This window comes from Benincasa hispida, chromosome 3 (assembly GCF_009727055.1).
Source record: "Benincasa hispida cultivar B227 chromosome 3, ASM972705v1, whole genome shotgun sequence".
In the NCBI taxonomy this organism is placed as follows: Eukaryota; Viridiplantae; Streptophyta; class Magnoliopsida; order Cucurbitales; family Cucurbitaceae; genus Benincasa; species Benincasa hispida.
This window is the reverse complement of record NC_052351.1, coordinates 38,964,337-39,036,425: the sequence shown is the minus strand read 5'-3', so window position 1 is coordinate 39,036,425 and position 72,089 is coordinate 38,964,337. Positions and strand designations below refer to the sequence as shown.

The 72,089-nt window shown below is 33.1% G+C and overlaps 3 protein-coding genes across 4 annotated transcripts; 2 read left to right on the top strand and 1 right to left on the bottom strand.

The window, feature by feature from the left end:
• The first annotated feature begins 20,065 nt into the window (after positions 1-20,065).
• LOC120072739 lies at positions 20,066-21,746 on the top strand. Its single transcript, XM_039025212.1, has one exon. The coding sequence runs from the start codon at positions 20,311-20,313 to the stop codon at positions 21,490-21,492; it is 1,182 nt and encodes a 393-aa protein (XP_038881140.1). The 5' UTR covers positions 20,066-20,310; the 3' UTR covers positions 21,493-21,746.
• A 27,502-nt stretch (positions 21,747-49,248) lies between these two features.
• Positions 49,249-52,727, top strand: LOC120074722. 2 transcript variants are annotated; one of them, XM_039027942.1, is made up of 4 exons: positions 49,249-50,245; positions 50,640-50,961; positions 51,812-51,893; positions 52,178-52,727. In XM_039027942.1, the coding sequence occupies exons 1-4, from the start codon at positions 49,687-49,689 to the stop codon at positions 52,379-52,381; spliced, it is 1,167 nt and encodes a 388-aa protein (XP_038883870.1). In that variant the 5' UTR covers positions 49,249-49,686; the 3' UTR covers positions 52,382-52,727. The 2 variants fall into 2 exon arrangements, with proteins under 2 accessions (XP_038883870.1, XP_038883869.1); XM_039027941.1 differs by having other exon boundaries at positions 49,254-50,245; positions 50,601-50,961.
• Positions 52,728-58,359: 5,632 nt separating this feature from the next.
• On the bottom strand, positions 58,360-61,447 carry LOC120072654 (triacylglycerol lipase OBL1-like). Its single transcript, XM_039025087.1, has 5 exons — positions 60,999-61,447; positions 60,693-60,886; positions 60,108-60,141; positions 58,796-59,415; positions 58,360-58,699 (listed from the first exon to the last, which is right to left on the bottom strand). The coding sequence occupies exons 1-5, from the start codon at positions 61,354-61,356 to the stop codon at positions 58,418-58,420; spliced, it is 1,488 nt and encodes a 495-aa protein (XP_038881015.1). The 5' UTR covers positions 61,357-61,447; the 3' UTR covers positions 58,360-58,417.
• Between the last annotated feature and the right edge of the window lie 10,642 nt (positions 61,448-72,089).

Below are 72,089 nucleotides of genomic sequence, written 5' to 3'. Positions count from 1 at the left end.
AACAGAAAGATAACCCTTAAATATGTACAATAGAATGCAAAAGTAAACCCTAACAAAATATTCTGAGCCCAACAGATAAGGAAACATAATTGAAGAAAATAAACTGCCAAAATCTTCCCGAAACTATCAATCTACAGAATCTACATCTTAACGCAAACACCATTGGAAGCCACACATGTTAAGACATTCTAAAAGACACTTGTTAAAATCGGCCAACATGGTAGCATAGACAAAACATAAACAACCCTTAAGCAAATATTGCCAATAACATAACTTAACACTTTTTACATTTTTCTAACTTAAACTTTCACTTCTTCCTATATAATTTTTGTCGGCCACAGATTTTTTTTTTTCAATCTCAAATGTAATGTTTTGTTTTAGTAATTTAATTATTCTAAAATTACCTTCGAGAACAAACCTTAATAATTTAAAAATAATTTTAATTAAATTTAAATCACTCTTAAAACTATGAAACCAAATATTAACAAGATTTATTACATTTTTTTTTTTGCAAAACTAATTATAATTAAATAATTTAGCTTAAAACAATTGTTATAAAAATCAATCTCAAACATATCATTAAGTAATTGAAAATCACTTTTAAAAGTACAAAATCACATATTAAAATGATTAATATATAAAAATTAGTTTTAACAAATGGATGTTTTTAATATAGAAAAATAAACTAAAATATTTACAAAACATGGCAAAATTTTAGAGATGGACATTAATAGACTTCTACTAGTGTCTACAGGTAGAAGTCCATCAATGTCTATCAGCGTCTATCATTGATAGTTCGAAAAATTTGCTATATCTTGTAAATATTTTCAACAGTTTTATAATTTGAAATAATTTTTCTTTAACAAATCACTTGTTAATAAATCGATTTTGTTAAAATTACTATTTCTAAAAACACTCTCAAATATGCATATATATATTTTTTGATCTTTGAAATGATGCTTGCTTTCTATGAATCTTACAATACTTTCCACATTTTTTTAATAAAACATTTGAATTCTTAACCGAATTCTTTAATACAAGAACATAAATTTTAAAAAACTACTACTTTGAATTTTGTAAAAAGTAAATGACCAAAAAAAAAAAAAAAGTTGAGCCTTGACATAGTTTCAGAAACAAAAATATATATATATTAAAAACCACATATTCACCGACGATTTGATCAGCTTTTCTGATTCAACAGTTGATTTTGTTTCTTTCTTTTCATACGCATGTTGTTTGTTTTTGCTCAAAATCATAATCAATTAAAAAGATAGGTAGAGAAAACAAATCACTTCATTCCTATGTTAAATGCTGAAACCTGTTGATTATGATGAGGAGTTTTCGATGAAACCATGCTATGGTTGATCGAGTGATGAATGAAATGAATTATCAAATCAAATTTGGTTTCTGTCTAGTTGATTTAAAAGGAAACTTTTTGAATGGCTAAAGTGTCTCAGATTTGTTCTAATCTATACACGATAAATTAATCCAACATGTAGCTTTTAGTCTCTCTCTATATATTTTTAGAGGGAAAAAAGGACAAAAAGAAGAAAAGAACTTCTCAAAAGTTAAAACAATGGATTTTCTCATTGTCATGAGGATCTATAAGATATACCTTAATTTTAAAAATTTTATACTTGATTCCACAAAGAAAAATCACTTATTGATTAAAACAATTTTATTTGATCAATGAACTTCATTAATAAAATTTAGATTTTACTTAATAATTGCATGGGATTTTAAAATTTAGGTTAAAGTATCACTTTGCATTGCATTCCATTTAAGTCTTTATTACTCTTGATACTTTAAATTTAGTTTTCATACTTTAATAAATTTTAAATTTCAAACTTAATTTTATTGAAATTTGTTAAATCATAATAATATTTTTTATGTAAGAAAAGATACTGTATGAAACATCTTTTCACAACATATGTATGGAATGTTAATAGAGACTTTTTTCTTTTGAAATGAATTAATAATAAGTTCACTACAAGAATTTTAGGTTTTAATATCGGTTGGAAAAAGTGAAAACTGGATGTATAATGTCGGATTTTTTTTAAAAAAAGTGGATCTTTAATGTCGGTTTAAAACCGACATTAAAGATCCCCATTAATTTTTTTAACTTTAGTAAAAAATATCTCTCTTTCATTTCACTAACTTTTTTCTCTCTCTTTTCTCACTTCTCTCTTACAAATCCTCTCTTCCCTTTGACCACATCAGTCATCACCAACGTTGGCATTGTTCCTGTCGTTGTCATCGCCGGCGTTATTCTGGTCGTTGTCATCGTCGCGTCGCTCAACTTTTTTCCAACTGTGCAGATCGCGTGTCGTCTGCAGGTCGTTCAACTCGCCTTGTTCGAAGATCAGCCAACTTCTTCGTACAAGCTTAGGCGTGTTGGGTAAGTCGTCTGGTCGTCAAATCTAGTCGACTAGCTTCGTCATAGGGTTTAGTGGAGTGCAGCTCGCCATGGAGGTGGGTAACTGGTGTTAGATCTATTAATTTAGTCGTGGACTTTTCGATCCAGTCGTCTATTTGCCCTATCTACTCGTGGGTCTTCCGATCCGATCGTCGGCATGGTGATTCAGCTCTGTTCGCAAGGTCCGACGCTCGTCGACGTTGTCACCAGATCTATCGGTTTTAGCTTAGATTTGTTCTAATCTTCGAGACCCGGTTTGGATCTTTTTAAGCTTGTGGGTTGTTTGAATTGTTTGATTGGAAAGGTAAAATTTTCTTTTCATATGTATTCTCAATTTAGTAATTTAAAGTTTTTTCATTCATTTTATTTTTATTCTAATGATTAAGCTTCTTGAAATTTTGAAATGTTTGAATTAAATTAATTCAAGAATATATATTTTGTTGGTAGTCTTGCTTGGTGTGGTTCAAGTGTATATTAAAACTTTTTTTTCAATTATATATAAACTAATTTGGTCTTACTTGGTTGATTAAGCTTGCTTGGTGTGGTGCAAGTGTTACTTCATTCATTTTATTTTTATTCCAATGATTAAGTTTCTTGAAATTTTGAAATGTTGAAAAGAAATTAGTTCAAGAATATGTACTTGGTTAATAGTCTATTTTTTCCGATTATATTTAGCCTTCAATATTTTCCTTGTGTTATTTTTTCTGAGTTTATCTCAAAATTTAATGTAGACTAATCTAGATATTCTTTTTGATTATGGTTCATAAGATTTTAAAATGTTGAGAAGAAAATTAGTTCATGAATATGAACTTGTTTGATGGTCTTGCTATCTTCTTCTTTTTTTTTTTCTTTTTTTTTTTTGTGGCTAATATGTTTATAAACATTTTCTTGGGTTATATTTTAGTCTTGAAAATATTTTATTTGTGTTCTTTTGTGTTTGTCATGTTGATATAAACAAGTTTTAGGTCTTATTGTTGATTATAGTTAAGTTTACAAGCTTAAGGTTACATAATTTTTCCTTGTTATTGTTTGTCTTTTTTGTAGATTAAGTTGCATATTTTACATTCATAGATAAGTCATTGATGAAAATGAATAAAATGTCAATGAGTATGATTTAAGGGTTGAGATGTTTATTAAAAATGGTCTACAACATTCAAGTGTGTTGAATGTCATGAGTTGTCCATGTATGAAGTGTGTGAATGCAAAGACTAAATGTGAACACAATAAGAGATCACTTATTTTTTAATGGTATAGATTAAAATTATCAGACTTGAATTTTTCACTGTGAATCATTACTGATTAAGAAAACCAATGAAAATGTGTCAACTAGTGAAAGAGACAAACTTGATGAGGATGACATTGATGTTGATGACACAATTAAAATGTTTGAGGGTGCACACAACTATTTTAATGAAAAATCCAAAATTTTGAAGAATTAATAGATGATGAGAAGAAACCACTGTACCCAAATTGTAAGACTTTTACCAAAATATCTACATTGGTAAAGTTATATAATTTGAATGCTAAATTTGGATGAAGTGATAAGAGTTTCATTAAGTTGTTGGAATTAATTCTGAGTCCTAATGAAATTCCAACTTCCACTTATGAAGCAAAAAGGATTTTGGGTACTCTTGGAATGAAGTACAAGAAGATTCATGCATGCAGCAATGATTGTTGCTTGTTTGGAAAATAACTCTCTGATGCAAATGTATGCCCCATTTGTTGTACGTCAAGATGGAAGCTTCTTAAAAATTTAAAAGAAATGGCTAAGAATGTCCCAGTAAAAGTCATGTGGTATTTCTCTCCAACTACAAGATTTGAAAGAATGTTTTGAAGCAAAGAAACATCAAGTTTATTGATGTCGCATGCCCAAAAAAAAAAATGAAAAGAAAAGAAACAAATGGTTTATTATAACATCCCAAAGATGCACTATCGTGGAAAAAAAAGTAGACAATTTGTGGCCAGAGTTTGGGTTAGAACCTAGAAATCTTCGTTTTTCTCTTTCCACAGATGGGGTAAATCTACATGAAGATATTAATAATAGATATAGTTGTTGGCCAGTGATATTAATGACATACAATCTACCTCCATGGTTGTGCATGAAGCGAAAATTTTTTATGTTGACTGCACTAATATCTGATCCTAAACAATGGAGAAATGACATAAATGTTTATTTAGCTCTGTTAGTAGATGATTTGAAAAATTTTTGGAAAGATGGGGTGGAATGTTACGATGCATATGAAGAACAACGTTTCACACTTAAAGCTATTTTATTATGGACCATTAATGATTTTTCTGCATATGATAACTTGTGTGGTTGTATGGTTAAAAGATATCATGCATGTCCAATTTATGGAGAGAAAACTTCATCCACTTATTTCCCAAAAGGGAAGAAGATGACATATCTATCGCAAGTTTCTACCATGCCATCATCTATATAGGAAATAAAAGAAAGCTTTTAATGGTGCACAAGAGTTAGAATTTGCTCTAGAACCATTGAGGAGGGAAGAAATTCTTGCGGAAACAAGTAAGTATCAGTATTCATTTGATAAGAAAACTATGAAGGAAACGAACAACGCAGATAGCCCTTCAACTTATTGGAAGAAAAAATTTATTCGTTTTGAGCTAGAATACTAAAAGTATCTTGATGTGCAACATTGTTTAGACGTGATACACATTGAAAAGAATGTATGTGCAAATATTTTTGGCACATTGTTTGATATTCCTGGTAAGACAAAGGATGGAATAAAAACTCAATTAGATTTGGTAGAGCTGAACATTAGACCAGACTTAGCCCCTTACGTGGGAGAGAAAAAACTCTTTTCACCTCCAGCATGTTATACATGAACATAAGTTGAGAAATTGAGCTTTTGTTAGATACTATCAGAAATTAAAGTACATGAAGGCTATTCATCGAACATTCAAAATTTAGTATTGCTCACAGATTTGAAACTTTACGGACTTAAGTCGCATGACCATCATGTTCTTATGCAACAATTATTACCTGTAGCCATTCGTGATATTTTACCCAAACATATAATACTTGTAATTACTCGTCTATGTTGTTTCTTTAATGTTATATGTTGTAAGGCGATTGATTCATCTTAGTTAAAGGATATACTAGAGAATATAGTTGTCACTCTATGCCTCTTAGAGAAGTATTTTCTACCATCATTCTTCACAATAATGGTATACCTTGTAGTGCATCTCTAAGAGAATTTGAGTTTTGTGGACCTGTTTATTTAAGGTGGATGAATTATTTCAAATGATACATGAAAGTGTTGAAAACTTATGTATGAAATAGAAATTGACTAGAAGGATGTGTTGGAGAAAATTATATCGTCGAGAAGACTATAGAGTTTTGTTCTGAATTTATATTTGGAGTTAATTCTATTGGGCTATACTCATCGACAAGGAAAACAAACTCAAACATTGATAGATCATTCAGCTGCTTCTTTTATCAGACTGAGTAAGGATGAGTTGGATCAATCTCATCTTTATGTCATTCAAAATGTAAATGATGTGCTTCCTTACGTGGAGTATGTAGATCTACATGATTCATATCAATTTGAACGAGCACATATTTGGAAGGGAAAAATTTGTTTATTTAGGCCATGATTATCTGATTCATTATTGCAATATGGTTGAAATTGGTTATATGTGTATTTGACATACATTGCGTAAGTATTACTCATCTTGATTCACAATCTTCATGTATATTTTCTTTTTCGTGTTTAAATAATAAATTTTTCTTTGTTTGGGTATCTTTGGATGAATGTGACCTTGATATTATCAAGAAGTTTTTTATAATTCACCAAGCCAATATATCGCCACATGTGAAGTCTCTAGATCTTCGATCTAGAAATTTAGCCAACTAACTAAAATGGGTTAATTTAGACCAATTAGTTCTTATTCCATACAGCACATGGTAAGTAAATACAAGTTCTTTAGTTATTTTTAATTTGCATTATATGTGTACTAATATTTCAAAATTATTATTTATTATAGTTATCATTGGATATTGATTGTAATCAATCTTCCAAAAAATTATGTTTATGTTTTGGACTCTATTCAAAGTATGGTTCAAGAGAAATTTCATGGAGTTATAAATATGTAAGTTTAATTGAACTTTCTTAACTTTTGATTCAAGTATTTATGTTTGACTAATGTTTTCAAATTATTTAGTGGATTGAAAACATGGCAAGCCAAGCATGATCTCCAACACCATCCATCTTCTCCAAAATGGAAACCTATAAAGGTAAATTTACATTCATATTTTAACAAATTATGTTCATTCAAACATAAGAATAATTGTTTTCAACTTCTTCACATGCAGTGCCCCCATCAATTAGATTTTGTAGGATTCGGGTACTATGTGCAAAAGTATATATATGAAATAGTGCATAAACCTACTACTCCAATTACTAGCCTCGTACGTAAATTATTTATTTTTTTATATACTAGCTTTAACTTAATAATGATGTAAACTTATGTTGAGTTTAACTTTTTTATTTTTATTTTTGTAGTTCAATAAAAAAAAAACACACATACCCAAGAGAGATTGACATAATTCGAATACAATGGCAAGTTTTGTTGGCCGATTTGTATAAGGATGTACTTATTGTTTTTTTGTCTCAATAATGCAAAAACTAGCTTAGAGTGAATCTTGACGAGTTTTGAGTAAAATATGCAAGTGTAGAATGAATTTGAAGTATTAATCGTTGGTTTGTGAATAGACGAATTATTATCTAGCTATGATCTTTTTGTTGGAAGATTTATGTATAACTTTTTTGTTTATGGGTATTTGGTGTAAGTACTCATGGAAGTACCAATGGATATTTGTGAAGGAGAAAAATGATTATTAATATTATAGAAGTGTTTGGTATTTCTAATTGTAGTTTTGGAGAGGTGGGTGGTTCCATATGAGTGTTGGATATGATAATTTTAATTGTTCTATGGAAGTATGTTATCGATATCCAATTGTTGGTTAATATGTTTATTCATATTAAAAGCTATATGATCGATTATACAAAGCTATAAGATCAATTATACAAAGCTATACAATCTATATCCATGTACTAAACGAACCATAAACTCTAATCAAACCCATGTACTGAACGATTTCAAATAACGACAGACGAGGGTACCATGCCTTTTAGATTACTTGAACAGTGGAGAAGAAGTTAAAATGAAAGCGAAAGTGAGTAGATACGACCAATGAGCAGCGAACAATATCGAAGATGAAGGGAGACGTTGAGAGAAAATTGAGAGGAGTACTCGAATGCGAAAAGGAATGCGAATAGGTGCGCTTATAAACGAGATGAAATAGACACTTGTTTGGCTTTAAAAAGTAAGGATATATCTAGTATTTCACAAGTGGAAAAAGTTAGTCATACAAAAGTTTTTAAAAATAGGTTATTCATAGAAAAGTTTTTGCCTTTTTTTGTTATTTTATGAAATTGTTCAACTTTGAGAAGGTTATGAGACTATTGGATTTTCCTTTTTTAATAAATTATATATATTTGAAATTGGAATGAATCGGACCTCTAATTTTAATGTTGGTGGGACAAATTTTACTAATGAACTATCAAGTAAAATTTATATATATGAATTTTAATGTATCTAGAATTGTTTTATTTATTATTATTTGCAAATTTTGATTTAAAAAATCCAATAACCAATTTTCTTTATGAAACAAACACATCTTGTTGTAGACTTGTAGTTGTTTGTGAAAATGACATAATTCGGCTTTTATAAGACGACTTCACGTGCCGATCACATGTTTCTGTTCTTTTAGTTTGTGGCTTTGTGCTTCATATAGAACGTAGAAGTCATATTTTTTTCCCCTATATTTTTTATCAGGTAAATATACTTAGCCAGATATATATATATATATATATATATATATATTGCACTATGTGAATATTAATTTGATGTAAATAAAATCATCTTTCGAGTAACATGTGATTGGGCACGTGAAAAGAAGACTTCAACTTTTGCCTAAAAAATTAATGTGAGATGAATTGTATATTAATACCAAATGTCCATGAATTTATTAGGGGAGATTTATCTATCTAAATCTTGAACTAATAATGGTCGAAATTTAAACTCTTGAATTTTTATTGATATATTAATGTACACCTTCCATTTTGTTATCTGATAAACATAATATCATATTTTTAATTGTATTCACTAAACTGCTAAATTTCATAGATGAATTAATTTAGACTTTTTATTAAAATTTTCTTCAATAATTGTCTTTGCATCAATTCTAATCGTCCATTTCATTCATCTGACAATAGAAGAAGTCTATACAGGTGTAAAAATTGAATGGTTTGATGATTTTTAGATATAATCTTAATTAATAATCTATTCTTTTAAAGAAATAACAATCTAAATTGATTATTTAAAATTTTAATTTACAATATATTATATATTTTACACAATATTTTTTGAATTAATTTTGAAGGAGTGTGTAAATTCACACTTACAATGTTTTAAGGCTTAGATTAATACAATTCAAAATGAAAATTTTTCTATATTTTAATATTAATATATAAGTAAGAGTATCAACATGTTAATTTAAAATATGCCTTGTTTTATATTAAAAAAGATTAAAAAAAATTACTTCCCTTCAATTTTATCCTTTTTAACACACACACACATATTTGTGTGTGTATCTTTTCAAAAATTAAATATTATGTCTTGAAATCTTTATAAATGTTTCAAAAGACTGATATATAGTAAATTTTAAAGTTTCATTTGGAAAAATAGCAAAACGATTTTTAAAAATAAGAGATACTAATAACAAATATCCAAATTACCATCAAAAACTAAATCTAATGAAATCATACATCACAAGCTAAAATAAATAAAAATAATAATTCAACACAAATACGTTGTACTATTATGCAAATACACTGTAATTAGGGATGACAAAATTCTCCACGGAGTCGGGTCCTCGCAGGTCCTCAGTCGAGGATAAATCCCCTTCCCCTCTCCTGATCCCAACCCCTGTCCATGCTCCGATTTTTTTAATTATTAACATATAATAATAAAGATGATGATAATAATAATAATAATTACAATTACAATTAGGAAAAAAAAAGTGAAACAAAACTTTTAATTATAATTTTTTTCTAAAGTGGTGGAGCATGTGGTTTAATTCGATGCAAATTATTGTTATTATTATTATTATTAGAATATAATACTACTTCAAGCTACTATTTTAGTTAATTTTTTTAATTTTATTTTTCTGAAATAATAAATTTTATAATAAAAAGTTAAAATACTTTTTTAATTGTTAATTTAAATAAATATATGTAAAAATAATACTAATTTATTACATAAAATTTAGAATTGTAATATAAATGCTAATTTTAGATAATAAAAATAATAAAATAAGAAGCGGGGACCCGAATCTCCGACTCGACCCCAACCCCCAAAATAGGAAATGAGGCGGGGACGGAGATTAAAAATCCCCACAGAGACAGGGATGGAGAATGCATCCCCACCCCGCCCCGGCTCCGTTGCCGTCCCTAACTGTAATATTATATTACATTTAAATCAGATGTCCTCGAACACACTTTGTTAGACAACAGCTAAAATTACCACCAAACTTCAAATCAATCAATAATTTATTTGAAGCTAATCATGTCACGGAAAAACAAAAACCCACGACAAAAGCCCATGATATTCACCTAAATACCACATAAACATTGTTGGTCGATTCCTCTTACGACCACACCATAACAATAGTGATAGTGTCTAGTAAACAGCGGTGGAAAGGAGATTTGAGGAGTGAGAGAGGAAATGAGAAAAAGAGAGTGAATGAGCTAGGAAGATTCATGATACTTATCGAAGCTAACTTTCGTGATTGTAGTGGTCTCAGCAAAAACCACACGTGAGGCGATCGATGGCGTGTGGTGGACTGCAATCGAGTAGAATGGCAGGGATGATGGTGTGAAGAACAGAGTGTTGCTCTTTACACGAAGGAGGAGAATAAGGCGAGGCTCGTGAATAGAAACAGGTGGGGAGGGGGTGGGGCGGAGGCGGGGGCGGGGGCTTTGTGCGACTGTTAGATAACTAAGGTTTTTTTTTTCTCCCCTTTTTTAACTTTTCTTTTATTTTTTTTTTAGTTATTTAACCTTAAAAACTTATTTAAATAATAATAATAATATTAATAATAATAATAATAATAATAAGTTTCTCTTTTCCATCTTAAATTCCAAAAATATTGATATTCTAATATCTCTTATAAGATAATCTTTCCACTAAACTCAATTTTAATTCTTAAAATTCAAAATTAAAACAAATACATTAAACTTAAAAAATGATGAAACTTACGTTCAAAATCTCTAGTTCAAAATTTTGAAAACTAAAATATTTTAATTTAATTTATTGTAAATTTAACTTATTAGATCTCGAACATCTATTAAAGTCAAATTAAACCAAAATTTGATTTTATTGAATCCACACTTATTCCAAAAATAAATAACAAAGGCTCCATAATTAAATTTGAATTGATGAAAAATAACTATTTTTAAAAAGTCGGGTGCTACATAAAACATCATAACTTTACATTACAATTGCACGGTATGTGTAGAAGTAGATTAGTGAAGTCTCATAACTTTATATTACTATTACATTATATTTGTAAATGTATATTAGCTAATTACCATAATATATCAGTGCTAATAGAGTTTTAAGGAGACACAATATAGCGTTATAATTAGGAATCATGGAAAATGATGGTTAGAACCCTTATAACCTTACAATACAACTACATTATAGGTGTAAATATAGATTAGTTAAATCTCAAACCTTCGTATTACTATAATATGAAATAAAACATGATAAGAATACAAATGAATATATTGAAAAAAGATGAAAAATAAGAAATATTTAGATAAACATTGAATCTTGTAACAAAAAGTTAAAGAAATAAAAAGAATAGTTAGATAAAACTAAATCTACAAAGAAAAGATAGATACATAAGAGATATTTGGGGAGAAAAATGATGAAAGATTATTTGTTCAAATGGAAAAATAAATTAATCAAGTTGGGAGATATATTGGGGAAAATTAAAAGGATATTGTCCTTTTAGAAACTATTTAGGAAAATAAGGTTGTTTTCAAACTATTTGTAAAAACATTATTTTTTTTTTTAATAACTCGAGGGTTCAAAATTCGACCAAGATAGGTCGAATTTTGAACCCTCGACCTTGCCCTTTTTTTTTATTTTTTATTATCACACATTCTACCTTCTTCTTTCTTTCTTCTTTTTTTTATTTTCCATTTTATAAAAATAATTTCTAAAAATATTTTATTATTTGATTTAAACTCTAAAAAAATAAATTAAAAAAATAATATCTCATAAAAATAAAAAAATGTAAATTAAATATCTTATTTATATAAAAATAATTACAAAAATGAATGTGTCCCACAAGGCGGACGTCGTCGATTTCGAGCTAGTTGTCGTCGTCGACTTCGAACTTGAGGTTGCTCGGGTTCTTCTTGATGTTGCTCTGGTACCTCTACAGACGCTTCATAACATAAATATTCATTATGCTCTTCACGACCCCGACTATGTCCAACACGTATGAAGACGAAGGACTAGCCTCTGAGTCATAATGTCCTGAACCAAATGCTGGCATCATCATCATCAGACTAACATTATCAGTTTGACTCTGCATCTGTATCATAGGGGGCAACTCTTTCACATTATGTGTAACCTCATCAAACTCATCCTCTTCTCGACCAGGTCCTCTATGTCTAGGAGCTAGTAGAGGAACAATAGGTATATCGTACATATAATGAATTTCCTCCATATAGCTTTGGTTGTCATTACATATAGCAAGAACCTGGTTCGGATCATTCGCAACCTCACAGAGTCTACTGTTGTTCGATCTCTATGAATTATAAAACAATTAGACAATATTTAAAATAAATTTAAATTAAAAATAATTAGATAATATTCATTCATTTACTAGATGACCCATAGCTACTCCCGGACGAGTGACGTAGCACCTTGTAATATTATTATACTAATGAATATATTCTGGAGTGACATCTGTGTCGAACTATTCAATAGAAACCCCCACTGCAATAAACCTTGCACGATAGTGCCATCGCACTACCAAATGTGTAATTTTTTCGTACTAATCTCCAGTCCTTATTTCAATATCATGAAATACGGTTTCAGTATTACAAGGCGATGGGACATCCTGCTGAAAACCGAATTGTCTCATCATCCTGTTAGGAAGATGACACTCACCAAAATGAAAACGTATGAGAGGACTCATCGTCCGCCATATGTTTTGACCATTCGTAAAAAAATTAGGCAAAGTATGCATAATAATTTTGTACGGCTCCCAAATAACCTGAAACAAAAAATCTTATATTAGAGAATATTAAAGACAAATACAATAAAAATGTGTAGAAAATAATCAATTAGGTTTAGTGTAATGTACCTGACCAGGTTGAAGCAAATCAAACATGTATCTATACTGGCTGACTACATGTGTGGTTGTCCTAGTCACACAAAATTTGTCTCTCCACCTAAATTTTTATATTGATAATTTAGAATTTAAATTAACTAGATTAGTGATATAAAAATTAAATTGATTTAAAATAACATACCGAGAACCGTAGGCTCGTCCAATTAACTGAGCGTCATTAACATATTGTAGCTGTGGAGCCATTGTTGGAAATCACTCCCAAGCCCATAGTTGCAAAAGTATGAGAGACCCAGCTATCTCTTGAACCTCAGGTCTTGTTGCTTTGCATAGTTATCTATACAACCATGTCAAGCATGCTCCACCCCACGAATACCATCCCGCATCATGGAGGTTAGCTAACAGTGGTAGGAACATCAAGTGAACAGAATGACTTGATTTATCTGAAAACAAACTTCCACCCATCATTTGTAGTATATATGCTCGCGCATATCTTATGATGGTTTCCTCGTCTGCATCATCCGTGAGCTCACGAAATTGTGTTCCTAACCATATTAAACTTAACCTCGATCCTTTAATCTTGTCGGCATGTGGGGTCGCATCGAGGTATAGTTGACAAACTTCTGACCAATCATTTTACATCACTCTGGTGACGGGCTCACCGTCAACAGGTAACCCCAACAACACTTCTATGTCTTGTAGAGTGATAGTGCACTCTCCAACAGACATAAAAAATATATGCGTCTCGGGCCTCCATCTCTCGACCAAGGCTGTGATCAGATGTCAGTTCAACTGAATAAATCCTAATCTGGAAACTCCATAAAATCCAGATGTGCGCAGAAGCAGTAGTATTCGAGGGTAGAGCGGGATAGTGCGCTAAAGAACTGCCTATCGACACCTGCAAGATATTTCTTCAATAGTACGATCTCGCCATACAACAGATGATCGATGAATAGACTGGTCATACAAAACATCTGGATCAACAGGTTCTGGGTTTAAAGCCATGATCTGAAAGAAAAAAAAATATTTACTTCTTAATTAAAAAAATATTTGTTTCTCAATTAGAAGAATAATGTACAACTTAATTAAAAGAATAATGTACAACTTTATAATTAAAAAAAATTGAATATATAATAAAAGTATCTACACTTAATTAAATAAACATGATAAAAGAAGTATTCATTTCTCAATTAAAAGCATGATATATTTGTCGTCATCCACCCATATCTGAATCCTCCATCATGTGCTTGAGTCCATTGCTTTAAACTAATGTTGTCAAAAAAACTCAGACAGCTCCAATTTATTCCTTTGATATCTTCAATTGTTTTGTTGAACTTTCAATTTGAAACTGACACTCAGCACGATAAACATAATTTTTCGATGAATTAAATTTATACTTTTTATTGAAGTTGCTGACATTATATCGTAACAGAAATGATGGTGACATTTCGATCCCGTCCAACCATTTGTTGGGTTATTCTGTAACGACCCGACCCTCTAGGACTTAGGTAAGGCCGTTACTAAAATAAATGCATGCAAAGAATTTAAAACGACGCTTAGTTATTTGAAATAAATGCTAATTAAAACAAGATAAGTTCAAAAGACATTTATTAAATGCAATTGTTAAAAACAATAATAGGGTACCCATAAATCATAAAGGTTAATAAATACATATGAAAAACAATTCTTAATAATAAGTTTCAAACATCAAAACTAACATTAAGAGAAACATAAAAAGAACTCTAAATCTCATGATGCAGAAGAGTAAAAACTAGTCCTAGTGGCTTGATCATGAATTCCACTGCACTATCGCCGATGCATCTCTACCCTTACCTGAAACATCAACATAAGAAAGAATGAGTATGAAATACTCAGTAAATAGCCCCCACCACTGGGGTCAGACTAGGCATCTATGTCCTCTAGATACCCGCATATGGCACATAAATACATGTAACAGATGAGAGACTGAGTCCTATCCTATTGTAGTTAAGTATGCCCACAAAACTGGTAAATCCCGAAGGAAACACAAAATTGGTGAATCCCGAAGGAAACACAAACTGGTGAATCCCGAAGGAAACACAAAACTGGTGAATCCCGAAGGAAACACAAAACTGGTGAATCCCAAAGGAAACACAAACTGGAGAATCTCAAAGGAAACACAAACTGATGAGCATCTAACTAATCAATGAGGATATTCACACATTTTTAACGTGCTATGATTCAATATTGTATGGTTCTAAAACATACATAAAAATCCTTGATACCATGGCTGCATCACATACACATAATTCTTAATAACATATGATATATCATCCATGTATAACTTATATCATAAATCCACAACATGCAAGTATACCTCAACACCAGTAGATCAGACATCGACATATGAAAATACATACTATCACATACTAACGTTCAAGCACTTAGGTGTGTATGTAAACAAATCAGAATTTGTGCCAGAACATACTTCGATTCAGGTCATACTGTCAATCAACATGCTAACATTTACCATAACATATACTTATCATGCTAGCATATAACTAAAGCCTGGTCCATGGTCAGTTCCAATGGTAAGATTACTTACCTAGAAATTAAATCCAAAGAAGCCCAAGCAAGCTTATCCTTTTCAAGACAAGCAACACCTAAGACAAATCCAATATTTAAATCAGTATTTTAGGTCTAACTCCAATTAACCAAATTATTCAAAGACCTTCAATTTTACTTCACCTAAACTATAGCTCAGTCTAAACTTAATTCCAAAACCCACTTCTGTTGGTTACCTGAACATACACAAAGTTCAAAATTAATCACTTAATTCTCTACAATTAATCTTAATTCAAAATAACCACCCAACAACTTACTCCAAACTTACCAAACTTCAAAAGATAATTGGCCTTTACTTTGATGAGCAACACCTTAAACGTCTCAAGTTTTGAATCTAAAATCCAAACCAAGGAGATGTTAACAATTTTAACCCAAAACCAAAACATATAAAATTTAATCTAACCATCCCCAAACTAATTGGTGTTCAAGAGTAATCACAAGAATCGCAAACCTTATATAAAACACCTGTCGAACAACCTTGAATTTAGTGGATGGTCGCTTCAACAATTTTCAACTCTAATCTAAAGTCAAATAATGCAACCAAGGTTAACTCTCATTCCAAACTTAATGGGCATCCAAAAATCATTTAAGAAACCCAACCCAACAAGAAATGATCTTACCCAAATCCAAGATTCCCTTGATATCACGCAAAGGCAGCGAGTGAACTCCAGTGGTTGAGGCTTCGACGATGACAAAAACTTCAATGGCTGAATGTGGACGGCTAGCTGGGGTGTCGAATGGCCTCACGGAAGCTGAGACGAAAGCGAGGCGCATCGCTGGACGACGTTAAGCGACGACTGGACGACTCCACTCGACGGGCGACCTGGCGTAAGGGCTAGGCAAACAGATCGAGCGGCAGATGCGCGAAGCCGGAGGGCGAGGCTTTGAATGCGGTCGGGCCTCGCCAAACGGTAGGCATCAGCTGGGCAAAACCTCGGCGGCAAGCGGCTAGGGTCGGACCAACAGCGTCTGGACGAAGGGTTAAGAAGATCGGCTGCTGGCCGAGGTCGGCAGTCGGAATGACGCGGTGCAGTAAGACGTTGATGGCAGCTAGAGGAAAAAGAAATTTAGGGGGGGGGCGAATGCGTGAGGAAGAAAAGGGGGTTTGATTTTTTTTTTTTTATAAATAATAATAATAATAACTAAAAAAGGAAATAAGTATAATTATACTTTATTCTTTTTCCTTATTCCACTTTATACTATTAAATTCCTTTTCTTTTCAAAAGAAAATTAATTCTTGCCATTAATTTCCAAATTGAATAATTTCACGCTAACAATTAAATTCTGCAACTACACTTGACTTCCAAAATTCCACAACTGCCCTCAACAATAAAAGGAAATACTGAAATTACATAAAAATATAAAAAATATTTGGGGGTGTTACATATTCACTATTGCGATTATACTAGCATGTCGATCTGAAATTAAACACACCTCTTCGTGATATAATTTCTCTCAGGTGTTTCAGGAACCATCCTCATAAGTCTGCGGACTCTTCATCAGCAATGACAAACGTAAGTGGAAGAAAATAGACGTTCGAGTCAACTGATGTAGCAATCAACAGTTTTCCTCTATATTTTCCGTACAAGTGTGTACCATCTATTTGAATTATCGGCCGACATTTATTAAAAGCTTCTATACAAGGACCAAATGCCCAAAATACAGAAGTTAGGATAACATGTCCTTCAGTAAGCGTTTCTTTAACTCTCCACTCTACACGTGTTCCGGGATTGGTCTGCTTAACTATATATAACCACCTAGGCAACAACTTGTAAGACTCATCCCAATCACCAAACACTTTAGCCAAGGCTTTTCTATTTTCCTCCCATACCCTATGGTAAGGAACATGATATCCAAACTTTGATTTGATGTCGGATTGCAGTTGTGCCACATAGATAGATGGTTTTTCTCTTATGGCGTCACAGAACTTTAGTGTAATCATTGATGAATCCAATTGCACGTGACTTTGACTTAGTTCTGAATAAAAACATGTATGCTGCTCATCATACTTAGTGATCTCGAACAAGCCATACGATTTTTTCTTTATTGCACGAAGTGTCCACTTGCAACCTTCCTCCCACTTCTTACACCGGATTGTCCAAATCATCGGTGTAGATTCAACAACCTCATATGGTACGTGACACTTTATTGCAAAACATTTGACCGCGTGTTGTAGCATTTCCTTGTCTTGACAAATCATCCCTTTATATAATTAAGTATTGTCAACGTCCACAGGGGCTACAATTGGTTCATGTTCCCGAATGCTATCTAGTACATTCATATCCAAATCATTGAATGTATCTGAAAGCATCTCATGTTCACGACCATCGAAATCCAACTCTTCAAATCGTCATCTGTTTCTATTTTGAAGTCTCTGTACTGGTTGTTAGCCGCCATATCTTTATTATCACATGGCGATGCAACTGACTCCGGATCAGGATCGATACATTGAGTTGGATCCTCAAACTGGTTAAATGATGTATCAGGATCCACCTCTATCCTATTTACATTTACATACAAATGCACTAGATTTGGCAGTGACATTGCCACTGAGAACATCAAGTTCATAGCTTGTGCATTCGAAATAGGGATTGACATAAACCTCATTGATCCTGATGGTTCTAAATTAGGATATCTATATATTATTTCTATCTGATTTGCTCCCATATCTACATTAAGTAACATCCCAACTATTTCAAAAAATTGTTAAAATACAATTTCACTGTTCACATTTATGGTAAAACTCTCACTTGTGGTTAGTCATACTCAACTCCATCAATACCATCAATTGTATTACTATTTGTAAACAACAAAAATCCCAAGCATTTGCCTGCCATTTTCTATAAAAAAAAAAAAAAAAGACAAACATCAATTTTTTCTATTATTCTTTTTATAAGAAGTATATTAAAAAATGTTAAATTTTTTAGTTTATAAACATAAACTTTTTAAGTTTTATGAACATCAACTTTTTAAACATAACAATAAACTAAACATTTTAACACTATAAAGATCAAAGTTAATACTGAATAAATCAAATATCATAAGAATAAACTAAACTTTTCAAATATCATAAGTTCGTTTCACAGATTCGACGGTAGTTCTCTTTTTTACTTCAAAGTGACAATGTTCACCATTTTTTCATGTTATTTGTTATCTGACAACAACTACAAAAAATTTTTTAAAAAAATTAGAATCTATAAAAAAATAATAATATAAGAACAAAAATAAAATGTATAATTATTCTTAAAAAATAGTAGAGTAATGAACCAGTATAGTTGTGTGAGAATAATTTGTATTAAACGAAATACAAGAAGAGAGATGGAAATGGAAATGGAAGGAGAGGAAGATGATTTCGAAGGCAGTGAGGGGGCAGTTTGCTATGAAGGGGCAGTGAGCAAATCAAGGGGAGAGGAGTGAGCAAAATCAAAGGGAATGAGCAAATCACGGGTTTGGGGTGGTTAAAAAGGCATTAAGGCTATGACAGAGGGGCATGCATGCGTCAATGCATGCAGGGAATCGGAGTAGGGGAATCGGATCAGTGGCGGGTAGAGGGAGCATGCATGCAGTCGGTCAATGCATGCAGGGAATCACGTAGGGGAATCGGAGCAGGGGCAGCATGGTGATAGGACCTCACACTGCATATCGAGGGTTATATGCCTTTCCTAACTCTTCTTGGCCTAAAAGGATATAATTCCTGGTTAAACTACTTAGAATTCTTAGCAAAATACCTCAAATAGTTCATTTACTAATAGAACTTTCATCAACAAAGACCACATTGCTAGCGAGATACTCATCTTGAGTGAATTTACCCTCATGAGCGAGATCTTCATGAGCGAGATCAAACATTTCTTTAACAAACCGTCTTCCTTGCGATGCTCACCTTACCAGTGAGATTCAGCCCACATTTCTAGCGAGATTCCTTTCTAGAGCAAGATCCTCATCACAAAATTAGCGAGATTTCCTTCTAGAGTAAGATCCTCATCACAAAATTAGCGAGATTTCCTTCAGGTCATTTATTCCTTGTCGAGGGTTGAAGTTTCGACTTATGTATGTCGAAACTTCAATCTTTGACAACCCTAATATACATATTGTTTTCAAGTTTTTCTTTGTTTGTCGAGTTCTCAACGTTCGACTTCTAGTCTCGATCTCTCAAAACAACAATATTTCTTTAATAAGTTTCAAAACAACCTTATTTTTCTAATAAGTTTTGAAAACAACCATATTAATATAAAAGGTCCAATTTATTGAAAGAGAGATATTTGAGGATAAAAAGTAAGAAGGATTATTGGTTTAAATGAAAATAGTTGATACATATAATTAAAATGTTTGTAGTTGAAATTATGTATACTTTTGAGAGAAAGAAAACATAGAAATGTGTGTTTGAGAAGGGAAAGAAAAAGGAAAAATAGATGAAATAAAAAATGATACATGCACGGTTTTCAAAAAGAAAAAAAAAAAAAAGAAAAAAGAAAATTGCAGGGTGTGCGGTGGGAAAGAAGTGAAATTACTGCGGTGGAGTTGGGAATATAATATTAAAATATTATTAATATTAGTCATAATAGAAACTCGAAAGTCGCAACGCAAGAAGTGGGAATTAGTAAATAAAAGAAAAAGAAAAAGAAAAAGAAAGCACTTAAATGAAAATCTGAGATGGGGTCCACTCCCATTAACATTGATTTAAACACACCCAATCACCCACCTCTCCTCCTCTCTACCTCTATAAGTACCTCTACCTTACCCTTCCTCTTCTTTCCGAATTCTTCCCTATCTTCTTCTTCTTCTTCTTCTTCTTCTTCTATTTATCACTGCTCTATCCATTCACTTCTGGCCTCCAATGGTGGACGTCGACCGTAGGATGGCTGGTCTCAACCCGGCCCACATCGCTGGACTTCGACGCCTATCCGCTCGTGCTGCTGCTGTTACTCCTTCTCACCCCTCACGCGCCGGCCTTCTCTCCTTCTCTTCTCTCGCTGACAAGGTCATCACCCATTTGCGCAACACCGGCGTCGAGGTGCAACCCGGCCTCTCCGTCGCCGAGTTCGCTCGAGCCGAGGCCGAGTTTGGCTTCGTTTTCCCTCCCGATCTCCGAGCCGTACTATCCGCTGGTTTACCCGTCGGTCCTGGGTTCCCCGATTGGCGATCTTCCGGCGCCAGGCAACATCTTAGAGCCACGCTCGATCTTCCAATTGCGGCCATTAGTTTCCAAATCGCCAAGAATACGTTCTGGTCCAAGTCTTGGGGTCCCAGGCCATTGGACCCCGAAAAGGCCTTACGGGTCGCAAGAAATGCTCTCAAGAGAGCGCCTCTTTTGATTCCCCTCTTCAATCACTGCTACATTCCCTGCAACCCTTCTCTGGCGGGGAACCCAATCTTCTCCGTCGATGAGAATCGGATCTCCTTTTGTGGTTTGGATCTATCCGATTTCTTCGAGCGGGAATTCCTTTTTCGGAGCTCCGACTCCAATGCCCACCTTCTCAAAAAGCAAAGGTCCATCAGTGAAAAATCCGCGGGCTCCTCCTCAAACTTCTCACGACGGAGCCTGGACACCGGAGCAAGAACGCCAAGGTGGGTGGAGTTCTGGAGCGACGCAGTGGTGGATCGGCGGCGGAGAAACTCGTCGTCGTCTTCATCTTCATCGCCGGATAGGGTAATAGAGATGCCGAGGTCGGGAATTCCGAAATGGGTAAACGAATACATCGAAGAAATAGGATCGACTTTGAGAGAGGGGGGATGGAGCGAAACGGACATCACAGAGATAGTACAGGTGTCAGCCTCCGGATTCTTCGAAGGAGCAGCGATGGTATTAGTTGACAACCAGGCTGTTCTAGACGCTCTGCTTCTAAAAACGGATCGGTTTTCGGATGTTCTCCGAAAAGCCGGATGGAGCTCGGAAGAAGTGTCGTACGCTCTGGGGTTCGATTATCGACCGGAAAAGGAACGAAAACCGGCAAAGAAGCTATCCCCAGAACTGGTGGAAAGAATCGAGAAACTGGCGGAGTCGGTTACTCGGTCATAGTACGGGCATCCCAATTCCCATCTCCCCAGATTCCTCACTTTGCTTTATTTTTAAAATTTCAAGGTGTTGGGTATGCCATTTTCTGCCCTCCAGTCATTACTATTTTTTTAAAAAAATTATATAAATATATAAATCATGGTATTGAGGAAAAAGTAAAAACAATCAAACGGTCCAATTTATACGATCCCGTTCATGTATGTATACGAATAATGATGATAAATGAGAAAAGTAGAAATATTATATTATTTTGTGAATTTGAGTCCAGCTCATTTATTGTGTAATGGAAAATAGGGGGCGTGGTAGCTGAACTGTATCAGGTATGTAAAGGAGACTCCAACGCACGTGTGGGGGAAATTATTTTATTTTGAATCATAATTATAAGAAAATAAAATTAAAAAAAAAAAAAAAAAGACGTTAAGGAATGGGTCCCAACGCTGGCCCTCCCATCCAAATCGAAAAAGAAATAGAAGGAAAGAAAAAAGAAAAAGGTTTAAGGAGTAAGGTGTAAGGTTGGGAGAGGGAGGGCGTGGCGTGGGGCAGCAAATCAAATGATATTCCATGCACAACTTAAAAGGAGGTCGTCGTTTAGCGTAGGGAAATTAAAAGGAAATATAAGATCTTATATTTTGGATTATGTGCTTTAGTTTCGTGGTTGAGCTGTGGCAAAATGAGACCATTTTTTTCTCCTTATTATCGAGTATTTTGGTAAAATTAGGTACAAAAATCTCATCTCTTGGGTTTGCATCCCACTTCCTACTGCAAAATCAGATGTATTGAGAATTGGAAACAAAAAAAGCTGCCTCTGATTATATTTATTGGCATGCGGTGTGCGTATTAGTTCTATGCCCTTACATAAATTTTTTAATCTTCCTTGCAGGATATTAAAGTTTCCTGCCTACATTTTAATTATTCATTTTCTATTCATTTTCCTACGTACTAGGGGCATCAACATCATAACTTTTTTTTCCTCTCTCTCCTGGCTTCCATTGTGAAAATAATTTTTTTTAATAAGTTAGTGTTTTTTCAAATCATAAGAATTAAATTTTAACTTTTTTCCGTTGTCCAACAACTTCAACAAAATAATCCTGTAAAATAATTGATCATATATAGAGTTAAAGTATAAAAATTAGGAATTTTATTATATCTTAATTATTTCTATTAACTCCTTTTTACTTTACTTTCTTATTTATTTAGCTCTTAGTAGTTTTTCTTTTTACATTTTATTCAATTAATTGTAATTTAGTTTTAGATTTCTTTAGTTATATGGCTGATACTTTTTCTAATCTGATATTTTGAATAACAACTTAACTAAATTCGTATTATTGCAACTTAGTCAATTGTAGATTGAATATTTTTTTTCGTACTGAAGATCGAACTTTTGAACTCTAGAAAAGAATATAATGTCAATTATCGTTAAGTTAAAAGTTCACTTTGAAAATTAAATCCTATTTTCATTTTTATTTTAATTTTGGATCTACACTTTGTTCACTCTTCTCAACAGTGAAGTAAATGGTAGAACTCAAAATAAATAAATAAATAATAAAAGATGTATTTTTTCTTCAAATATAATACAGATACGATCAATTTGATAATAGTTAATGTATATGAGTTATCCGTATGTAGATTGTCCAAATAAGTATATATTCATACAGTGCCCATTAAAGTTGAAAGAAGTGTTTACTTAATTTGAAATGTCAGAAATCATATTACGGAAACTATTAAAAATAATTATAGGCTAACATATTCAATGAGATTTTATTAATATTGAGTCTATCATATATTATTTATAGGTTTAAATTCTATTTTCGTCAACTTTGAATTTTATCCCATTTTAGTCCCTAAACTAGAAAAAAAAGAACCGTTATAGTCCCTGAACTTTTAGAAAATGTTTATTTTAACCCTTACTATTAAGATTTTATTAATTTTTTTTATGAAATTGCGTCGCATGTGTTAAAAATATATATTGTATTAATAACTAAGAGGTCACCATTTAACACACTTCAGAAATAAAAAATCACATAACTCATTAATGAAATTATATGATAGATTATATTAAAATTAAAAAGAACAACAGTTCTTTTAAAATCAATGGAAAAATGAATTATTTGCTGTCCTCTTTCTTAGTTGGAAGTGTTAAAAGGGAGGAAAAAAATAAGAGAAAATTAGACGCTGAAAATTACTCTTTATTTTTAAGTGGTCCAAAATTAATAATTCCTTAGAATTGGACCATCCAAGTTCAATTATTGAGTTATATGCTACAAGTTATTGAATAACAATAATTAAATATGACAAAAATATAGATAATGCTTCTCTAAGGCAAATTAGGAGAATTACTAATTACCATACCCTATTTCTTTTTAAAATATTAAATATCACATAAACAATAGAATTAATGCAGAATATAACATGTTACTTGTTTTGCATGCATTCTAAATTATTAATATATATCGAATATATGACAGTAAATAGAATTCAAAGAAAACTAAATGACATTTGTGACTAAAAAAAATAGTTGTCATATGATATACGAGATTTATGGAATGGTATTTCCAAAATTAGAGAAAGTTGTAAATTTCTCAATTTGAAAAAGGAAAATTATATTACCGTCACATAAATTAAATTTTCACAATTAAAAGTAACATATTATTTCTCAAAAAAAAAAAAAAAACTCAAATAATTGAATTGATAGGCCTAGCTTAGGGCACACCATTAATTCATACATTGCTGAATATAAGCAATTATTCCAAATTGAATGTCGTCGGAACGACGACGTCCTCAACCTTCAACAGTGGCAGAACATCACCTGCTTTTGCGGAGGAGGCTTTGATTTGAGAATATAGCATTATTAAAATTACTGTGTTGGTCTGCAACCCCTCACATATTAATTATTATATGGTTAAACAGAGAAAAATTCATCAATTGTTTAATATTTATGCAGGTGGGTCTAATAAAAAAAAAAAGAATTAAACATATGGGGTTTCTTTTTTTAAAAGATAAATAAATAAAGTCGGATATTTTTACAAATAGATAAAAGCTTGGAGGCCATTTCAAAAGCGAATTGAAACATTTATGGATCATTATTTTGCCATCTCTAATTCATATTAACTTCCTATGTTCCTTCCCCCTTTCATAAATAGTCAACTTATTATTAGTCTTTTTAATTATCATTATTTCCATTATTTTAAGCAATAATTCAATTATTATTCCCATGCAATGCAAAGAAAAAAGCATTGGCTGGCCGGTGGGTCAGTACTGAGTAGAGAGACGGTGGTCGTGGTGCTGGGACGACGGATTAATCAGATTCCATCATTATTATTATTTCTTAATCAGTTAATTATTCAAAGATAAACGGTGGTTAAGCCAAACAGCTCATTGTAAAAATTAATAAGGAAAGTTGCATTTAATTTTCCAACGGTTGTTTACCAATTTCCACCACTTGACTTTACCGTTACTTATCACGTGCCATGCCACCACCGTCCTACTCCATACTTCTCATCCACGTGATCGCAACTGTCCTATTTCTATTAAATGCAGTCAAGGACGAAGATGCATAGAAAACCTTTTTAGGTATACAAAATGCATAGAAATATTAATATTCAATAAAAAAAAGACTTCAAAGTTCACATTATTAAATTTATTTCTTAGTTTTTAAATGGTACTTGGTAGCCGTCGACTCGTCGCTTGCTCATAATTTAAATTCAAATACTTCATAATTGTCAATAATAGATACATTGAATTTTTCAATCACTGCTTCAAAGTCTTTTTAATTTCTTAAGATACAACCTCCAACTTTTAGGGAAAAAAAATATAAATTATCGTTGAAATATGTTCTTCGATGTTATTTTAAATTTTGGGTGTAATTATTATAAAAACTAGTATATTTTTATTTAGATAGTACTTAGTGAGAAAGTTGAAATGTTTTGAATCGGATATCTTGCACTTCGAATGACTAAATACAACATCTCACTGATCGAGTAGAGATTCGAGGGTAATGTCCCGAAAACCTTAGTTGTATTTATATTGATGTTATTTGTACGTTTTACGATTTTGATTGCAAAGTTTTGAGAAGTACGCTCTATAAACTCTATGGCTATAGAGAAGGCCCTTAATCAGTAATATGATATTATTCTCTTTAATAATAAACTACTTTTTTTCTGTCTATGGACGTAGTTCACACACTATTAGTGAACTATATAAATTTCTATGTTGATTCTCTATTGTTTTATATTTTCTGTTCATGTTTGATTGTCGATTCTTTAACAAAAGAAAGTATATAGATTTGTTCAATGAATAGTGGTTAATATTAAAAAAAAAAAAAAAGTTAAAATATTTTAAACATTATGGACTAAATTAAAAAAGGCTAAAATATAATAGAAAATAAAAACATTATTTCCAAGGATCTAGAATTAAAGGATTCCCACAAAATTAGTTTGATAAGATGGGAGGGTAAGGAATGTGGGAGAATGAAGAAGAAGTATTAGGCTAATGGAGGAGACATGGTATGGCCCAATGGGCCTCCCATGCTGGGCTAAGGTACTCTTCTGATTCAGATCAAGTTTGTCTTGTTAGGTCAGATCCAAGGAACAGTTATAGCTTAGCCTGTTTTGGGATCTTGCTTCAAATCCTTGGTATCACACTTTAGGGTACAGGAAAAGACAATTACTTTATATCAAAAGATTACATATCCAATCCCTACTCTTCTCTCTATAATTCTATTTATGCAATTTTAACTTTTAATTATTTTTCAATAAATTATATAATTACAAAAAAATTTTCAACTTGATCCAACACCAATGGAGTAACTTAACAAATGGAAACGTAATTTTCAGATGAGATTTTCCCCCTAATCTTAGAAATTCAGTTGAGAGACAATTTTATAAATGAATTTCATACAATTAATTAATTAATTAATTTAAATTTTTTTTTTTTAAATGTTGGGGAGCAATGCGTATTATGTTGTTAAGTGGGGTGTCCCTACAAGCCATTAAGCCAGCATGCATATTTTCGGATTATTATGAATATTGCACGTACAAATGTTAATTATAAAGGATCATGTTTCATAATAAATGAGTAAGGGAGCATGTTTATTGATTAATGCTTTCTTTAAACAAAGGTATTAGTTGGAAATTGGAATTGTCGGATGCCGTTGTAGGATAAGATGTTAGGAAAATTAATATTATTGTCATACTAATTAATATTAAAAGGTGAATTACAGATCAACATGTATGCAGCAATAATTGTGATGGCCAGAGGACTTGGGCCAGAGCTTCCACTCTGTTGAACCTTTGGATCAGGGCTCAATTTACAAGCAAGCTTTGAGGGTTTCCACTCTTCTTTTCCATTTTCTTCCTTAAAAATGCTTCTTATTTAGTGTTTTTTCAGAAAGCACTTCCATGATTAAAGTGAAGTCGACATTGTTTACTTGTAGATAGATACACATAAGGAACGTTGGAATGCGTTGAACTTGTCTTGTGATATTTCGAATGATCCAGTAGAGTTTCCCTTTCAAGCTAAAGGAATGATTTGGATCTTTTGAGTTCTGGCTCAGCCCACAGCACAGGAAAGGGTTCACTTCAAGCCTTTGGTGTAATGACCTGTAAGCCCTTCAGAAATAAAAACATCAAAAAAAGGAATGGTTGCGGGAACCGACGGTGAGTAATTTACATTATTTACGTTATTTACGATTTTGATTTTTTTAGAAGAATGCGTGCTATGTAAACTCTTGAGCTTTATTGAGGCTTGGGGCTTCTGAATTTGTAATATGATATTTTCTCTTGTAATAAATTGTTATCTCCCTTTACTTGTAGACATAGATAATATATTGTTAGTGAATCATGCAAATTTCTATGTTGATATCTCCACTCTTTACGTTATGTATTTCTTTGATCGTAGATTTTCCTACGAGAAGTGTGAACATATTTATGGGAATTTTGACAATGGATTAGCGAACCTCACATTTATGGCATTAGACTAAAATATTTAGTTAGAAAAGTAAGCTATATACGTAGATATACAAGTTTATGATTAAAGTAAAAAAAAAAAAAAAAAAAATTATGAAAAGGAATGGATAATGTAAAAAAGGGCATATCATTCACAAGGAACTCTTTTAGAATGGTTTTATACAAATGATTGAACAAAAGAAGTAATGATAAAGCTAGAGAAAGGCTTAATCAAAGTTAACAAAAATTTGAAAGTTGGAGAGAGAATATGGGGAAATATATANATGCATGAAACTCAAAACGACACTTGGTTATGGCGAAATAAATGCTAATTAAATAAGGTATGTTCAAAAGACTTTCATTAAATTCAAATACTAAAACAATAGTAGGGTACCCATAAATTATAAAGGCTGTCTCTTATACACATCTAGATGTGTATAAGAGACAGTAATTGGAGTTCATAGACAAAGGAAGGGTGGGGGATGTTTATACTTTATAGAATGAAATAATTGAGGTCATATGATTTTTGTTTCTTAGAGAGAACAAAGAGTAGACATTGCACATGTACCAAGCCCCTTCACAAGGGATGCATGTATCTTTTCCTTTCATCTTCTTGGATCCATGTTCTGTTTATGTTTTTTCCCCCTACCTCAAAACACACTACTTTATTTTTTTTCCCCCTAAAAACTATATATTGAAAACAACTTACCAATTAGATTTATTAATTTTGTTTTTCTTAGAAAGCTCACTAACATATATTCTAGTATATTTGGTAGCATCTTATTTAAACTATACACATAATGAAAAGAAAACTCATTAACATACTAATATTATTATATAAAAAGCATGGATAGTTTAACTAATAAACAAAATCTTATATTTTTATATAATTGTGAACAACATACATTTGTAATGTAAGAATATGGAAATGCGATAGTGCCAAACTAAATTATATTTAATTTTCAAATTTATTGTACTAGCATCCGAATTATCTTTAGAAATATAGGCATAAAACTAATAACAAATTTCCCCACTTTTTGCACGTGTTATCAAATCTTTGATATAAGGTATAAGCTTGTGTCATTATTTTTGAAGTCAAAAGTTCAATCTCTCATTTTGAATAGTGAAAAAAAAGAAAAAAGAAAAAAATTGGTATAAAAATATTTTTTTGTAGTTTTGGATACTTGTATAAATTTATTTTTATATTATTGTGGGATCAAGTTGTTGTGATAAGAATATTATTGTAGGATTAATTTTAGACGATGATCAACAAATTGTTATTATTATTTTTAAGTATAATAAGGATGGTGATTCGAACCATAAATCTTAGGATGGCTAACACATACTAGATACCAATTAAACTATGTTTTCCAATAAATTTAAAAAATTAAGCTTTCATTAACTAGTGCACCCTCATTTTAGTTTTAAATGGAATAATAGTTTCATTGTACATAATTTATTATCTTCCAAATTTGTTCTCAATAGGAATAGGATCATTCACCCGTTTTTCTAGTCCTGTTTCGTAATTTTTTGATTTTTGATTCTTCGTTTTAAAAATTGGTTTTTTTTTAATCACATAGATTTTTTTGTTGTTAGAAAACAGTTAATTTCGAGATTTTTCTTTTTTTTTTCCATGTTTTTAAAACAATAATAATTTATGAGTGGAAGTAGTAGTGTTTATTACCCTAATTTTCAAAAACTAAAATTAAAAAAAACAAAATACTACTCAAATGAGACTTAAAAACTATTTTATTTAGCATCGTTTGATAATTAATTTATTTTTAATTTTTATTTTTTGAAATTTATGCTTATTTATTAACTATTTCTATGGTTTTCATCTTTTTTTTTTTTTAATGACTGATTTTTCTTTTGTCAAATTTAAAAAACAAAATAAGTTTTTGGAAACTTAAAAAAAGTAATTTTTCAAAATTTACTTTTAATTATAAAATATGGTTAAAAATTAAAATTTTTCTTTAACAAAGATGGAAATTATTATAGAGAAAATGTGAAAAGAAACATAATTTTCAAAATCCAAAGATCAAATGATTATCAATAGAGTCAAATTTTCATATTAATAATCTAAAATTTCAAAACTTGACTTGAGTTCTAAAAATATATTTAGGAAGCATCAAAATATATATATATATATATATATATAATTTATTGGTAAAAACAATGTTAATAAGGTTATTTTCAAACTCAATAGTTATCAACTTCGAGTATAGAGTTTAAAATTTTAAAATAAGATATCAATTTAACCTCCAAATTTAGTAATTTAAATAAAGATTAAGATTTATGAAATTTGAATTAACTTCAATCAAATTTGGTAAAATAAGAAACAACAATTTTCATTTCGGAAAGGACAAAATGTGAACTTTCCAATGTTTATAATGAAAAAGGCTAGTAAAGCCACAGATATGGATTCAGAACGTGGTGAGTCGGTATCTTGGAGTTCTACGAGCAAAATAAACACCAACGTCTTTTGAATCTCTAATCTGTCAGTTTCAAGCGTAGTTCATGCGAGTCGCCAATTCGAGTGTTGGAAGCTGTAGCGTAGCAATCGCTAAAGGCTTCAAAAGCTTCTTGCCCCTCAATCATGAACTCCCTATTACACCCCTCCTAGATTTATCTCTTTTATTCGAAAGAAGGCGTGAAGACAACAAATACCACTATTTTCTGATACTTATTGTCCATTTTGACCTGTTCTATTTGACAACTTTTATAACTAGTTAAACCACAACATTCAAAATTTGATTGGCATTCACTGACGCCATCCCCGAATATGATACAGTTTAACCAACAACATAATTTAAACTATCTCTTACTCAACAACCAACTTAAATGTCTACCCAAATTTTTTTTGTTACAAGCTCCAAGCCAACTATAACCACAACCTAAGATCCTGAAACGATACTAAGATAGAAAACCAATCTTGTAGTGTGGTAAACCTCAACTTCATGTAGCACTAGGAGCTCTTCCGCTATTTGGAGTGAGAAAAAAAAAAAGAATGAGTTAGGAAGCCTAATGAATGGTGATTTTAATACAAATATAGAGCTTTCCTTTGAAAACATTTATAAAACCATTTTAAGTATAAGCCAACATCAGAGCATTGAAATATCCAAATGAGTTCCAAAACACGAGTATCAATAGATAAAACATATTAACTCAGTAAAATGGCATGATCATAAATTTCCTTAAACATATCCAAGGATAAAATCTACATAAACCACATTCAAGTTCCGAAAACCATTCCAATCCTTGTACCCAAAACCTTAGTTGAGGTAGAGTAAGCTCAATACACCTAATATCGAAAACCTTAGTTGATGTAGAGTAAACTCAACACAACAATGTCAATATTTCAACATACGTGCACGCAGTCATGCCCCAAAGAACCAAGCATCCCTGGACACGGCCCCCAGCCTGTGGTGGATCCCACAGACCTGTTGGATTTTCTGGATACCTTCTTCCATCCTTGAGAATTGGAACTCCAAGATTTTCCATATACCTTCTTCTATCCTTGAGTATAGAGAATCCTTATTTTAAGGTACAAAGTATATTTTGGCAATCTAGTGGTTTGAAATCAATTTTCTTCAAAACCACTATAAATACGAGTTTCTAGTCTAAACAAATTCAAAGATTCTAACTCAACAAATCATTTTCACAGAAATCATGTAGAAATAGTAAATAAAATCCAACATAAAACATGCTTTCTTGCAAATGAATAAATATAACATATTTATCTAAATCCAACAATTTAACCCGTAAAAAACTTATAAAATAGATCATGCTAGTTTCCCAAACCATATAATAGCATATAAATAAAAACATTTTAAAATAAACCACTCAGGGTTTACCGATAGGGATTCCTCTGCCTCCAAGTTGTCCCAGACTCTTCCTTGAGCCCTAAATTCCCCCAAATTCCAATCTATCCCGAATTATTCCAAAATTAACTTAGATTCCCAAATTTATTCGATTTAGGGCTAGAGTATCTTTAAAATACTTGGCTCTAAATTTCATTCACCAACTCAAACTAGTGCTTAACTAGGCTTTTGACATCTTATAGGTAGCAATTAGAGGATAGGCACGCGGTTGTGAGTATGCTAAGTGCACAGGGCATGACAGACAGGCGAGCAGCTACATGGCCATGCGGTGTTACTGGCATGTGCAGGACACAATAGATGGGCATGGGTAGGTGCACAGGCGTGGGAAAAGAGCGTCGATGTCGTTGGGCGCGCGCAAACGCAGGGCAAGCATGGAGCTGGGGTGCGTGGTAAAGACAGACAGGGCATGTGGTGATATTGCGTTAGGGGCATGATATGATGAGCTAGACGCAACGTGTGATGCATGCATGGGCGTGAGCGACAGGGCTGGGTATGTGCTTGGCCTGGGCGATAGAGCTGGTAGATTTTCCCTTCACTAACCTTTTTTAGTTTTCCTTCAAGTTTCTCAACCTTCCCAACCTTAAAACTTCACCGCAGCCCAAGTCCTCTCCTACACTTAATTCTCTTCAATTTGACTTAAGAATTTTTGAATTTGTCTGAGTAATTTAGAAAAACTTGTTGGGGTTGATGCCCTAAATCTCGTGGGTCATGTAGTTTGTAATTGTAATGTACAAGCAATTTTATTTATTTAATAAAATATGAGATATTTTATTCGATATTTATTAGCATTAACCCACAAAGCAATAAACTAACATCCAATATTATCTTTTATAGCTTAAACAGGTATGTAGAGACATACAGGTGGATTGTGTTTAAGTTATAACCTGAATAGTTTGTAGAAGATAGATAAGGCTGGGTATCTTATCTTGATGACACTATGAATACAACTTGCTTTGTAAATGCTACAATTGTTGTAAAGTTCTACAAATGATCTGATCCTGATTATTCATGTAGAGGCATGTGGGCGAGGGTATTCTATACAAAAGGGTCTATATAAAATCGGACCACGAAATGAATAGTCTCATTATATAACACCGTTAATAGTAGAGACTTACATTTCACTAGGATGACCACAGGTGACATGACCTGAATCCTTAATGAGTTGTGAACTCCTACCTATGAAGGCGGTCCTCTGATTTGCATGGGTGAGAGTACCCAGTTCGCTAACTCAATATATCTACCATTTTGGAGATTCGTCTAATTAGGGAGCTGGGAACACAGCTACACAAGATGGAATTTACTCATTCCTTAATGTCGGGATAAGTAGATAAATTGCTCTCTTAAGGCCTGATCATGGGGCTTGAACAATGTGACACCACACCCTCTCTTGGCCCGAGAGGGGTTTGGTCATAGTTGAACTATGAATTATTATTCATTAAAGGGATCAGTGATACTTAAAGAGCTAGATGTAACTATAGGGGCAAAACGGTAGTTTTGTCCCAACTGTGCTTATGAGTAATTTGTGAAGGGTCATCGCACTATTGACTAGTATATCAAATGAATATAGAAATATATCTGTAATACAAAGAGTGCAACTTTCGTTCTTTAGTAGAGCGACTCACAGTTAATGGAAGTTGGGCAATTTAATTAATAATTAATTATCCAAGTACAAATGGAGCTTCAATTTATAGGTTCAAAATGTTTCCTCGGTAGTTCCACTGGGATTAATTGAGAATCAAATTAATTTTGGATTAATTTGAATTGTTCAAATTAATTGAGATGATTAATTATATGTGATATAATTTACATAATGTATTTGATACATTATAATATAAAGTTTATTTTGAGAGGAAATATTTGAATATGATTCAAATATTAATTATATGAATTTGATTCATATAACAACTATAGGTTAAAATTTAATATGAATTTTATTTATATTAAATACTATAGGTTTTATGAGAGATTAATAACCTTATATTATATTTGATACAACATAAAGTTATATATATATATATATATTAATTATTAATATATATATAATTAGTTATACATTCATATATATAGATATATAATATATAATTTTATAATTTTTAAAATAAAAATGGGAGGGAGTTATGTAACTCCTTCCACCTAAACTCTCTCAATTTTTGTTGCAAAAGGAGTAGTTTTCTTCTCCTAAAAAACATAGAATATCTGTGTTCTATTGCATGTTCAATCTGCCCTATTAGAATTTTCTTAGAAGAAAAATCCTCTCTCAAAATCTCTCCCTCTTCCAAATTAATTATAGAGCCCTACACACTCCTGTGATTCTCAATCCCCAAGAAAAATATCGAGAGCTCTCTTTTGCTGGTGTTTAAATTTGGGATTACTGTAACGACCCGACCCCCTAGGACTTAAGTTAGGCCGTAACTAAATACATGCATGCATGAAACTCAAAACGACACTTGGTTATGGCGAAATAAATGCTAATTAAATAAGGTATGTTCAAAAGACTTTCATTAAATTCAAATACTAAATCAATAGTAGGGTACCCATAAATCATAAAGGATAATAAATAAATCTGAAAAACAATTCTTAGAAGTAAGTTTTAAACATCAAAACTAAAAATTAAGAGAAACATGAAAAGAACTCTAAATCTCATAATGCGGAAGCGTAAAAACTAGTCCTATTGGCTCGATCACAAATTCTGCTTGTCCATCGCCAGTGCATCTCTACCCTTACCTGAAACAACAACATGAGTAAGAATGAGTATAAAATACTCAGTAAGTAACCCCACTACTGGGGTCAGGCTAGGCATCTATGTCCTCTAGATACCCACCTCTGGTGAACATATAAACTGCTCTAGTCCTCATGGGACACATATACACATGAAACAAAAAGGAGACTGAGTTTTATCCTACTATAGTTAAGTATGCCCACTACCTGAAGGAGACACAAACTGGTGAATCCTGAAGGAAACACAAAATCTAATGGGCATCTAACTAATTAGTAAGGACACTTGCACAGTCTCAACCTCATAATTATCACTATATGAATCTATGACATACATATATACCTCAACATCATGGCTCTACAACATATACATATACCTCAACATCATGGCTCTACAACATACACATATACCTCAACATCATTCGATCAAACACATCCATATGGAATCACATACCATTTCATACTAGCATTCAAGTGTCTATGTGCACAAATAAATATTTCAGATCTCGTGCCAGAACATACTTTGGTCATCTTATACTATCAGTCTATCATGTTGTCATTCTGCCATAACATTCATTTGTCATGCTAGCATACATCTAATGTCTGACCCATGGGTAGTTCTATTAGTAAGATTACTTACCTTGATATTAGGTCGAACCAAAAAATAATTGAATCTTTGTGAAATTCTTGAATCTTAATCAAGCCTAAACATAAACTAAGCTTTAAAATTAATAGTTAAGGCCAAATTCCAAACACCCAAATATTACAAAATATTTCCAGATAATCTTACCTAAGGTGTGGTCCAATTCGAATTCACCTTTCAAACCTCCAATTTTAAGCCCAAATAATTTGCAAACCAAACTCTTCTTCATCTTGAATGAAATTCTTGAATCAACCCCCTAATCATAATTTGAAATTAGGCTTACCATGATAAAGCTTGAATCAAATACATACTTCACTACCAATGTCTCAAATAAATTATCATATGTAGCTTCGTAAAAAAAAATCACTTCCAAATGACTTTACCAAAATTCTCTCAACAACAAAATTACCACAAGAGGGTAATCAAAGCAATAAAACTTACCAAAACTCACTAAGACAAACTCCAACTTCACTGAACAACACCTCAATACCTTCACAAACTTGAATCCAAAGTTGAAACACAATGGGTATCAACCAATTGATGCCAAAAGTAAACGAGTATTCAAGAATCAATCGAAAAAAAACCCAAACGGCAGAAATATTACCCAAATCGATAGATCCAGTGATGGCAAAAGCGAACAACGGTTGAGCAGTGGTGGACGGAGGTCATGAAAAAGAAACTGATGCGGTGGCTTTGGGCGCGTCGGACGGGCTCACGAACGTGAGGAAGAAAAAGGGGGTGGGGTTTGACTTTTATAAAAAAAAAAAAAAAACAATAATAATAATAAAACAAAAAAGGAAATAAATATAATTACATTTAATTCCTTTCCATTTTATACTATTAAATTTCTTTCCGTTTCAAAAAGGAAAAATTAATTCCTGTCATTAATTTCTAATTTGAATAATTTCACGCCATCAATTAAATTCCCGCACTTACACTTGAAGTCCAAAATTCCAAAAATGCCCTCCAACTAATAACAATTACTGAAATTCCAAATAATAAAGTTACTGAAATTACATTATTACTAAAAAAATGTGCGGGGTGTTACAGGTTTTACTGTTGTTCATTGAGATTGTGATCCAAGGAGATTTGTAGATCATCTCGAGAGGAATTCGTGAAGATTCTTTTGGCTTCAAGGGTAACTGTGACTAACCTTGAATTCCTTTTATATTGTGTTAAAGCATGTTGTATTTTTCTTTAGAATGCATAACTAGGTTTTTATGAATTTTAGCTTCTGTGAAATTGATAATTGGGATCGATCTTGCTTCTACATCAAACTTCACAGTCCTTCAGAACTAAGCTCCCCATTCATCCTTTTATACTTGCCTAAATTCATTCTCTATGTGCCAACTCCTCCTTCCCTTCTTCCTCACGCGTCCTCAGCATACGTATGCCATCTTTCTTAAGTTGTCTAAGTGTCCTCCTTCAAGGTTTCTTTACCTTCTAGCTTGCCACGTCCCCTTTCTACATTTAATCAGATTTTTCTTATGATGCTACCTCCTCTAGTTCTTGATTAAGTGCCATCTTTAAGTTAAGCCACACTTAATTTCCTTTGAGGTGGCTAATCCAGACTTACTTTGCTCTTAACTCGCTAGTATTCAACCGCCTCTTACTTGGACTTAATAAAATTTCCTTCTTATTTCATCACCTCTTACTTCCAAACCTTACTTACTTGGCATCAACTACCAACTTAGCCTTCCTCCTTAAGTAACCAACAAATGAGCACACATGTCCCTCAAGTTCAACGCATGATCCACCTCTATGTGCCCAAGATAACCTCCCCTCCTCCTTGTAAACAATTGATCCAATGCACCCTTAAGTGTGCGTCCAAAACAACTTTCCTATGCTTCCAATCATACTTATTAAGTTACTTTCCCTCCTTTCTCAAGTTATGCGTCCAAGATATCCTTCTTAGGTTATGCATTGAAATGCACACAAAATATGTGTTATTTTTTTAAAATTTAAGATGGTTTTTTATATGACTTTATAAGATTTAATGTGTTTGCTAGTGATTTTAAGGTTTTATGTTTGAGAATGGAATTATACTCAAAGCAAGCTAAAAAGGATCAAATTATGCCTTAAAAAGTAAAAACTGAGCAATGGATCAAAGAGATAGAAGAAAAGAAAATAAAAATGAAGATGTGAAAATCTGCCGACGATCATCTTTTATATGTCATTAAAAAGACAGCGTAGCGCACAGGGTAGCTACGCTGGCCTGTTACGTTGAAAGTATTGGGATTGGTTTCCTAATTCTCCCAGAATCTAGTAGCTTGTAAACTGTACACATTGTTATGAATAAAATAATAGTTATTTTTGGCATCTATTCATATCCAATAAACAAAGCTCCATAGTTATTGTATGTAAACTTAAGCATGTATATGAGATATACATGTAGATCATGCCTTAAGTGATAACCTAAAAAGGTCTGTAGTATAAGGATTAAGGAGGGATACCTGATCCTGGTGACACTACGGATACGACTCGCTTTGTAGAGGTTTGCAAATGTTGTGAACTACTACAGATGGTAGATCCTGACCATTCATGAGGAGACATGCGAGTGAGGATGTCCTATACAAAGAGTTTGCATAAGACCAGACCATGAGATCATTCGTTTCTTTATATAATGTTGTTGATACTTGAGACTTACATCTCACCTAAACGACCATAGGTGACATGACCTCAATCCTGAGTGTTTTGGGAACTCCTGCCTTTGAGAGCAATCCTTTGATTAGTATGGGTGAGAATGGCCAAATTGCCAACTCAACATGCCTACCTTTTTGGGGATTTGTCTGATTTGGGAGTTGGGAACTCAGTTATACAAGATAGATTTCACTCCTTCCCCGAAGCAGGGGCAAGTAGATAGATTGCTTCCTTAAGGGCTGATTCCTGGTCTTGAAGATAACAACCATTACTTCTCTTTGGAAGAGAGGACTCAATCATAGTAAGACTATGACTTATGTTCATTAGAGGGATCAGTGGTACTTAAGGAGTTAGTTGTAACTATAGGGGCATAACGGTTATTAGCCCAGCTGTACTTATGAGCGATTTGTGAAGGGTTATCGTACCGTTGATTGGTTAATATGGACACAAAATATATCTGTAGTAAGAAGAGTGCAACTGTCGGTCTTTAGTGGAGTGTCTGGTAGTTAATGGATGGTGGATCCCGTGACTAAAGAGTTTAGTTAGTTATCCACGTACCGTTGGAGCTTCAAGCTACAGGTCCATAAGGTCCCCTTGGTAGCTGAATGGATTCAAGTTGAGAATTAGTTCTTGGTGTTGATTTGAAATGTTCAAATTGACAAGAGGAAATTCGATTGTATATGGTATGATTGGTGTGATGTATGAGATACATCAAGTAGGGGATTAATGTAAATAAGTTTTACATTAAGTACCATAAAATAGAAAAAGAGCTATGGTTTATATGTTTCATGAGATGAAATATTAAAACTATAGGTTATAAATATAATATGGTACGTTGGTTATCATATATATTTATAATAATATTAATTAATGGATAATTATATCTTTTTCTCTAATAACGAATTAAGTAGGAAGTTATTGGTGGTTTTATTGTAACCGTGAGATAAAAGGAAAAATATTTTCATAAATTTAGAAGAGTTGTCATTCTCGGAAAAACTCACAGTTTGCTGTCAAGTGAATTGGATTCACTAAACCATAGCTGAAAGAGAGACTAAACGATCGTGGAGTGACACTATATGATAATTCACTCAGCTGGTCATAGCTAAACGATTGCAGGGCTTTTGCTATACGATAGCGTGCCTTCTTCTAAACGATTGATCATTCGTCTACATGATAGACCCTTCTCATCTCCCACTTGCTCAATCCTCTACACGATTGTTATTCTTCCAGTCTTTTCCTCTAACCAAGTCCACACAGAGCCCACACTTCTGGATTCTCAAACCGAAAATACCAAGGTAGCCATCGTGGTGGTGTCCTCAGTCAACTCGACTAAGTCAAGGTTTTGAAGTTCATTCATTGGATTCGTGATCTTAAAGATCGCTGAGTTCGTGTCTGCTAATTAATCGTGCTGTGTTGTGGTCGTTATGTTCAAGTATTCGTGTGTTGCTGTCTTGGAGACTGAACGAGCGTTCGTGGTCGAGGGAGTTTGAAGCATGAGTCTTCAAAGGTATGTATAATCTTTTCCTTGATCTCATAGTAAAGCATGCTATAATTTCGTTTTGTGCATAACCTGTAAGTTTCCATTTCTTGACTGTAATTGTGTATGTTCAATTTCGAATGAAATTTGGAACGATCATTCCGCTGCTCATGGAAATCCTCATGTCTGATTTCCTTCAGAAAGGTAGCAGGTACTTTAGTTGGGTTACGTAGTTTCTATGCTATGAATTGTGATGAAAAAGGTTGAGTGTGTTAAAGATACAACGTCGCTGCACTATATTGAGCGTAGGCTTACACTCCAGCAACTAAAAGTTAGCGTCATTATGCTGCAACCGAGCATTGCAATGCTCCCTTTCCATAAATGAAAAATCTTGCATTTTAGAAAAGATCATAGGCTTTAAGTTGTCTTCCTCTATATATTCTAGACAATCTTCAACATTTAGGAAGAGGAATTACATCCAAAAAGAGAGAATTACATACGAAATTTAGGGAGACCACGAAATTTTGACCTAAAGAGAGAGTTTATGCTAAAAAGTTAGAGAACTTGAGGGATATTTTGAATATCGTTCGAGTTCCCGAGGTGACGATCAAAGTGAGCTTGGAGGATTGAAGAGATCAAAGAAGTCTTCGAGAGCATTTTTTTTTTATTCTCTTTGCTTTCTCTAAATTTTGTGCTTGAATTGATGTATGAAAATATATTTGTGCAAACTATGAGTGGCTAAACTTGCTTGTTTTAGGGTATTGATGATGTTGTTATGAATTTAAGTTGAGTTTAGTACTTTTCATGGATTTTGCCGAACTCTGTGATTTTAGTGATATTGTGTTTCATTATTATTGATTGGCAATCGATGATTTGCTAGGTTGGATGTTTAATTGAGAGATTGAAGGTTTTACTGGATCTATATCATTAAATCATTATTAATCTTTCATACTCATAATTAGGTTGAAGAAATAATCTCAATGGCTACTTTCATTCTTCAAACAGACAGTTAACAACCTTGTAACAAATTTGTAAACCTATGTAAATGTGCGACATTCAAATCATTTCAGGACTTTTTACTTCAGTTTGTACATGATCTGTAAAGAAAGAAAAGAACAATTATCTTGTAAGTCTTCAAATAAAGTTTGATCTCCCTTCTCGTGGATGTAGGCATCATTTTGTCAAACCACATACATGTGTGTGTAGTTCTCTTCTTCCTCTTTCTCTTTATTCCATTTCATGCTCGAATATTTTCTTCATTATGAACGAATTTGGCCAAGAACACAACAACGTTAGAGAGGGTTGAGAGTATTTTCAGAAACGTGAAGTTAGAGAGAGAGAGTTTTATTTTACCTGAAAGCTTTTCCCATCAGCTCATCAATTTGTTTCAGAATCGAGTGAGTGGATTTCTCCACGTGTGGCAATCTGAGCTGAGGATTGTGGCTATCCCTCAGCCTTTCATTCTACCTACCACACAACCTTGGATCAGGCTGCCCTCCTCTTTGGGCCTGAAAACAAAAGTTAGCCCAACAAAATTGGTAAAGAGCAAAGACAACTAAAAGACTTCAGTTCTTGGAGAATCAAGATTCAAGATTCACACTCAAATGACATTAGCAAGATTTGATGAAAAGGGAGATTTTGGCCTTTGGAATGCTAAAATTAGAGCCATTCTTAGCCAACAGAAGGCTCACAAGGCCTTTCTTGATCCATCCATTCTCCCAAACAATGTCATAGCTCAAGAGAAAGAAGTTTGGGAGTTAGCTGCTTATGGTACGTTAGTCCTAAACCTAAGTGACTATCACCCTTGAGGCTGTCTATCATCAGAACTAGATGACTGATCACAAGAATCACCTGAATTAACTGATGGTCGTGCTTTAGAATCAATTCTAACCTTTTCCTCAACTTGATCAACTGTCTGCTGTTTCTGCTGCTATTTGACACGAAATGGCATCTCTGTTTCATTAAAGGTCACATTTCTGCTGATAATGCATTTATTTCTGCCCTTTTCCAAGCATCAAAGTTTATATCCTTTAATATCCTGAGGATAGCCAATAAACATACATTTAAGTGCCAACATACATTTCAGTGCCCTCTTATTCAGCTTCCATTCTGAGATAATCTAAGCTTGGAGCTTTTCCTGTCCATATCTCTTGAGGAGTCTTTAGGCCTAAAGTGGAAGACGGACTCATATTAATAAGATAACAGGCTGTTTGGGTAGCTTCCCTCAAAATTTCAAGGGTAATGAAGCATTTGTCAAGAGACATCTTGTATGCTCCATAATAGTTCTGTTGAACCTCTCAGCTAAACCATTCTGCTGTGGAGTATACGTAACAATGAAATGCCTCGTAATTCTCTCATATTTGCAAAATTTATCAAATTTGTGATTCACAAATTCTAAACCATTGTCTGTCCTCAGATACTTTACCTTCCTGCCTGTTTGGTTCTCAACTTACTTTTTCCATTCAAGAAATTTCCCAAAAGCTTCATTCTTCTGTTTCAGTGGATACATCCACATCTTTCTTGAAAAATCATCAACGATCGACATAAAGTATCTTGAACCTCCCATAGAAGGTAAATGTGTAGGACCCTATAAATCTGAATGAACATAATCCAAAATTCCTTTGGTAGAATGCTTTCCTTTCTAAAACTTCACTCTGGTCGACTTTCTCATTATGCAATGTTCATAAAATAGGAGTTCAATGTCTTTAACTCCTCCATGCAAACCTTGTTGTGAAAGAGCTTGCAGACCTCTTTCACTCACATGAGCTAATCTATTATGTCATAACATAGATTTATCTGTTTCTTTCCCAGATGCAACAACAGCACTACCTGAAACTGCAGTACCCTCCAACACATAAAGACCATTCCTCAAGGTCCCCTTCAGCTTAACCAAAGAACCCTTGATAACCTCCAGAACTCCATTCTCAGATTTATAGGAATAACCTGTTCTATCTAATTCACCCAGAGAAATTAGATTTCGTTTGAGTTTTGGAACATACCTTACATTTGTAAGAATTCTGATCATACCATCATGTGTTGCAATTCGAACTGACCCAATTCCTTTTACATCACAAGCACCATCTTCACCAAGCAAAACTGATCCCCCATCATTTTCCTGAAAGTCAATCAAGAAATCCCGATTAGGAGTCATGTAAAATGTGCACCCCGAATCCACGATCCAAGCATTCTGAATGTCTGGACACCATCAAAACCTGAGCTGAATCATACCCATCAGTAATATTTGTTGCACTAGAATCCCCTGCATGCTTGCTACTTGATGCTTCATTGCTCTTATTCAAAGGACAATTTTTTCTAAAGTGTCATTCGTTATGACATAGGAAACACTTTTTTGTTTTCCCCTTTGATTTCGACTTGGATCTCGACTCTTTTACTTTTCCGTTATTTTTCTCACTTCTGTCTCTGGCCATGAGTAATTCTCCATCCTTGCGTTCCTTTTTAATCTTGAGATTTCTCGTTCTCAAGGCATCCAACACTATATCCATGGACAAAGAATCCTGTCCATATTTAATAGCTGCCTTAACTTCTCGATATGATTCTGGAAAAGAATTCAGAAGAATAACTGCTTGATTTTCATTCGACATCTTCTCACTTATGTTATTGAGATCAACTATAATCTTCTGGAATTCATCTAGGTTCTCTTCTAAGTCTTTATTTGAGTCCATCTTATATCCAAAGAATTTCTCCTTTAGATATAATTTATTTGGTAAGGACTTAGTCAAATAAAGACTTTCTAGTTTCTTCCACAACTCTGCTGTAGTAGTGGCCTCATCTACTAGCCTAAGCACTCCATCTGACAGATACAGAATTATCATCGAATAGACCATCTCATCCATATCCCTTTTTTCAGCTTCTGTAATTGTTGGTGGAATGTTATCTTTGTCTAAGATTTTGGCTACTTTTTGTTGTACCAGAATAACCCTAATCTTTTTTCTCCATAACCCGAAGTCACCTTTCCCATCAAATTTAACAACTTCGAACTGTGTAGACATCGAAGCCATCTGTCAAATTAAACCCAACAAAAAATCCCTGAACAAAGAATATGCCAGCACACACTACCACACACCTTCCTTAGATCAACCTGTCTCTGATACCACTTGTGAGAGTTTCTGAACCTTAGATAGCCAAATAGAACACAAACAATCAGCAGAAATAAATCAAAAGCAGTAAAGAACACTAAGATATATAGTGGTTCGACCAGTTTGGTCTACATCCACTTTGAGAACCAACTTGAATTAATTTATTAATGAGCAATAAAGGAATTTACAAATTACAAATAATCAACGAATTCACCAATCTGTAATTTCAGTATCCACTGATACCGAGAGATCTGCACACAACGTCGTCTCTGAAAACTGAGAACAACTCGCTGCAAAACAACCCAAAAAAGTGTGCTACCCGCCTCTAACCGGCGAACCTCTAAAACCAGATTTGCAGCAAACCCACGCATTGAACCGGAACTGACTGGCGCATCCATGCGCTAAACTGGAGTTGACCGGTGCACCCACGTGCTAAACCGAAATTGACGACCACTGCTCTTCCACAGAGAAAACCAGCCGTACTCTTTCCTCATGCACACTGTGGACACACGCCGAACGAACAACCCGTGGCCGGATGACTGCCTCCCGATCGCTCAACCCAGATGGCAGCTTCGCGATCCTTCAACTCAGGCGGCTGCTTCCCATATCAAGAAAGGTTACAGGAAATTCCAGCCCTATTTTTGAAATGATAGGGATATTACAAAAATACCACTGCTTATTAATTACAAGAATGCCATTTGGCCTTTAATTTTTCCAATAACCCAATAAAACCCACTTAAATACCTTGTTATTTTCTACAGTTTGGATTGATCTCCTTCTCCATTTTGGACCTGCAAAGTAAATAAAGCCCAACACTACTTTCTTTTTTTGTTAAGCCTTCACCTCCCTTAGGTATGCATCCAATATTACTTCCACTTGTCCAACCATGTGCCCAAGGTGTCCTTAACATGCGTCCAACATTTAAGGAAATGACTAGGGTTGAAGAGTTAAACTTGTTTCCACCTATTCCAATGCATACTACAAGGCTAAGCCCATCCTTCCTACTAACAGTTATCCAATTTTCCAATCTTCAGCCTTCTATGCGTTCAAAAGATGAGGTTTTGGTTGATTCCTTAGAATGTTCCATACTTACTTCTCAAGTGTTTGCGTCAAATAATCAAACTTTATGGAAATATGTTGAACTCTTCTAGGCAAGGTGTGTTATTCATACTCCCTAGATGGATACTTCTCAAGGTTGATGAGTTGATCATGCTCCAACGCATGCTACATAGGTCAATTCCAACTTTTCTTATTTAACTCTTAATCAAATTCTTATCTTTAATCCCAAATATAAACTTTTTAATATGATGTTCCTATGCAAGTCAAGTTTTCTCGAGGGGTTTAACAAAGTTTTAGGGCTTATACTCCCCCTCCATTATAGTTGAATCTAATGCAAAAGGGGTTGTGGACTAAACCAAATTGTGATAATCTCGTTGATGTGGGAAATTCTATTGAGGAAATCGAAGAGATAATGCTATCATTGGGTCCTTCTTCACTATCTTTTACATTTTGCCACAAGGATGCGAATCGTGGAGCTCATTGTATTTCTCATGTTGCAATTGGCTTTGAAAACTTTTTTTATCATTCTTTCTTCTAATTTGGAAGATGGTGGAATCTTTTGGAGTTTTGATTTCCCCAATTAGTTGTTAGATGGTGTAAATGAGGAGTTATTGTTATCGGTTTCTACCATTTTTTGGATGTCTTTCTCTACTATATGATAATATTTTAGCGTTAATTTTCATCCATTAATGGTGTTTAGAGAGATGCCTCAAATTCTATTCATGCTATGCTTACCTTTTGCACATATTATTTCTCGAAGAAGTCTTTTGATCATTAGAGGGTGAATACAAAGTTTGTTTCCTCTCAAATGATGCTATTCTAGATATGACCAAAAGCACTTTGAATTTTTTTCCTTTTTTAAAATTCATCGCTATGTCACATTTTCTTAATCATTTTAACTAGAAAACCATCAAAGTAAGCATGTAATCCAAGCAAGGCCAAAGCCCATAGTTGGGCCCAAGCAAGTCCAAGAGAAATTTGGAGGTGACAGGAGGAAACAAGTCTCAAAAGGAAAAAGTTAAAACCTTTTGTTCTCGATTAACTAGCTGTGCCAGTGAATATATGCGGTTCGTGAAATAAGCAAGTTGAACTTGCCTAGCACCTTTCAACCTCAAGCATCGCAACTATCTCAACATTGTTGGAGATACACATAACCACATACAGGTGTTAGAGAAAGGACACTACAAATATCCGCATCCAATAACCTCTAAAGGAGAAGTAAGTAATCTCCAAAGTAAAGTTTTGACCTTACTCTTTCTTTGCTTAGATGAACTATACATTCTATGTACTAACTTAGGCATCAGAGTATGGTAGGCTTGCACCACGTGTGAGTAACTCTCATGCAGGTGAGCTTAGAATATAAAATCAAACTAGATAAACGAGGCAATGGACAAACCAACAAAGGACTTCCAACAACTAAAGAAACACGAGTTTCTTGCACGATTAAAAACTAATACAACTAGAATAGTTTAACTGGGAGAACTTGAAATAATCAAGATCTTCCCCTCGAGTTTTAACACACAGTTTCAATAGGTTAGGTGTTCCCAATTATGTATTTGACTATTCTAGTCACTTGCCTAGATCTTTTGTGTCTATAGATGTGGGTTTACGTACTCTGCACTACTAAGTCCCCACGGCCTTTACTTTTATTTATTAAAGTTTGTTTTGATTATATTTTTGTTCAAAATTTGTCCTACACAACTATAGGGAGTTTTTCCTTTGTTTTTTGGACTAGTTCATGCTCAAATTAAAGGGACTATTTACCAAGCATATTCCCTGATATTTACCTACTCACAAATATTCTTGTAGGTAAAATACACAACATATTGATAGAGATCGATGATAGTATATGTTGTGTGGTCATGTCAAGTCTAGCTCTACTACTTTACTTTATGTCTTTACTTGCACATGGAACATCGTCCATGGCTTTTTTTTTTTTTTTTTGAAATTTTCATTTTCTATTACTCAAATGTAAAAATTTAACTTTCATTTTAGTTATAGAACACTCGTTATTTATCATAAAACATGTAAGTCTAGTCAAGTGCAAAATTAATAAGAAGTCAAGATACAATAGAAAGAATCTGTGAACTGTCTGACAAAGTCCAAACAAAACTACTTCTAAATTCTAGCGAGTTTTTAATCATAATTAAATTAAACTAAAAATGTATACTTTGTAAGCTTTCTTAGGAACAAAAGGGAAAAAAATCAGTGGCCTCGAGTAATGTACTGTAAGGCATATGAAACTATTGTGGGAGAAAGGGGCAAAGGCATGTGAAAGGAAGCAATCAAGCCATGTTTGAAGGCTGGCTGTTTTACTATTTTTAATAATTCATTTTTATTTATTTGCACCGAAAGCATTAGAAGAGGCAGAGTTGCCATTCCAGAAAACAAAAAACAAAAAACAAATCTTTCTTTGTATCAATTGAATCTTCCACTTTATCCAAAATTCAATGACCCATTTGTCTTTTTCCTTTACCGAGAAAGTACCACCTTCTATATTGACTTAATTCCAACCATTGTTTATTAATTATTATTCTTCTACATCCTTAGTTTTGAATCTCTCAAAGTTTATAAATAATAAATAAAATTCGAAATGATCGCAGTTTCCTAAAACAAAATTTATCCAATGCTCCTCAAAAATCAATATATTGACAGTTTCAACCCCTTCTAAATTGACTTCGTGTGGTACGCGTTTTTCTTAACCTACAACCCAACCCCAACACTCGCGTCCAATGCTTTGAAATTTTTTTTTCCTTTTTTTTAAGGGATAATCTAAATTTCAAATGGTTAAAGGTCGGTCGTTCCAATTTTTGAAAATAATGAAACTTGATTTTTTGTCCGAGTCAAAAAGCACTTAAATCGTGTTGATGGTTCATACTATCCTTCACAATTTTAATGAGTATCCAATTAAGTTTATTATGACAAAACAATAAAAAAAAAAAAGACGACATATAAAGTTTCGTAATTTATTAACAGTGTGTTAGTTATATCTACAAATAGCGAAGATGCACTCTAAATCAATGACTAAATAAAGGAAGTCCATCCCAAAAGATTGGGAGAGACTTTCCAAAAAACAAAATGTTCTATATTTGAATAATATTCCCAAAAGTTTCTTATTACAACCTTAAGTTGACTAACAAGGAAATAAGACAATTAACTAGTTAATCCTAAAATATTAATTAAACACTAACTATTCTAAATTAATAACTAAAAAAAATTAAACTCAAATATACTATTTAACCTATAATTTTCTTCATTAGTATAAAATACAGAAGTAATGTGGAGGTAAGGGTTAGATGGTTTATATATATCATCTAAACAAAGATTATTCGTACAATAGTACGCTATGTCACTTTCTTACTCTCTCGTGTTCACACTCATACTCCTCCTCCCTTACTTGGACTCGTCGCCTTCCTCACTTATTCATGCTCCTTCACTTTGTCACTCCAACTCCCATTTGCTCTCTCACCCACACTCCTCCTCATTTGCACTTACACTCCTCTTAGCTCTCTGAATCACACTTCTCGGTTTAAACCCCTCATTAAAGGTGTACAAGGAACAATGTGATTTACACAACATTAGTACATTTGGATAATGGTAGAGGGTCATCTTTCATTATTTTTAAAAATCGTGGCAAATGACATTAACAATTAGAAATTAAGGTCATAAAAGAAAAAAAAAAATCACTTCACGTGCAAAGGGAGTGAGAAAGCTAGTGAAAGCTAAAGGGGATATGAAATAAAAATTGGACAAGAATTAAGGGTAATTACCATGAGTAACAAATTTTAAAACTAATAATTAAGTATATAGCAATTTTTTTTAAATTATTGTAAATATAGTAAAGTCTATCAATGATAGACTCATATTAGCAATATAGTCTATCATTGGTAGACTCCAAAAACTGGATCTAAAATTGCTATAAATTCTTTTAGGTGATTGATATTTTACAGCCACTCTAACAATTATGAGGCTAGGGAAAGAATAGAAAACTTATTTTTTAAAAACGGCTAAATTATAAAAAATGTTCCTATACTTTGCATTTTGTGTAAAAAATATTTATGAATTTTCAAAAGTTTCAAAAATACACTTAAACTTTCAAAAAGAGTTCAAAATACCTTTAAATTTAGTTTTGATGAAAAAAGTTAGCGTATTGTTTCTAAAATACTCATGAACTTTCAAAAATTTTGAAAATAACTTTAAACTTAAAAAAAAAAAAAAATTAAAAAAATGACCTTACTATAAGTATATGAAGAAAGTAGTCCTTTATTTTATGGGTAGTTTAGAAGTTGACAAAAATGGAAGTAAGAGAATACTAAAGAAGAGAAGGGAGAAAAAAGAGGAAAAAAAATTAAGAAGTAAGATGTATTAACGATTTTGGTTAAAAAAACACTTTTTGTCCCTAAACTTTCATGAAAGTAACAATTTAGTTCTCAAACTTTGGTTTGTAACTATTTAATCCTTGTACTTTCAATTTTTTAACAATTTAGTCTTTGAACTTTAGTATGTAATAATTTAGTTATTATACTCTCAAATTTGTAACAATTTAGTCTTTAAAGTAAAAAAATCTTCAAAATTGGATGTCAATTTCTATTATTTTATGATGTAAACTTTATATTTAATAAAAATATTGAGTTTTTAATTAGTTTATCGATTTATTTATGTAAGAAAACTCATTAAATTTTCACACTAATTTCTACGACTGGGATGAAATTGTTATATATTTGAAATTATAAGAACTAAATTGTTACATACTAGATTTCAGGGACTAAATTGTTACAAATTTGAAAGTATAGTAACTATATTGTTACAAGCAAAAGTTTAGGGATTCAATTGTTACTTTTATGAAAGTTTAGAGAGTGTAAGTGATTTTTAACCTAACAATTTTTGTTTATATTTTAGTTGTAAGAACATTTTTTAACTTTTCTTTTCATAATAATATTTTATAAAATTTTGGAAGTTTAATGGTGTTTTTTTACCTCTATCGAAAATTAACCTTTTTTTTCTGTTAGAAAAAATGTTATTTTTAGAAGTTGAGAGTACTTTTAAAATTTATGAAAGTTCAAAATATTTTTTATGCAAGATAAATAGTGTAGGGATATTTTCTATAATTTAGGTTTTAAAAACCAATCATAACCTAATTGAGCAAAATTGGAGACCAAAACAAAAAGGTGCCACAATCAACTTTATCCTCTTAAAATCATAAAATAACACAAATTTGCTACCAAACAAATCGTTGATTGAAACTGGACATTAGAAACCCACCCATCTCTTAAACTTACCCAAAGCCTTGAAAGACAATTGATCCATCAATCCGTCAGGCAAAGATGGAACGACATGAAAAATAAAAATCTCCACATTGGTCGAAGTGCTTTTCAAGATTCCCATCATCTTCAATGCGTAGTTCGTCGACTTTCATACATTCTAATTTGTAATAAATCTGATATGATTCTCAATGTCCTTCTTTGATCACCCTTTATTCCAAACCCTCTAATTCACTCCAATTTATAATAACCAAAGGGAAGCAAGCTAAGTTAGGATCGCTCGCTGCCGTACCTTCTAGCCTCCCGCCAAAAGGAAAGAAAGTGAAAGAAAAAAGTTTCCATAACACTCCCACAGACCATAGCTATATTGGACAAAAATGGACGGAAGAATAGTGTCAAAAGCAAAATTCTATGGATAGGGACGTAGGGAAAAAGCAAAACCCAAACACCCTTCTTACTCTTACTGTGTTATACTGTTCATAATGAAGGAAAGAAGTTGCAGTTCTTCCCACAATTTCAGTGCGTTTCCAAGCCCTGGAGTCCCAAATTACTGGGAAATCAATGTCATGAACCAAAGGGGTTGCAGCTCCGAGCGAATACCTCAGCCTAATAGCAACACCCGCCGGAGAAATGCCTCTATAGCTGCTTTGACACCTTTTTACGGTAGGACACTGCCCTCCAAATGGGAGGACGCCGAGCGATGGATTAGTAGCCCTGTTATGGGAAATGGGTTCAGCAGAAGTTTGCAGCCTCACCTACAGAGAAGACCCAAGTCCAAGAGTGGCCCTATTGGGTCGCCTGGAGTTTCTAATTACTCCCATTATTCACCTGCAATTCCAACACCTGAGAATGGGGGTTTCGCCGCCTCCAAATTAGGCTCTGCTCTTTCCACTGGAGTCTTAGTGGCTGATGGGGTTTCTATCTGCTATGGCGGTAGCATTGAGAGGGGACAATCTTACCCAGAGTATACCATCCAACGATTAGTTTCTGCACCCAGATGGTCAAATATACTGAGCGAGTCGCCACTGCCAAGCTTTCAAGGTAGCCCTTTATTTTCCGGGTAGTTTAGAAGCAATCTATTTAGTTTTGGCTGAATTGGAAGTTTACTGTCTTTAGTATTAAATGATGTTCATGTTGGTTGCTTGTATTAATTGTTAATATTAAGTACAGTTCAGTTTCTTTGCAACAGTGATTGAGTAGAAAATCAAGTCTCTCTAACTTTCATATCTGCTTAGATCACAATGATGTTAGATTGTTAGGCTGGGATTAAGTTGTCTCTTCATCTTCATTCTTAAAGAGTTGGAACACTGGAGATCCATTTTGTTGAGATATTGAAGATAGTTAGAAATTGGTGGTTCTCAAGATGTTCTTTGTGGCACTTGTATCATATCCACAGATGAAAAATTTGGTGGTTCTGATGAGACAATGGATTCAGGCGTTATTTCACAAAGGAATATGGCAACCCAAATGAGCAGTGAAGATTTCACACCTTCATCTCCTCAGGGGAATGGTTCGATTTCCTCTTCATCCCCTTCAACTCATCAGTCTATGGTTGGAAAAGAGAGCGACCATTGTTCTAAACAAGAAGTGAGAGATGTTGAGGTAGACAAGGGAGCCACGGTGATGCAGAGATCCAAAGGGCATAAACTTAGATTGACCGAGGAAAACTTTCCACACCTTGGAAACTTGGATGAAAATGTTGCGGAAGCTGGAGCTTCAACTCTGGATATTGCAGAGGCAGCTATTCAGGTTTCCAAGTAGGTCTTCCTTTCAACATTTTAAAATGAACTTCATTTTGATTTTGTTCTTATTTGAATGTATAAAATTTAACTTTGAAGTTCTAATTTCGTTGGATTGCTCTTGAACTTAACTAAATGGTACAATATTACTCTCTATTATCTGAGTCAATATGTCTCTCATAGGGATTTGCGTTCAAGTGTGAACTACTTTCTTTAATGCTAGTTTTGTAGTGGTGTTGCTCATTTATCTTGCTTGTCTTTTTGAGTGTTTTGGTGTTGTTTGAGCGTAGTTGTTATCTGTTTAATTCCCAGACTATGATTGGTTGTTTTTGTTGTTGGATTTAGCCATTTTATAACTGGGCTTTGGTTGATATGTTGATTGGATTTGAATTGATGTTTTGTTGCTTGGTTTGTATATTAGCACTTTTCTAAGTTGGTTTTGAGAGAAAATATTGATTTCACCAATCATTCAAGTTCAGGATTCAATTAAATAGAGTTAAAGCTTTCAATTTAACTAACTCAACTAAGAACATGAATACAAAAACAAACAAACAAACAAATAGTTCTCCCTACTATATTGAAAATCAATGCCAATCACAGGGTTCAAACTTCCAACATTGCTTGATCTTGATCTCCCTTCTTTAGATTGATATTTTATCTGCATACCTAAAAGATTTTAAGCTTCCCATGACATGTAAAATCAATTATCTGACATACATCCTTGAACTAGAATGCCTGGGTTTTGCATAGGAAATAACTGTGTCTGACAACAGAATCCAGTCGTATCTATCATACATTTGCCTGGAGTTGCCAACAATCTCTTGACAGTGTGAAAAAAGTTTCCACTAAATCGAATTGTAATGTTTAGGTTGCAGAGAGAAGAAGCCAAGATAACAGCATGGGAGAATTTGCAGAAGGCCAAAGCTGAAGCTGCAATTCGCAAACTCGAGGTTAGGCTTACTTTTAGCTTCAACATGTGCAACTTTCACTCTGTTTTATTGGAAAAAAAAAATAGAGAGAAAACATAGAGAAATACTAGAATGTTATAAGAAGTTGCTCCCGACCAAAGGTTAAAGCAGCTTCCTCTATTGGTGGACTTTTTTGCCCCAAAATTTCATTTGAATTCAAAACAATAGTTTTGTCATGAATGTTAGTCTTGGTCAAATTAGAATGGCAATGTATTAGAACTAGAAGAAGCTAGGTGGTTCACTGATGTCGAGCCTTGTTGATTCAGATGAAACTTGAAAGGGCAAGATCATCATCAATGGATAAGATATTGAAGAAGCTGAGGAAGGCACAGATGAAAGCACACAAAATGAGGAACTCACCTGCAGGCGATCGAAACCAGAGAGTTGGCAACACTAATAACTTTCTCCCATTTCACAAGCATGTGTGGATTGGCTCCCTCAAGCGTTGGTTCATCTGCCATGCTTCCTGATTTCTCAAGTTAGCCTCTGATAGTTTCGTCGTCTTAGAAATTTACACTAGCTTAGCTTTGGTCGGTTCTGCGTCGTTGTAGATCTTGCATTGTACACTTGTTCCAGAAGAGTAATAATAGCTGGCTTATGGCTGTTGAGCAGGAAATATTGATGTTCCTCGTGTTTTGAATTGCCACCCATTGTGATATCAGGTTGTTGAAAAAGGCTGAAAAGAGTGTACTGTCCTGCAGTGGCTGAGACATGCCATACAAATCAAGGACTCATTTAGTGTGAGATTAGTTGAGTTAGGTGCAATCTAATTCTGATCACTTTCAATAATTTGTTATAAAAACAGTGGTTAATTAAGCAACCAAAAGAATGAGGAAAACAATCAGTGATAGACAAGATGAGAATTTGTGCATTGAATCATTGGGCCTCCCACCTTTGATTTCAAAACCCAACTTCGCAGAACGGGGAATTGAGTTTTATTAATAATTGTCATGTTGATGTCTTCATTAACTCTTTAATGAAGGCATTATTTCGAGACAAAATTGATCTATTTCCTAAATTTGGTGAGCTTGATTGTACAATTTTGAAGTCTAAGATGACATGACCTATTGCCTAAACCACTAGGGGTAAAAAGGTAATTTATCCTATAAATAAAGTACTGGTAGTTTTAACCTAGGTTCTATGTTTGAAATGTCAATTTGAGTCTAACTTAACTTATTAAGATACTATTAAGATATTATTTGATCAAAAGGTACAAGGCACTATAAATGTCCACTCATCTTTGTGTTCAAACTCAAAAAAGGGAAAAAAAAGAGTTCCATTCTACATTTCAATTAATTTATGAGTTTTATTCATCGACATTAATGTATATAATTAGGTGACTTTGATTATTAAAAAAATCATGATGGATAATTAAACGTTTATTTTATTTTATTTTAAGTCCAACAATATCATGTAAGGTGGAGAAATTCGATCTCTCTTAATTAATAAGATGGACAAATGTGAATCATCACCGACACATCTTGTATCAACTAAATTCCTCAAAATTTTTTATATATTCAGCTGGGGTCCATGAAACTCCAATAATATAATTCTTGAAGTGTTTATTTCCACCTGGAAAAAGATAAGTTTACTTGTTTATGTATATATGAAATATCATAGGGCTTCAAATACATCCCATTTTCTAATTATAGCTTCGTCATTATTGCTTACTACTTTGTTTTTCGTGTCTTTGGTGGACCATCCATCATTTATTATTGTCGGACTTCTTTATGTACAAACCATGAGGTTAATTTATTTAGAAATGGAATCAAATTTATACATAGTTTTACTATCTTAAATCTTAAATTATTTTGTATTAATTAAAATCTCAAACTAATAATTTCATTCATTGAAGCACTAAACTCGTTTAAGGAAATCGATAGAATTGAATTGTATATATATATTGAAAATAATATGGAAGTACTATCACACATTAAATGATGTTATGAACAATGTTATTGAAGGAAATCAAACATGAGGATTTCCATGAGTAGCGGAAGGATCGTTCCAAATTCCATTTGAAGTTGAACATAAACAATTACATTACTAGAACGGAAACTAACAGGTCATACATAACAAGAAATTACAGCATGCTAAACGATTGAATCAAGGGATAGAGTATTCAAACTCCCTCGATCAATCTCCAAGCGTCCAAGAACGGCAACATAGCCCTCGAACGCAATGACCGGTGCACAGCACGAACAAAATGAACACAACGATCAAGAATCCAACGAACGGCGAACGGCTCCTCGAAACCAATCGAGTTGAGTGAGGACACCATCACAATGGTTACCTTGGTATTCTCGGTGTGAGAATCCAGGAATTGTGGGCTCTGTATGGACTTGGTTAAAGGAAGAGACTGGAGGACAACAATCGTGTAGACGATCGAGCAAGTGGGAGATAAGAAGCTGTCTATCATCTAGACGATGTACTCGATCGTGTAGTAAATGGTAGCCTATCGTATAGGCAAAGCCACGCGATCATTTAGCTACGATCAGCCGATGAACTATCGTATAGTCAAACTCCACGATCGTTTAGTCTCTCTATAGCTATCGCTTAGTGAAACACTTTCACTTGATAGCTTTCTCTGTAAGTTCTTTCCAAAAATGGCAACCCTCTAAATTTAGGAAAACATTTTCCCTTTTATCTCACGGTTACCATAAAACCACCAATAACCTCCTACTCAATCGGTTATTATAGAAAAAAATTTAATTATCAAATAATTAATATTATTATAAATAAATATGATAACTAACTTACCATATTATATTTATAACCTATAGTTTTAATATTTCATCTCACGGAACACATAAACCATAGTTCTTTTTTCTTTTTTATGGTACTAAATGTAAATCATATTTACATTAATCTTCTACTTGATGTATCTCATACATCACACCAATTATATCATATATAAATGAATTTCCTCTTGTTAATTTGAACACTTCAAACTAACTCCAAGAACTGATTCTCAACTTAAATCCATTGAGTTACCAAGGGGACCTTATGGACCTGTAGCTTGAAGCTCCAACGGTACGTGAATAACTGACTAAACTCTTTAGTCATAGGATCTACCATCCGTTAACTGTTGGACATTTCACTAAAAATTGACAGTTGCACTCTCTTCACTACAGGTATATTTCTGTAAGTATAGCTGGGCCAATTTATCGTTTTTCCCCTATAGTGACATTTCGGTCCTGTCTAACCATTTGCTGGGTTGTTCACTACTGCAATTATACCAGCATGTCGATCTGAAATTAAACACACCTCTTCATGCGTTATAAGTTCTCTCAGGTGTTTCATACTTAGTGATCTCGAACAAGCCATCATACCGAGCGGTACTGTTCATGCAACAAGTGGCAAGCATTCGGCATTCCATGCTCGCATTTTATGACCGTTTGCTCACATTTTAACATGAACTACAAAGATTTTATTGAGGACTACAACAAATTGTCAACGTATGCTGAATGTTACTCTCCTCAATTTAAACCTGTATCGCATGAAGATTATTGGATCACGCACCCTAATATGCCTGTCTTACATCCTGATCCATCGTTGTTGAGAAGATCTGGTAGACCGAAAAGTTCATGTTATCACAACGAGATGGATTGAACAGAACCAGCCACTTGACAACGATGTGGAGTTTGTAACTAGTTAGGACATAATCGAAGGAAGTGTCATTCGTTACTAAGACGGGCTCCAGATAGTTAAAGATTGAATAATAAATAATTTTTTTTATTATATATTCATTTTATTGTATATTCAATTTTTTATTATAATTTATTGTATATTCAATTTTTTTATATTAATCTACTGTATATTCATTTTTTTTTTGTAATCAATAAAGTTTTACATTATAATAATCTAATATATTTAAATTTATAGTATAATAATCTAATATATTCAATTTATTGTCTAATGATTATTCAATTATAGTATTAATAATCTATATATTAACAATTTGTTGTCCAATGATTATTCAATTATAGTATAATAATCTAATATATTCAATTTGTTGTCCAATGATTATTCAATTATAGTATAATAATCTAATATATTCAATTTGTTGTCTACTGATTATTCAATTATAGTATAATAATCTAATATATTCAATTATAATCTAATGATTATTCAATTATAGTATGATTATTAGCTATTTTTTTCTCTTTTTTTTTTTTTTTTATATATATGTCTATGGAAAGTCCAAATAAAGTGAAGACTCTCGCTCTCTTAGTCTCGCTCTCTCTTAAGATCTTGTTCTCTCATTCTCGCCCTCTCCTAAGATCTCGCTCTCTTCTAAGACCTCGCTCTTGCTCTCTCGCTTTCTCGCTCTCTCTGTTATTGTTGTTATTTTTCCATTAATGATTACTAGCTTTCATTTCTTTTGGAACAATCATAAACACTTTTTTGATTATGGATCTACTACCAGAAACTCAATGCGTAATCTTAGCATTCAATGTGTATTCCTGAATAATCTCATTTTTCAATTATTCAACAATTTCATTTTACCAAGTTCAATGTTAGTCAGATTAGTCATCTCGCTCTCTCCTAAAATCTCGCTTTGAATCTCGCCCTCTCTTAAAATCTCGTTCAACATCTCGCTCTCTCCTACTATCTTGCTTTGAATCTCACTCTCTCCTTAATCTGCTTCAGCCCACTTATCTCCTTAATCGCTTTGAAGTTTTGACATGTGTGTAACCTTCAACAACCTAATATACTAAATTTTGTTCGTAGACAAAGCTAATTCGGAATTGTCTTTCATTTCAAGGCATAACTTGTATCCATGCGCTTCATATTCGTCTGGAGTTCGCTCCCAGAAATATAACCATCTCCACCCCCTCACGTCAATCCCACAAGCCTCCGTCTAATTCGAAATGATAACAAAATACATAGGTTGTTAGAAACAGCTCGAGTACACATATACATATAGTATATCATCTCATTACTTTATTTCCTCTGTGAGGGTGGATGTGTGTCGAAACTTCAACCTTTGACAACGTAAGCGAGATTCGCGAGATTTCCCTTGTCGAAGGTTGAAGTTTCGGCTTATGTATTGTTTCCAAGTTTTTCTTTGTTCGTTGAGTTCTCAATGTTCGACCTCCATATTAGTCGAGTTCTCACCGTTCGACCTCTAGCCTCGAACTCCCAAAATAACAATATTTCTCTAATAAGTTCAAAACAACAATATTTCTCTAATAAGTTTTGAAAACAACAATATTAATATTAAAGGTCCTACTTGATACACTACTTGTATACGTGTGATATACTTGATACACTGCTGATAAACATTTGATACACTATTGATAGACGCTTGATACACTTGATTTACGGTTGAAAATGACTAGTTATTTAAGTGTTTTTAAAAAAATCATGAAAATGATATATTTTTTTAAAAAAATACTTTTTTTCTCAAGTTAATCCAAACATATCCAAATTTTCAAAATGAGTATATTAAATTGAGTGTTAGTGAGTTTTAGGTTCTATTGTACATTTGTACTTAACCATGAAAGAAAGAACATCATTTAAAAAAAAAAAAAAACTATCAAAAGAAATAAAAGAATGTAGCAAATACAAAAATTAAAATGAGTCATAACTCATATTGTCGCAAACTAAAAAACAAAAAGCATACAAATTAATGGGAAAAAAAATACATATCTGATATACTTTAAATGTAGTATATTAGTTGAATGATATAACAAAAAAAAATGCAAATTTGTTAAAAGGGCAAAATTGAAATGTGAAATAAATGAAATTTTAAATTTGAAAAATTTTCCATATTTACAATTTTTCAGATTTTGAAGACACATTCCTAATTATACATTTTGGATTTGTCATCCATGGCAAATTCCCTTAAAACAAAAACCAGTTGTTTTTTTGAAGAAAAAAAATCAGTTGTCACTTTCTTTTAAATTCTGATGGAATATATGTCCTTTTTTTTAAATAAGTTTTCAAATTTTAATTTTATCCTTCAAAATTAAGATTTATTATATATATCTATATTTTCTCAAATAACCGAATCAATCTTCTAATTTTTCATAAGTTGATTGCATATATTTTTTTAAAAGTNATATATTTCTCACATAACCAAAATCTATCTTATAATTTATCAAAAGTTTTTCCTCTTTTTGGTAAATCATACAATATTTATTTTAAATTAAAGCTCTTTCCCTTAGTACTCAACAATTGATTTAGAACAAACAATCCATAGCATTTTAAAGCATTATTTAAAAAATTTTGAAGTATAAAAAATATAAATTTTAATAATATGTATATTTTAGTTATCATATCTAGAATTTACCAAACACAACATAATAACTAATTTGTTTATATTTAAAGCTGAAATTTATTAGATACTAATTTGTTTAGTATTACAGCTATATTTTATTAAAATATAGTTCACAACCATTATATTAAAAGCTACCACAAATTATAAATACCAAGCTAAGGCTTATAGCGCAACAATTATTATTTTTATTATTAAAAAAAGGAAAGAAAAAGATAAAGTATTACTGAATCTTTACATCATACTCGGTTTTAGGCGGAGAAAAGATGATGTCTGTTGAACCCAAACGAGTTGAATTAACATAATCTTGAGGACAATGAGCAGGAACTCCAGGCAATACCAATCCAAACAGCCTCACAAGCCTCAAAAGCACTCTTTCCTCGTACTCTTTTCCCCTTATCCATCCAATTGTGAAGCTTCTCCCTATCTCCAAACATGCTTGTATTCTCATCACTACTTCTCCCACTATCGAGAAATAGTTCTTGAACGGCTCTTCTTCAAGAATCTGCCAAACCCCCCAAAAATGTAATTAATTACAACTAAATCATTAATTATTGAAACGGTTTCACTCACAAAACTAACAAAAACTATCAACACTTACCTTCGCAACATAGTTCAAGTCGAAATAAATACAGCGTCCAAAGTGTTTGAACATCAACGCCTTGTCGTCAAGGGGCAATCTAGGGACCATGTCAAAACCATAAACGAATCTGTAATAACGAATCTTGTAACGTGAGAATGTTTTCAACATAAATTCTCCGAATTTGTGGTCTCCAACCCGAGGTTGTCCGAATGTGTACACTCCTTCTAATCTTTCCAGCAGTAACTTTTGGTCATGGAACGCCAGAATAAAAGGAAATAGGACGGCCAAAGCCCCGCCCAAGCTGTGCCCTGTCACTACAAACCTTGTTCGCTCATTTTCTTTCACAAGTTCTTTTAGCCTTTTTCTGAGGGTGTAATAGGCTAAAGGACGTCTTTCATGATCTTGTCTCTCTATTTTTTTGGGCCATCCTTTGGATTTCTGTAAGCCAAGTGCTTTCATGAATCCCCCATGGATTTTTCCGACGCCTTTGATTTCATACCAAGATATGTCAAAATCTGAGCTCCAGTCATCGGCATTGAATGGCTCTGTGCCTCTGAAGGACACGATGATGGTGTCGTGATGACCAACTTTCGTATCCCGCATCATGAATGCTTGTGTTGAGCATTTTTCTTCATATTCTAACAGATACAAAGAAGGTCATTAACTGGTTGTCGGTTTTTTTTTTTTTTTTTTACGGTATATTAAAAAAATAGAAATCCCTTGCATTCGAAATTTAGAATAGTTGAAATGTTTGAATCTATCATCTATTGTATTTATGTTATTTACATTATTTATGATTTTGATCCTAAAATTTAGAGAACAGAGCTACATAAACTCTCTAATCTAAAAGTGTCTTTGATTGGTAAAGTTCTCTCTATGCCTTTGGACATAACTAACACATCATCCGTAAATAACCTAAATCTCATTAGTTCTCTAGTATTTTATGTTTTTTGTTTTCTTTATTTATCGATTTCATAATTAAAGTAATGGGTTACAAGTACTACAAAAATAGTCAATTAACTTTCATTTTAAATCATCCTAATTAAAAATGTGTATTAAATCTAGTTGCATCTCATCTTTGTATTTGAGAGTAAGAGAAAATGGGGTGAATGGTATACCAAACTTAGATATATATTTTCACATCTTGGAGTTTCTATCTGGTAGGCCATAGCTTTTCTACTCTTTTACGTAAATTCTTGTTTTGTTGTTTTCTATTCATTTTTCAAATATGGTTACGTCTTTTTCAAAAAGGAAAAAAATGTTATTTATGTGTCCGCACTTTGATTGAGGTAGCTCGTAGCAAAGTGGAAAAGGAATACAGTGTACGTACCATTCCAGAAGTTGAAAAATCCCAAGAATTCCATCTGCATAATTGAAAGAAAAATGTTGAGCACAAATGTAGGTGAAAATAACATGTATGGTTAAAGTTTAAATTATTTTTTTCCCCCAAAAATATTCGAATACATCTTGAGCTGCACCCATTTTTATAGAGCACACCCAAGTATCCAATCATAAATTAGCACATGGAAAACTTTTCTCTTTTCAAAAGGATATATATTTTTTAAATATTTTTTCTTTTATAATTGAAAGGAATGCATATGGAGATCGGTGGAAATATTTTTAGTACTACTTTTTTTTTTTTAGTTTTGAAAATTTGATTTGGCTATTTAAATCATGAGTAAAAAGTAGATAACAAAGAAAAAATTTAGAAGCAAAAGTAGTGTGTATAGACTTAATTTTAAAAAACAAAAATAAAAAAATTAAATAATTACCAAACGGAACATAAAATAACCAACATCTATAATTCTCTATAAAATTTATGACTTTTGGGATAATAGTAATAGTCTCATTAGTTGAATTATTTTTCAGAAAAAAATTATGCCGAATAAGTGGTGGAGGATGAGTGAAAACATACCTTCCAAACATCGTTGACAACGAGTTTAACGCGAGCTTGATTCTCATAAGCGAGTTTAGAAGCCATCATGCAAAGAGCTCCGAAGTAGTTGACATCACCAGGCTTAATGTCTTTGTCTAACATTATTCTTCCATCCAAATGACCAATCACCGACAGGTACTCCGCTGATGAGCTCTCCGGTATTTTCAACTTCACTGCATATATAATCAAATAACACAACGTACATATTCATATATATAATTCCCTCATTAATTAATGAATGAATTAATTTAGAGATGCTATAGAGACAAAAAGTTGCGTGTTTACATCGTAAGATATTGAGGAGGATGCCGGAGAAGCCGTCGTTAGTAGACAAAAAGTTGAGCCAGAACTCGAAGCAGAACCCAAAGAAGGCGAGTGGAGTGGCAAACACTTGGAGGAGCTTTAAAATGATGATAGAAAGGAAGATGAAGAATCTGTGCCAGAAATTGAATTCTTTGGGGTGACTTGAATCTAGGAATTTCCTTTTGTTGAGGTTGCTTGAAAACAAGAGGCGGCCCAGATCTGAGATCTTTGCTTCTTGGGGCTTCATAAGCATATAGCTGCTGGAGAACCCCTTGTTACAATTACACTCATCGCTACCGATCACTCTTTCTAACACCCCTTTGCCTTGGGGAAACTCCATATCTATTTTTGTAATATTTTCCTCTTCTGTGCTACATATATATAAATGAGGGTTATTTTTTTACCCTGGATACATAGCTTAAATTATTGGAAGTTGCGAAGTGAGCTTAGATAATTCAAAGTTTAGGGCCTACCCTCTTCCTTCCATCACACCTAACTTGATTAATCCACGTTTATTTTTATTCAAAATAAACTTTGTCTATTGTCTTCCACTATGTTCAAACTTTCAATTATTTTAAGTTACGGTTTATCTTTAACGTTGATTTATGATTATACCCAAATTTAGATTAAAAATAAAATATCTTATACACTAGTGTGGTGTTTAGCCACCAACAACTCGATACTCAAGTTAGTATCAAATTTATAAATAGTCTGGGTATGTTTTTTTTTTTTTTTTTAATATAGTATTTATATTTTCGTGTATCTTTTAATGTGGCGCCTACCTTTGTTTGTAAAGGGGATTGGGATTTAAAATAGGATATGAGACTTGCCAACATTGTCTCCTAGAATTGCATCCATATGTGTAGGTTTGTAGGATGTTAAGGACCCGTTTCGTTTCTATTTCCAGTTTCTTGTTTCTTGTTTTCTCTTTTCTGAGAACAAGAATCAAGAATATACTGGATAATTATTTCTTGTTTCTTGTTTTCAGAAACTTATTTGATTTTATTTCTTGTATTTTTTTTCCTTACATTTTTTTCATTTTTATTGTTTAAATATAATCTAATTATATAAAACAAAATAATATATAGCATGCATTAAAATATAAAAAATAATTATCAAATATTTAAACTATAGTATACACATAAGTTCTGATGTAAAATTAATATCAATAATACAATTGTTTCAATCATTCATATGTTGCTAAAATTTGATTTACGATATTTTTTCTCACTCAAGTCATTTCTTTTTAAATTTTAAATGATGTAGTCTCAAATCTAACTCAATTATATTATTATGTAAATGTCGTGGTTGTAAAAATATTAAAATAAACCTAAACGAATATCTTAGTAAACAAAATTAATATTATTATAAATATATAGTTGGTTTCATATGTACGTAAAATAAAAAAATATATATATAAATTTAATAAATAAATAAAAATGGATATTGAAAATTCAAAATTCAAAATTAAAAAAAAATTATATATACATATTGAAAAGAAAAATTATTTTAAATGACAAAATTGCTAATAATATTTAAAAATAATAGCAAAATATTACAGTCTATCTACGAAGTTTTGCTACATTTATAAATATTTTGGTTCATTTTCCTATATTTGAAAATAACCCTATTAAAAATTTGAAATTTGAAAATCAAAATAAGATATAAATCTAAATATCTGAAATTTGAAAATTGAAAATTAAATTTGTTATATGTGTATATATTGTGGTTCATTTTTCTATATTTAAAAAAAATCTATTGAACATTTAAAATTTGAAAATCAAAATAATATATAAATCAAAATATTTGAATATTCAAAATTCAAAATTAAATTAACATATAAATATATATAAAAAAAACATATAGAAAAAAAGGAAATATAAAAGAAAGGAAGAAGAAAATAAATATAAAGAAAGAAATATAAAGAAATGCAAAGAAAAAGGAAATATAAAAGGAAGAAGAAAATAAATATAAATAAAAGAAATAACTAATTTTAAAAGAAATAAAAAAAATATAGAGAAAAAGAAAATTTAAAAGAAAGAGAAAAATAAAATAAAAAGGTCTCAAGTGAGTTTTGATCTTAGTACCATGAAATTGAAAAATGATTTAGATATACTTTTTCACCAATTAGCCCAAATCTTTACTTCATTTTAGAACAACTTTGAATAAAATAGAAATAGAACAGAAGAAACTCCCTTTTATATTTCCTCAATTTGAAACTACTTTTTATATTTTCTGAATTTTGATCCCATTTTTAGGAACATTTCTCAAATTTTAGGAACCAGAAATAGTTATCAAACCGGTCAGTTTATTAAAATTGAGAAATAAAAACAAAAAACAAAAAACAAGAACATTATCAAACGAGCCCTAATGAGTTTTTTGGAACTTTGAGTTGAAATATGATGTATGGAGTTCATATATTTGTAGAGTTCTTATATTTATATTTGAGATACAAATTATTTGGTCTAAATTCGTATGTTTGTATCTGAAATGTAGACTTGAATTTTATATATGAAGTATCTGATTAACCACTCGAAGATGGGTTATTTTTACCTTGACCAGTCATGGGTCTACGTGTGTAGACCCAACTGTCAGGGTCTACGTACCCACTTGTGCTATGACCGATTTTCATAATTCAAGTATGACCTAATCGGTAGAAAATATAATGGTACCTTCTTAGTTAATTCTCCATTCAAGTATGACCCAATCACAAAAAATTATAATGGTACCTCAAATTTATTGATTGTTATTAATTGAATAGAATAATTAACGGTAATTATTTAAAATCTGAATACTCCTACTAATTTATTTAATTGAAATTTAGACAAAAGTTTATTGATTATTCTAATTAAATAATAAACTATAACCATTAAGAAAATGAATACACCTAAATTATAACTACAATTATTAAAAATTGGCCTCTTTCCGCGGTCCTTTCTTAACTTCTCTGATCTGTCATTCTAGTTGATACCAATAGAAAAGAGCAATTAGGTGACTACAGTTAACTCATGTACTCTCTACTTCTTTATTATAAAAAAAATTTAAAAAAATTTAAAAAATAAAATAAAAATGTCACAATATAGTTTTTCATTGGATCTAACTTGCGTTGTACAAAAGATAGGTGCAACTTAGCTGCACGTAAGTTTTTTCTCGACGAGAAATTCCATTTTCTATATTTGATTTACAAAATAACCTAAAATTAATACTTCTAAATTATCAACACATTTTTTTTTCTTTTTTGCCTTTAATTCTTTCCTACTAACTTTTTTAAGTTAAAAAATATTTTTGGTCCTTAAACTTCATGAAAGCAACAATTTAGTCTCCAAACTTTAGTTGGTAACAATTTGGTTCATTTACTATCAAATCTATAAGAATTTAGTCTTTGAACATTTAAGAAGTGATTTAGTCTTTATGCTTTATAATTTGTAAAGATTTAAACCAACCCTATCATAATTTTTTTTATCAAAATTAAATGTCAGTTTTCTTTACAAAATTAAATTTCATTCTCGATTAGCTTATGAATCTACATGTATAAGAAATTTTATTAAATCATATTAATATCATTAAATGATTATAAATGTTATTCCTCGTCAAACGTGGAACTATTTTGTTGTGACCATTGTCTTGTAAGCAAATTCGATATGACTGTTGTGCAAATAGTTCTTGTTGGTTGCTCTATAAAGTTAACACAATATCCACCTTCAAACGTGCACTCGTTAGATGGAAGATAGGAATAAAATCGAGAGAAAGAAGTTGCTCAGAATCGGGGAGAGGAGAAAATAGAAGAGAACAAATCCATTTTTTCAAAGATGAACAGATCTAGTTGTGCTCTAGCGTTTGAAGAGGATAAAGAAGATGAAAGGGCAAACACTTTTTCTGGAAAAAATTAATTCCAGATTTGAACAATAATGGCCCTAAAACATTTTATTTTAGAAACAATTAAGTTTCAACTATTTAAAAAATAAAATAAAAATAAATAAAACTATTTTTTTCTGCACAAGCACAATTGCTCGAATCTCTCGCCCATCCGACTGGATGAACGACGGCAGCGTGCACGTGTTTGTAAAGGCCCTCTATTACCCCTCTCTACTTTTGCAAAGTCATTAGAGGTGCGCTCCAATTTATACCCTCTAGTCCGAAGGATTTGAATCCCAACAGAAACATGTGATCGCATTCTTTGATTTCTTGAACGAATTAAAAATACAAATAGTCAAGAAAAAGGTTAAGTAACATATCTTTATTGATCCACAAATACAACAAAAAACTTCTCCTTGAACTGGTAGTCTTCTTCAATTCTTCTAATAGCACAAGGTCTTCCTTGCTATGACTTTGACAAGGATCCGATTTATGGAAACATTACTACAAAACTGAACTTTAGTGTCGGTTTAAAACTGACATTACAGGGATACAATGTTGGATTGTGGTATAAAAGAGGTCCTCAATATCGGGTGTTTTTAATGTCGATTTTAAACTGACATTATAAATGACCAAGATTTCAATGCCAGTTATCTTCCATGTTAGTTTTCAACCGATATCGATCTTCAATATCGATTTTTTTGCCAAATATCGTCTTCAATATCGATTCTTTCCCAAATCGAACATCGTCTTCAATATTGATTTTTTGCCAACGTCTGAAGACAAATGGGAAGTGTTTAACGATGGTTTAGACAACAAATCCCTATGTATCAACGATCAACTCCATATAGTTTAGACAACAAATCCCTATGTATCAACCATGAAGTACACATATATATTCTACATTGAACAAGTGGAGTATATATGCTTAGTTACACATAAGAATAGAATTCAAAATAAAATTAATTACAAAATGGTTAATTGACTAAAAAATAAGCTGAAGACAAGTAGGAAGTGTTTAACGATGTCTTCCCAAGTTTCTCTGATGTCAATTTTTGGAACCCAAGAACTATTCTCCCACCTACAAAGTAGATACAACAACAATCTGAACAAATAAGTAATAAAACAAAAAATATTATTACCTTCAGTGAAGAGTAATAGAAAATAACCTAATTCATTTGAACAAAATCTAAGAGAAAAGATCGCAAGCACATTAAATTGCCTACGTCTCTCAATTTTAGAACAAGTTCACTACCCCATAATTATAGATAAAAATACCTTGCAAGTAGAGGATGGATTCATCTAATTTGTTTTTCTGAGTCTTGAAACTTTAATGTTGTCCCTGTGCTACTTTATTTTCATTCCAAATGTCTGTAAATCCTTCCCACGTTTCTGAGTTTTGATAAGTTTGGAGGGTATTGATTTAAAAAAATAGAGGAAGAAGATCAATTAAAAGTAAATATACTGAGATAAAATAGTAAAAATTGTTGATTCAGTTACATCCAATTGAAAATAATAAATTAATATAACAGATCAACAAAGAAAATATCAATTAATCATAGAGTTGTACAACAAAATTTCACAAATTGTGAAAAAATGGGAATAGCCAATGTATAAAGAAAACAAAGGGAACTCAATTAAAAAAAGGATCAAATAAGAGTGAAATCTTACACAACCATACCCACCCTAGGTAAAGAAAAAACATGTACCCTTACCTATATAACTAAAAAACTAGGCAGAGAAGATTGTTCTTGGAATTCCTTCAAGAATGAAGCCTGATTCACCATTGCAATACCCTTCTTCTAGCCTCTTTGCAACAGTCTGAAAATGATTTCTTCCAAAACAGGCTTTCCTTCATTGATTGTACTAGCAATTGTGAAATGGAGGAGAAGGAACAGAGCAAGTGAGACTGATCATACAAACCAAGAAGGAGAAATTTCACCAAATTTATTTGGAAAAGAAAAATAGTCACACATTCCCATGATTTCACAAGATTCCTGGTTTATCATCCATTATACAGAAACATCAAACAAGATTCTTAGCAATCATTTTATCAAACAAATTATAAATCTAGACATATTAAGCATATAACCTTCTTACAGTTGCACATCACATCTTCACGTTTGTGATATATTATGGTTTCGTTGCCACAAATTTAAGTATTTCAATTACAACAAAAATAGATAGGGGAATCTTTTTTTCCAACAAATTAAAAGTTAGAGGATAAAAATAACACTTCAAAATATTAAAGACACTATAAAATTAGACAGGTAATACAAGCGGATTTTGAATTAATTTAACCTAAATTTAATCCTATTATTGATAAAACTAAATAAAATCACAATTCAAACTACTAATTCAAAGGTTCAAAAATTCAAAAACGGAATACATTCCACCATCAAATTTCACATACTAAATTTCTATTCCAAACACATAACACGAGATTATCGAGCCAATTCATACAAATCTAACTCCAAGTCAAGCTAAACACAGAGAGAAATAAGAAACAACAAGAACCTGCTGCATGGAAATATGAGGAATATCTAGAAGCTTCGAGAGCCTATCAGCATAAAGATGCTTCTTCGTCCCAGGGTCTCCCAAAACCACCCGGTTGGAAATGGCAAGATCCCCAAATGATGAACAGGACAACAACAAACGGTCAGGTCACGGCGGTCGAGCAAAGAATAAAACTTGCAAAACAGAAGCTCGTTATAGGCTGAGTCGCGGGGCTCGCTCTCTTTAAGATGTTTTGCAGCTCTGCCTAAGTGTGCAAGTAGGTCAGGAATACTATTACGTCATCTGCAGGATAAGACAGCCTAAAAAGAAAACCCAATCGAAAATTCACCGTTATTGACCGAAAGTGGAGTGGAAAAATAGGAGAGGAGAACTGATAACTTTCAAAAGGAAGTGAAAAAAAGCTTTGTGTACTATGTGAATGAACTGCTGATGGCCATGGCTTTTATAAGCCTTCAGCATGGAGTGTGGAAGACTCGTGTGAAACCCGAATTTCCATTTTTCCTACTTATGCAGGTAATTAAGGGAATTAACTAAGTATAAGTTAAATCCTATGTTAAAGAGAAGGAGAATTCTAAGTGTTTAAATAGATTGTTGAGTAGCTTTGAGTTAAACCTTAACTAGTGGTAAAGTATGTTGCCAAAAAGAAACCATGCGTTGGAAGCCAAGAAAGAAATGGCTTAAGTATTTGACAATGCGTTGGCCTTGTGCTAAGCGTTGGTGTGGTGCCATGCTTTGGCCATGAAGTTTGAGTGGTTATTTGGGCATTGAAAGGGGCTAAAGTAGGCGATCGTGTAGGCGGGTGCTGGATGGTCGTGTAGCAAAGAGGGGAGTTACACGATGAGGTAGGCGATCGTATAGGCAAGCGTTGGACGATCGAGCTATACGATAGACAAAGTACTACACGATCAGTGTAAGCGCTAGACAATATGCGTGGAAGCTAAGCGATAGTGCTAAATGGTAGCACTAGATGATAGTCGAGCTTCGCTAGACGATGGGCGTCAACGCTACACGATGAGCAAGAGCTATGCGGCAACACTATGCGATGGTGTTGTACGGAAACACTATGTGATGGTGCTATGCGACAGCGGCAACGCTATGTGATGGTGTTATGTGGCAGCAGTAATAGACGATGAGCTATGCGGCAATGAGACAAGCCATGGTGGATGCATGGTGAAATGTCTTACGTTGCTAAGGCTTGCGGTACATAAGGTTGTTATGCGTTGGTGATGTGCTATGTGCCAAGGACATCTGAGGCATGTGGGCGCATAGGACAAGGCTTGAGAAAATAGTATGCATTAGAAGAGTGTTGGTCATAATCCTAATTGAGCGCATAGGCCAAAGATAAGCCATGCGAGGGAGGAAGGTATGCGGCCAAGGATGCGATGCCTTGAGTTTTGACTCAAGTGATACGTTGATGAGAAAGCCACGAGTTGATGATGGCTAACCGAAAAAAGGATATGCGGCCAAAGATGAGCCTTGCGAGCATCTAACATATGTCACCAAGTTGCGTCAATTGGATGCACAAGGTAAGGTTGGATGAACGCATATGAAGTTAGATGGACGCATATGAGGGATGAACGCATATGAAGTTGGATGAACACATATGAAGTCGGATGGATGCATATGACATTGGATGAACGCATATGAGATTGGATGGACACATTTGTGGTAGATGAGTGCATATGAGATTGGATGGACGCATTCAAGGACGTCATCCGGACATGTAGCTTGTTGGAGAGAAATCATAGGCCTTAAGAAAATGAGGTGGATGCACAAGAAGACATGCAAATTTGAGGGCTGTGTGTTGGTAAAAGGGGGAGGAAGACACCTTGGATTGCGATGATGTAAAGATTGCATAAATAGTGTAGGGAAAGGACACTTGAACATGCGGCCAAGTAAGAGGTGTCGGTCTTAGAGAGATTTTGGACATTTATAAATAGGGCCAAGGACCTCTTCAGACCATAACTCGAATTCTCTTCAAAGGACTTTGGGAAGAGCATATGAGAGTCGAGTGGGAGAAACTATGCGTTGATGGAAGAATGCATGTGTTGGTGGAAAGACCATGCGTTGGTCAAGAGGTTCCAAGAGAGGAAGATGCTGTCAGACAGAAAGGACAGGAAGTAGCATCAACTTGGGATGAGAATATCTCCCAGAATACTCGTGTGTTTGGAGTGATTTTAAAGCCACCTGAAAGCTACTTGAGTCTAGTTTTTAGGGTAGAGCTGCTGGAGAAGAAGCTCCAAGGAATCGGGCTAGAGAATGAGAAAAAGACAGAAGGGTCGAGCTGTAGGGTAAGCTTGAGCCAACCTTGATGTTTTGATGATTCCGGCCAAACCACGAGGAGTTCTGAGCTAAGATTTTATGAGTAAGCTTCCTGAGACATTTTAGAACATGTTTTCAGAAGGAAGTGCTTAAAATAAGTTCTGGAACTATGAGTAATCTAAGCTGATAATTGAATATGAAATTTAGGGTTCAAAAGGGAAACCAAGGAAACCTAAGGAAATTCGGAAAGGAAAGTTCCTAACCAATCAAGATGAGTGGTTATACCATTTTTTGAATGGTTGATTTATATATATGTGATTATATATATAGGTTGTGTTTGAAATATTGGCATGATCGGGAAATATGTTTGTCTGGATATTTGATTTGTATTGTTGTCATAATGCGTGTATATTTGCATTAGGAAATGGGATTCATACCTGGGATATTGTTAGCGTGCTTGGTAGACGCTTGGCTGGGATTGTCAGAATATTTGGCTGGAATTGTCAATGTACCCAAACATGACTAACAAGAAATGTCGAATGTGCACAGTTATAGGGTATTAAGCTTGTGTCCACGTTGGTCATCACAGGTCATTTGCGGAGAATACCCGGGAAAAATACATAATCATGCCAGGAATTGTCCAGCTGTCACAGGCTAGGGAGATTACATTTTGCTAGGTGATTATTGTTGATTGTGTAATTGTTTTCCCAAAGATGAATTTCTAAAATCAAACTTATGTTTGTTTAAAGCTGCCACTCACTGAGCTTTGTAGCTCACGTCTTCTATGTTTTATGTCTTCCCCCCCAGGTAGCGAAAGGTGAGGAGTTCCAGGTTGCTGCTAAGGTCAAGGTCTGCCACAAGCCACAGTTACACTTTCGAAGGGTTTTAAGAATGGTTGTTGTAAATTTTGTAATTAAGTCTTGGATTTGTATGAACATTATATTGTTGTAATATAAAATGGTCCTACTTAATCAGTTGTTGCTATCTCCTTGACTTAAAGTTTATTGAGTGTAGTAAAGAGGTTCAGTTGGACAGTAGGTATTACAAAAGGATGGTATCTGCGGTCTCTCACGCCTCTCCTCGGGCTCAAGAGTGCGAGCTCGGGTCGGGGTGTGACAACTCGGCTGTGCCTCGCCACGCCCGACTGGACGGACGATGGAGGCATGCGTGTGGGACGTCCACCGAACCCACATTGGTCTATTTTATCACTCATTTCAAAACATAGGTACTTTTGGAGCCCAAACCCAAAGCTCAAGGTTGGAGTAGGAGGCTTCCAAATCAAAATTTTCCAATATGAGATTCTCCAACCAAAGGTTAGTTCCCTCTTATTTTTGAAAATTAAATTTTCACATAACACACCCACTGCACTCTTCTTCTAGGAACCCATCCTCGAGAATAATCGCCCTACCATGGCTTCGATCACAATTCTGTTAGGTTTTATGTCCTAAAACTCATGGTATATAAACAATGGAACTTATTCTAAAAGTTCAAATAAGGTGTTATTGAATAGATGTATTGCTTATGAGAAATCCAATAAACCTGAAAATCCCTTGACTACTGGATGAGTACTTGAGCTTTATGTGGAGACATAAAGGTGGATTAGGTTTGAGTAAATAGTCAAAATGATCTATAGTATATGAATAAGATTGGGTACCTTATTTTGGTAACACTATTGGATGCGGCCTGCTCTGTAGTTGTTACAAAGAGTTGTAAAGTGCTACAAACGAAGTGATCTTAATTTGTTCACGTTGGGACATGAGGAATGGGGGTGTCCTTGTGCAAAAGGGTTTGTACAGGATCAGACCATGAAATTAGTCACTCTTACATTATAATGTTGTTTACTATTTAAGACTGACTATTTCAAAGCGATGAACTAGGTAACTTGACCTTAATCCTGAAACTATGAACTCTTGTTTATTTGGAATTATCCTTAGATTTGCATAGGTGATGGTTGGCTCAATAGCGTCGACTTAATAACCTCCCATTTCTGGGGTAAGATCGGATAGATAGTTGGGGACATAGGGTGCAAGACGGAATTCACTCCTACCTACTTTTAGGGATAGTAGAGAGGTTGTTCCCTTAGGTACTGATTCTAGGTCTTGAACAAGGGGCCCTACCCTCTCACTGGCCCGAGAGGGACTCGATTTTGTTGATTGGATCACAAAACAATTGTTTATTAGAGGATCAGTGGGGACTTAAGGAACAAGAGGTAATTTTGGGGGTAAAACAGAGATTCGACCCAATTGTTATTACGAACAACCTGTGAAGGGTTAACTTACTAATAATGGTTATATTGAGTGGCATAATATATTTACAGTGAGGAGAGTTCAACTATGGGCTTTAGTAGAGTGACCCATTAGTTAACGAATGGGGGTTTGATTGGTCTAATGAGTTTAGCCGATTAATCTTGGATCGTTGGAGCCCATGATCTGTAGGTCC

What these genes read in the sequence shown, in the direction of transcription:
- LOC120072739 (XM_039025212.1), top strand. Translation starts at nt 20,311, where the DNA reads ATGGTGGACGTCGACCGTAGGATGGCTGGTCTCAACCCGGCCCACATC.
- LOC120074722 (XM_039027941.1), top strand. Translation starts at nt 49,687, where the DNA reads ATGAAGGAAAGAAGTTGCAGTTCTTCCCACAATTTCAGTGCGTTTCCA. An exon ending in GCCACTGCCAAGCTTTCAAG is followed by an intron (nt 50,246 to 50,600) that starts GTAGCCCTTTAT and finishes TCATATCCACAG; the next exon opens with ATGAAAAATTTGGTGGTTCT. An exon ending in CTGCAATTCGCAAACTCGAG is followed by an intron (nt 51,894 to 52,177) that starts GTTAGGCTTACT and finishes TTGTTGATTCAG; the next exon opens with ATGAAACTTGAAAGGGCAAG.
- LOC120072654 (XM_039025087.1), bottom strand. Translation starts at nt 61,356, where the DNA reads ATGGAGTTTCCCCAAGGCAAAGGGGTGTTAGAAAGAGTGATCGGTAGC. An exon ending in CCTCCTCAATATCTTACGAT is followed by an intron (nt 60,887 to 60,998) that starts GTAAACACGCAA and finishes TTATATATGCAG; the next exon opens with TGAAGTTGAAAATACCGGAG. An exon ending in ACTTGAACTATGTTGCGAAG is followed by an intron (nt 58,700 to 58,795) that starts GTAAGTGTTGAT and finishes GGGGTTTGGCAG; the next exon opens with ATTCTTGAAGAAGAGCCGTT.